The following is a 70,541-nucleotide window of genomic DNA, read 5'->3' as shown; positions in this document are numbered from 1 at the left end:
CACGTGCTCACCAAGGGCGCTGTCAAAGGGAGCCTGGGACAGCTGGTTGAGCAGGGTTGTGGCGACACCCTGTGGTGGGAATGAGGAACCACAGTTTGGTTCCCTGGGCTCGCTGATAGGGTAAAGCGGGGATGCAGGGATGCGGCTTATTTGAGTTCACACCTGTGCTGGACAGGTACTTTTCCCAGCTAACCCTTGAAACTCTGAACTGCCCGCTCCTCTGTGTTCACTCTGATGTTCAATTACACCTCCTCTCTCCTCGGCTTTAAGACAGCCTTCCCTGGGCCAAGTGCAGGGAGGAGAGTGAGGATCCAGTCTTCACCACCCCACAGGCCAGAGCTAATGACCAGCAGGAGGGACTGTAGTTAGATACCAAAGGGACTTACTGGGTGGAAGATGGCTCCGTGGTGGCAGAGAAATCCTTCTGCCTAGGTCAAGTTTGGTGACAGAAGGTAAAGGAAGGGGACAGGCTGTTTCCTAGGGTGTGGAGATGACCACCTCAGGCTGGTCCCATTGCCAGTGGCCTGACACGGCTGCTCTGGTGCACACAGCAGGCCATGTAGGCATTGCCTACCTAGTCCTCAGCCCTTAAATGTCAAGGCCAAGCTCTTCTCAGCACCTTGGTGTAGCTTCCTCCTCCAGAGTCCTTGCACCACAGACTTGCTGAGGATGCTGACTCAGGCTGGGAGCTGACTAGGGGGAGTGAGCTGGGTGTCTTACATCGGGTGAGGGTAAGGCTGCTGAGCTGTATGTGTTATGGGTCACAATAACAAGACTAACGTTCACCATGCACTCTCCTGTGCGAGCAGCTGTGTGCCCACAGTCCCTCACAGTGACCCTATGCGGTCGATCTGTTATTTCCTCCACTTTACAGATGAGAGAGTGAGACACAGAGAAATTAAGGAGCTGACACCAAGCCACACAGCTGGAAGATGGTGGAGTCAGGATCTGAGTCCCCAGCCCACACGTGTCACCATTACACCTGCCTACCAGATAGGATGGGTGGGCTGGACCAGAAGTGGGGCTGTGAGGTCAGCAGAGGAAGAGCTGGAGCAGGAAAGGGGGCTCCAGCTCTCCGTGGGCAGTGGGGTCTTGGGAAGACGGGAGTGGGCTGTGAGAGAGGGAAAGGCAGCCAAGGCATTGGGTCCCCCGAGAGAGGCTGAGCACTCTCGCTCAGAAGGGCTTGAGGTGGTACAGTCTTACCAGCCCAAAAGCAGAGTTCCCACCTGTGGGGAGGGCACACCCATGTTCCAAGAATGAGTTACAGGTGTTTTAAGACAGACCTCTCCCCCATCATCCCATCCTCCAGATGGTCGCAGGTTCCTGGGGGACCTGCTGCCTCTCCCCCAGCATAGCCTCTGGCTGGAAGCAGCCTCTCACTTAACTTCAGTGGGCTACACCATGCCCCCGTCATCACTTTCACATGTGCTGGGCTGTGATGAAGTTCGGGAAGCTCTGGCTTAGCCAGCAGCCCACATGGTCTCTGAATCCTTCCAGGAGCTCAGAGCAGTAGATGCTGCGTCAACAGCCACCACTACGGCTTCTCCGGTGCCAGACACAACCATCCCTACACCGGAGCGCCTGGGGACCCTGTGGGGTGGGTGGGGTTGGGGAGGACTGGCCGCCAGGGTGGCTCTCTGCCCTGGAGTGGAACTAGTTGCAGTCCACGAAGCTCAGGGAATCTCCCGTGGGAAGCTTGTTTCCTCCATCCAGCACCTTCTAGCTGCATGATCCTGGGCAGGTGACTTCCCTGGGCCCAGATTCCTCATCAGGAAAATGAAGATAAGAACCTTCACCCAAGTACTCTGGAGAGTACTTGTGAGCATTAAATGAACTTTCCAGTCTTGCTCTGGGCCAGCCGATGGCTGGTGCCAGGGATGGAAAGTGAGGGAGTACACCGCGGGGCCTGTGGGCAGAGACAGGAGGGGACCCAGGAGGCCGGGAAACGGACCCAGACACAGAAACCGAGGTATTTAATGAATGAATGGGGCTGGACACAGAGCCCGTGCAAAGCGCACCACCGGTAAAAAAAAAAAAAAAAAAAAAAAAAAAACACCCGCTGGACCTCCCTTTAGAAGAGGAACGATCCACGTGCTCCCGGCGACCTGCTGGACGCCGGAGTTTAGAAGCGCCCTCTGCCTCCCTGTTCGGTTTGGCAGTCTCCTCACCCATCCCAAACTCTTTTGGGGGACCAGACAAAACGTCCTGGAGTCTGGGCCCCTGCCACCCTGAAACGCTCACGCGGCAGCAAACTCAGGTCCCCGATTCGCCCGTCGCGGGAGAACCCGAGGGCAGACATAAGCCCCATTCCGTCGTTGGGGGATGAAACAGGCCTCTGAGAGGGGCGGGAGCAGCCATCAAAGCCGAGCGAGCCGGGGCAGGTCTGGGAGCCATGAGAGCCTGGGCGCCGCCGGCTTCCCACCGCGGCCACGGCTCCCACGTGCGCCGTCCCGGCCTCGCCACACGGGGGCGCCCGGCCTGCCGTGCGAGCCCTCCGCTCTACCTTCTCTCCCCCTTTTAACTCCAGAGATGAGGCCACCCCTACTTGGGTGGCGGGCTTCCCTGGTGGCTCAGCTGGTAAAGAATCCTCCTGCAATGCGGGAAGACCCCCTGGAGAAGGGAACGGCTGCCCACTCCAGTATTCTGGCCTGGAGAATTCTATGGACTGTATACCCCATGGGGTCTCAAAGAGTTGGACAGGACTGAGCGACTTTCACTGCTTGGGTAGCACTTTTACATCTTTGGGGAGCACCTTTTGCTCCATTTGACTCATTTGCTCTGCATCATAAACTGAGGACATAAGAGGATGCCACGCAGCAATGTCAGGTGGCCCCTTTGTTCAATAAGCATCCGTGGTGTGCTAAGCTCTGAGGACACAAAGACCCAGGCTGCACTTTGCAGGGCGTGGGGCTGTCTTAAGAACTGGGGTCTTATTCCTGAGAGCAGTAAGGAGTGCTGGAAGAATTTAGGTAGGCCAAGCATGTGAAGAAGGGAAGCAATGGCAAGTTCAAATGTATGTTTCAGAAAGATCCCCTGGCTGCTGCATGGATAATGCTTTGAAGTGAGCCAGAGGCATTGTGGGGAGGGCAGCAGGAGGCTCCTGAGAAGTCCAGGGTCACACAAAGGCAAAATCCAGCGGAGCATCTCAGAGTCCTGTGGGACAACATTAAGCAATCTAGCATGAATGTATCTGGAGCCCAGGAAGGAAAGGAGAGAGAGAGAGAATGGATACGAGAAACATTTAAAGAATAATGGCTCAAAACTGTACAAATTTAGTGAAAGACCTCAATTTAGAGACCTAAGAAGCTCAGTGAACCCTAAGCAAAGTAAGCATATGGAAAACCACATGTAGGAACAGATGATCAAGCTGCTAAACCCCAGAGTATAGAAAATATACTAAAAACTTCATGAGAGGAACAATGATACAGGGATGGCCAACTTCTCATAAACGATGGAGGCCAGGACACAGCTGAGCAGCATCTTCAAAATGCTGGAAGAGAAAGAAAAAAAAAAACCAAAAAACCCTGCCAACTCAGCATTCAGCAAAATTGTCCTCAGTAATGAAGGCCAACTGAATGAATTTTAAGAAACACAAAGTGAATTCATTAACCATCACATGTAACACTACAAAAAATGTTAAAGGAAGTTTTTCAGATGGAAAGGAAATGATACCAGATGGTAACACAGATTTATATGAAAAATTAAGATTATTAGACATGATAAATATGTGGGTATAATATAGAAGACTATATATATTATTTTCTTTTCTTAAATTCTTTAAAAGGCATATGACTATTTAAAGTAAAAATTATAATACCGTGCTGAGGGTTCTGTTACATGTGTAGATTTATGTATGTGGCAAATGTAATACAAACTATGAGGGTGAGTGTAAATGGAAGTGTCTTGATGCAAGATTCTTATATATTCTTTACGTGAAGCAGTACAATATTAACTCTTTCCAGGTGGTGCAATGGTAAAGAATCCACCTGCCAGGGCAGGAGATGCAAGAGATGTGGGTTTGATCCCTGGGTAAAAAAGACTCCCTGGAGTAGGAAATGGCAACCCACTCCAGTATTCTTGCCTGGAGAATCCCATAGACAGAGGAGCCTGGTGGGCTACCGTCTATAATCACAAACAGTTGGACATATCTGAACATGTACACACACACACAGATTGTAGTAAATTAGAGATACATATTATAATACCTGGAACAACTCCTAAAAATGCAAAGACATATAGTTAAAAAGCTTATAGAGGAACCACAATAAAACACTATAAAGTATCTTATTAATTCTAAAGAAATCAGGAAAGAACAAATGAACAAGAAAACAGATGAAATAAATACAAAACATAAGGAAGTGGTAGACCTAAACCCAAATTTATCAATAATTAAATGTAGTTTGATGAATTATTAATAAAATTGGTGAATTAAACATTTTAATTAAAAAGTATAGATTGTCTGACTGCAGAAAGAAGCAGAGCTCAGGTATATATTGACTGTAAGAGGTGCACTTTGAATACAAAGAGACAAGGTGGGAGTAAAAGGCTGGAAAAAGATATACCACTTGTGATAATTAGTTTTATGTGTTAATTTGATTAGTGACTAATTATTTAATTAAATCTAATCCAGGTGTTGCTGTGAAGGTATTTTGTAGATGTGACTAACATCTACTGTCAGTTGACTTTGAGTAAGGGAGATTACCCTCTATAATCTGGGTGGGCTTCATCCAATTAGCTAAGAGGCCTTAAGAGCGAAATTAAGGTTTCCTGAAGAAAGAAAAAATTTTGCCTGTGACCCACAGCTTCAACATCTGCCTGAAAGTTTCCAGCCTTCCAGCCTGCCCTATGCTACAGGTTTCAGACTTCCCAACCGCTACAATCACATCAGCTAATTGCTTGAAATAAATCTTTTATCAATTTCTCTTTTTATATAAGAAAATACGGATAAAGAAATATTGTTATAGATCTCCAGAAGGTTCTATTTCTATTAGATCTCTAATGTAGCATTTAAACACAACTCATAGGAAAGCTGGAGTGACTGTATCAATCTCGGACAAAATAAACTTCAAGCCAAAGATTATTACTGGAATTAAAATGAATATTTCATAATGATAAAAGGGTTAATACATAAAGAAAGTATAATTATAAATCTGTACTGAAGTGTAATAACAAAATAATTATCTATAATCTGTACTAAATTTAGTAACAGAGCTTCAAAATACATGAAGCAAACAGTGACAGAAGAAAAGAGAGACATACACAAACTCATATAGTTGCAAATCTCGTCACTCTTCTCTCAGAACAACTGGACAGAAATTCAGTTAGAATATAGAAGATCTGAAGGGCATAATACACTCCCTCATTTGAACTGACTTTTATAGAATATTACCCATAACATTTTTCACCCAAGTGCCCATGGAGCATTCACTGAGATAGACCATATGCTAGGCAAAATAGGATCCCAGTAAATTCCATAAGATTGAAAAAACATTGAGGATGTTTTCTGACCAAAATGGAATTAATTTGAAAATCAACAAGATACTTAGAAAAATTCCAAATATTTTAAAGTGGAATAATACAGCTTTAAATAACTTGTGAATCAAAGGAAAAGGGCTTCCCAGGTGGCACAGTCAAAAGAATCTGCCTGCCAAAGAGGGACTCAGGAAATGTTGGTTCAATCCCTAGGTTGGAAAGATCCTCTGAAGTAGGAAATGGCAACCCATTCTAGTATTCTTGTCTGGAAAATTCCATGAACAGAGAAGCCTGGCAGGCTACAGTTAATGGGGTTGCAAAGAGTCAGACATGACTGAGTGACTGAGCACACACACAGGAAAATCTAAAAGGGAAAAAAAAATGTTTTGAACTAAAAAATAATGAAAATATATCAAAATTCATAGGATGCAATATTTAGAAAAAACTTTACACTTTTAAATGATTCTATTAGCTAATAATAATGGCTTAAAATAAATCATCTACATTTTTATCTTCAAAAAACTGGAAAGAAAGGAGAAAATTGAACTGAAAATAAGTCGAAGAAAGGAAATAATAAAGGGCAGAATCAATAAAATAGAAAACAAAAGATAGAGAAAAATAATGAAACCAAAAGTTTTGGGGAAAATTAATATGATTAATAAACCTCTATCAACTGACCAAGAAACAGGGAGACAATATCAAGTACCAGCATCTAGAATAATAGAGGAATATTCCCACAGATCCTATAGGACATCAAAAGGATAATGAGGGACGATTATGAATAACTTTATGCCAGTAAATTTGACCGCCTAGATGAATCATATTCTTTGAAAAAACCCAACATACCAAAACAGACATAAAAGAAATAGAAAATCAAAATAGTTCTATACCTATCCAGTACCTTGAATTTGTTCAAGGTGTAAAACTTCTCTGCAAAGGAAATTCCAAGCCTAAGTAGTTTCACTGGTGAGTTCATCAAATATTTAAGGAAGAAATTGTACCAATCATCTTTCAGAAACTGTGGTATAAAGGAAAATTTCTCAGTTCTTTTCATGGCTCCAACATAACCCTGAGCCCTAATTTGACAAAGAAAAGAAAATTATAGACCAATATCTCTCATAAACGTACATACAAGAACCCTTAACAAAGTATTTAAAAATTGAATGGAACAATATATAAAGAGGATCATACATCTGACTATATGATTTATCCATTTCACACTTGTAAATCAATTATTATAATCCACTTATTCATAGGATAAAGGAGAACATCCATATGATTATCTCTATAAATGCACAAAAACCATTTGACAAAATTCCACCTATTCATGATAAAAACTGTGAGAAAACTAGGGTAACAAGAGAGTTTCTCTGTCTGATCAAGGGCACTATAATGAAACCTACAGCTAAAGCCAACTTTATTGGTGAAAGATTGAACACTTTTCTCATAAGATCAGGATGTCTACTTTTATTACTTCTGTTTAACATTGTACTGAAGATTATAGACATCATTTTACAGATGATGTGATACTTTATGTGAATAAAAACCTTACTAGAACTAGTGAATGAATCTAGCAAGTTTATTTCAACAGTATTATACACAACAACAGTATCATACGCGACAACAACAGTATCATACGCGACAACAACAGTATCATACGCGACAACAACAGTATCGTACGCGACAACAACAGTATCATACGCGACAACAACAGCGTCATACGCGACAGCACCACCGTACACAACAACAGCATTATACATAAGAAAATACTTAGGAACATTTTTAACAAAAGATATTCAAGAGCTATGTACTGAAAATTACAAAATATTGCTGAGTAAAATTTTAAAGTGAAAGTGAAAGTGAAGTCGCTCAGTCGTGTCCGACTCTTTGCGACCCCATGGACTGTAGCCTACCAGGGTCCTCTCTCCATGGGATTCTCCAGGCAAGAGTACTGGAGTGGGTTGCCATTTCCTTCGAAAGACTCAACCTTGATGTCATTTTTGCCAAATTAATCTGTAGATTTAATATATTAAATAGTTCTATTCATAATCCTAGAAGTGTTTGTTAATAGCATTTTATAGGGTATAGAGTTTAGTCCAAAGAAGTTCAAAGGACCAGACTAATCCTAAAAAAGCAAAATAAAACAGAAGAGTTTATACTAGATTATTTTAAGTCTTACTATAAAGCTGCAGCAATTAAGACAGTGCTGTATTGATATAAGGATAGACAAATTGATCAATGAAACACAATAGAGATTCTAGAAAGACTTGTACTCACACAGTTAATTGATTTTGAACAGAGGTGTAAAAGTAATTAGGGGAAGAAAAACTCTTTCAATAAGTGGTCCTGAAACAGCTGGATGTCTTTATCCAGAAAAAAAATAAGCTTTGACACCTGAACTTTATATCTTAAATCAAAAAATTTGAATTGAGTCATAGACCTAAATGTGGCAGCTTACACTATAATTTTTTTTGTTTAAATTCAGCACAGGAGAGAATATTTTTGAGACTCAAAAGTAAGCAAAGAGTTCTTGTGTGTGTGTGCTTAGTCGCTCAGTCATGTCCAACTCTTTGTGACCCCATAGACTGTGGCCCAGCAGGCTCCTCTGTCCATGGGATTTCCCAGGCGAGAATGTTGGAGTGGGTTGCCATTTTCTCCTCCAGGGGGTCTTCCCTGAACAGAGGATTGAATCTGCTTCTCCTGTGTCTCCTACATGGGCCAGTGGATTCTTTACTGCTTGAGTTATCTGGGAAGCCCAAGAGTTCTTGAACAAGACCCACAGGTCGATAATCAAAAAAAGAAAAAAAAAATGATAAAATATGTTTCAATAAAATGAAAAGAAAAAAACTTTACTCATCAATAAACACTTCTGCTTTCATCATGATGGAGTGACTGGGACCAGATCTGCCTTGTCACCTTAAACAACTAGAAAACTGGAAAAAATACATGAAACAGTGTTTTTCAGGTATTAGAAGAAAATAATCAGCAAAGGGCTGTGATCGTTGAGATAAGGGAAACAGCTGAAATGAGTCCCACCAATAAATTCCTTGCTTTATTGCCTGGAGGCAGTTTCCAGGTCACAGAAGAGGAAGATCCAGGAGACAGTGACTGGAGTTGAGGAAAGGCAAGGAGCAGAATTTGGAGGACAGAGTACCAACGGGGGGCATCTACGCAGACAGAGTTCTGGAGATGTACAGAGGTGTCCCTTGCTTCAGTCCTCGACCTGCAGCCTGTGAGAGGAAATGACCCAAAGCTAGGGAAAGGATCACCAGAAAGCAGTGGGCAAAACAATTTCTAGAGCCCGCATAAAAATTAGCACTTGTGTTCCCACCAGCCCGAGTTAAGAAACCTTACAATACCTGGGACATTGGGTAGAATGATCAAAAAGGGTGTTGTCTTAAGAGTGCAGCTAAATCAATTCTAGTCTAAAGGCTGCTGTGGACACACTTTAAAGAAGCTTAAGTGCAAGTCTTGAAATTTTTAAATTTTTAATAATGGCTGAATTTAACAACAGGTTCATAAAATTCCTAAAAATTTAACAGTAGACTCTCATGAGTCAGTACAAGCCAGTTCTGGTATACCAATGATTCTACTAAACATTTAAGTTAAAATAGTACCAATTCTATAAAAACTTATATAAAAAATAAAAGAGGAAGGAACATTTCCAAACTTATTTTAGAAAGCCAGCATTATCTGGGTGCCAATACGAGACAAAGACATTATAAGGGAAAAGCAACGTTAAGACTACAAAGCATTGTCACTCAATAACATAGGTACAGAGGGCCTTTCCTGGTGGCCCAATGGTTAAGAATCTACCTTTTAATGTATGGGATGCGGGTTCAATGCCTGGTCCAGGAACTAATATCCTGCATCCCTTGGGGCAACTAAGCTGCAACTAGAGAAAGCCTGCACATCGAAACAAAGACCCAGTGCATTAAAAAAAAAAAAAAAAAAAAGATACAGGAATACTTAATAAAATTTTAGCAAAGAAATTTCAACAATATGTAAAAAGGATAACAAACCATGCCCAAATGGCCTTTAATCCAGAATTCAAGGTTGTTTTATTTATTTATATTTTTTAAAGATTTTTTGATGTGGACCACTTTTTTTCCCCTGGTGGCTCAGTTGGTAGAAAATCCACCTGTAGTGCGGGAGACCTGAGTTCCCTCCCTGGGTTAGGAAGATCCCCTGGAGAAGGGAAAGGCTACCCACTCCAGTATTCTGGCCTGGAGAATTCCATAGACTATACAGCCCATGGGGTTGCAAAGAATAGAACACAACTGAGCAAACTTCACTTTCACTTTCTTTCACTTTTCAAAGTTCTTATTGAATTTGTTCTGTTTTACGTTTTGGCTTTTTGGCCCTGAAGCATGTGAGGTCTTAGCTCCCTGTGCTGTGTTTAGTTGCTCACTGGTGTCCGACTCTTTGTGATCCCATGGACTGTAGCCGGCCAGGCTCCTCTGTCCATGGGATTTTCCAGGCAAGAATACTGCAGTGAGTAGCCATTCCCTTCTCCAGGAGATCTTCCCGACCCAGGGATGACACCCAGGTTTCCTGTATTGTAGGCAGATTCTTTACTGCCCCCCTCCAGGGGATCTTCCCAACCCAGGGATCAAACCTAGGCCTCCCATGTGGCAGGCAGATTCCCTTACCATCTGAGCCACCAGCAAATCCCCAGAATACTGGAGTGGACGACCTATCCCTTCTCCAGAGGGTTTTCCCAACTCAGGAGTTGAACCAGGATCTCCTGCATTGCAGGCAGATTCCCTACAAGTTGAGCTACCAGGGAAGACCTCAACTCCCCAGTCAGGGATCAAACCCACACCACCTGCTTTGAAAGGTGATGTCTTAACACTGGACCGGCAGGGAAGTACCATCAAGGTTGCTTTAATATTCAAAAGTCAGTCTATGCTCTATCATATGTGGTAGACAGAATATCCACATCTGAATCTCAGAACCAGTGAATATGCTGCTTTCAGTAACATAAGAGATTCTGCAGACGTGATTAAGGATTTTGAGAGGGAACAGAACTCTCTCCTAGAGCCTGCAAAAGGAAGGTAGCCCTGCCAACGTCTTGACTTTAGCCTAGTAAGACCCATTTTGAACTTCAAACCTCCAGACTGGTAAAATAATAAATCTGTATTGTTTTTAAGCCACTAAGGTTGTTACAGCAACAGGAAGAAACTAAATAGAACAACACGAACACACCATTTAAACAGTCTTAAAAGAAGTAACATATGGATCATGCCAGTTGATGCAAAGGAAGTTTTTGACAAAATTTAGCATAGATCTATGATAAAATCTTAGCAAACTGGGAATAGATGGAAACTTTCACAACCTGAAAAAAGGATGTCTACAAAATATCTTAAGAGTTAACCTCATAGTTAAGTGGTGAAAGACTGCATGTTTTCCTCTCAGATCAGAAACAAGGGAACCTGTTAAAACTATTCTCTTCTTCCAGTTTTACTGAGATATAATTGGCACATAAGATTGTATTAGTTTAAGGTGTATGAGATAATGATTATATGTATATATATATTGCAAAATGATCACCACAATAAATTTAGTTAATACCCATCACTTCACATAGTTATATATTTTTTTCTTGTGATGGGGACTTTAAGATCTGTTCTCTAAGAAACTTTCAAATATACATTATTGTTACCTGTGGTCACTATAGTTGTGCATTACATCACCAGAACTTATATTAATACTATAAATTGGACATCTTGACCACCTTCACCCATTTCCACCCTGCCTGAACCACTTTTATAACTATTTCTCTTCAACAGTGTACTTAAGGTCCTCAGCAACATGATAATTCAAGTAAAAGGATTAAAAGGCATGTTGTTTTGAAGGAAAGATTTGAAATTTTCTTTATTTACAGTCAACATGATTGTCTATCTAGAAAAAGCTTAAGGAATCTATAGAAAAGCTAGGGGACTAGAAATAATAAATAAGTTTAGCAAGGTTTCAAGATACAAGCTCAGTATACAAAAATGGATTGTATTTCTATATACTAGAAACTGGAAATTTAAATTAAAAATAACATTTATAATAGCATGAAACATGAAACATTTAGGGACAAATTAGCAAAATTTATAAAGTATGTTGAAAACAATAAAATATTGCTGGGAGAAATTAAGATTTAAGTAAATAGAGAGACCACGTTCATGAATCAGAATACTCGATATTGTTAGGATCTCAATTTTCCTCAAATCAATCTACGGATCTAACATATTCCCAGTCAAAATCTCACCAGGTGTTTTGCAAATTTGACAAGCTGATTCTAAAATGTATGTGGAAATGGAAAGAAATATAATAGCTAAAACAAATTTTATGAAAAACAAGGAACAAGGTTGGAGGAATTACTACCAGATTTTAAGACTTACAATAAAGTTACAGTAATGAAGACAGTACATATTGGTGAGGAATAGAAATTTGGATCAGTGGGACAGACTAGAGTGTCCAGAAATACTTACACATCTAAAGTTAATTGACTTTTCACAAGGGTGCCAAGGTAAATCAGTGAGGGAAATAGCAGTCTTTTTCAACAAATGGTGTTGGAATATTTGGATGTCTATGTCTAAGAAAAAAACAATGACTCTTGTCTCATACAATAAACAACAACTTGAAATGGTGGGTGAAAGACCTGAAATTTTTGTGATCTTGAGTTAGCCAAGACTTCTTAGGATACAGAAAGGACAACTTCTAATAAGAAAAAAAAAATCAATATATTGCACTTCATCAAAATGAAAACATTTTGCTTTTTTAAAAAAGACATTGTCAAAAAAGTAAAAAGGCAAGCCACAATGGGGTAGAAAATATTGCAACTCATATGTCTATTAAAGGACTTGAATCCAGAGTATGCATGAGAAACTTCCCACTCAGTAGCAAGACAAATTAAAAAGTGATCAAAAGATTAAAAATTGAACAAAAGACCTGGCAAGACATCTCACCAATAAAGGTAAGCAAATAGCAAATAAGATGTGAAAAGAAGCTAGACATCTTTAGTCACTGTGCTTTGTGGCTCAGTAATGTCCGACTCTGTGACCCCATGGACTGTACTCTCTCTTTGTAGACCCCATAGACCAGGCTCCTCTGTCCATGGGGATTCTCCAGGCAAGAATACTGGAGTGGGTTGGCATTTCCTACACCAGCTCAGGAATTGAGCTGGGGTCTCCTGCATCGCCTGTGCGCATGTGCTAAGTCACTTCAGTTTTGTCAGACTCTGTAAAACCCCATGGACTGTAGCCCACCAGGGTCCTCTGTCCATGGGATTCTCCAGGCAAGAATACCGGAGTGGCTTTCCATGCTCTCCTTCAGGGGATCTTCCCAACCTGGGATCAAACCCTGGTCCCTTACATCTCCTACTTTGGCAGGTGGGTTCTTTACTGCTAGCACCATTTGGGAATCCCTCTTTAGTCACTGGATATGCACAAATTAAAATTACACCAAGTTACTACTACATAACCAGTGGGATGGCTAAGACTTCAGGAGACTAACTTTGCCACATGTTCCAGGGATGAAGATGCCTGGAAAAGGCATGGATGTTTGAAAAATAGTGTGATAGTTACTTATAAATTTTAACATCTTATTACATGACCAAACAAACTCACGCCAAAGAATTTCCCAGGGGAAATAAAAAAATAAACACACACAAACATTTATGTAAATACATCAACTTTATCTGTAAGAGCTGCAAATTGAAACACCCAAATGTCCATTAAGTGGTAAGTGGATAAATTGTAGAACAGTTGTACAATGGAACACTATTCATCAATGTAAAGGCAGTATCTATATAGGCAAGAACATTAATAAATCTCAAAAACACTATGCTAAGCAAAAGAAGGCAGACATAGAAGATTACATACTGCAAGACTCAATTTACAGAAATTCTGGAACAGGTAGAAACCACATATCAATGATTCCCAGAACCTAGGGAATTCACTACAAAGGAGCGCAGGAGAACATTTCAGAATGATGGAAATATTCTAGATCATGCTTCTAATGCTGGTTATATGACTGCACACATTTGTCCAAACTCTGAATTGTGCACTTAAAATGGGCTAATCTTATCTAAATTGCTGCTGCTTCTAAGCCGCTTCAGTCGTGTCCGACTCTGTGCGACCCCATAGACGGCAGCCCACCAGGCTCCCCCATCCCTGAGATTCTCCAGGCAAGAACACTGGAGTGGGTTGCCATTTCTTTCTCCAATGCATGAAAATGAAAAGTGAAAGTGAAGTCGCTCAGTCGTGTCTGACTCTTCTCCACCCCATGGACTGCAGCCCACCAGGCTCCTCCATCCATGGGATTTTCCAGGCAAGAGTACTGGAGTAGGGTGCCATTGCCTTCTTCACTTATCTAAATTATGCCTTGATAAATCTGATAAAGGGATACCATTAAGAAAATTAATAGGCCATAGATTTGGGGAAAATATTCAGAAAACATGTATCCAACAAAGGACTACCAGAATAAACAAAGAACTCCTACGATTCAATAATAAAAAGACAAGCAAGACCATTAAAAATGGGCAAGAGATTTGAACAGGTACTTCACAAAAGATGTACGAATGCCAATGGCACATTAAACATTGCTTGACATCATTAATGTAATGCAAATTGCAAGCAGTACATACCAACCTTAATGGCTAAATTTAAAAGCCTGACAACCACCGAATGTTGACGAGACCGTGGAGCAGCTGGAACACACACAAGTTGCTGGTGGGAACGCAAACCAGTGCAACCACTCTGGAAAAAGTTTTGATAGTTTCTCATAAAGTTAAACATACACCTATACACCTACTCTTGGACTTGGTAATTCTGCTCCTAGGTATTTATCCAAGAGAAATGAAAACATATGCCCACAAAAACAACTGTTCATGAAAGTTTTATTAATACTAGTCACATACTGGAAACAGGCCAAATGTTCATCAACAGGAGACTCGCTAGATAAATTTTGGTACATTCCTACCCTGGAGTACGTCAGCAATGGAAAAGAAATTAACTACTGATGTATGTGGATTTCCTAGGTGGCTCAATGATAAAGAACCCACCTGCTAACGCAGGAGATGTAAGAGACATGGGTTTGATCTCTGGATCTGAAAGATCCCCTAGAGAAGGAAATGGCAACCCACTCCAGTGTTCTTGCCTGGAAAATCCCATGGACAGAGGAGCCCAGCATGCTATAGACCATGGGGTCGTAAGAGTCGGACATGACTTAGTGATTAAACAACAACTGATGTATGCATCAAGATGTATGAGTCTCAAAAATAATATGCCAAGAGAAAGGAGAAAGACACTCAGGAGTACATATTGTATGATTGCACTTATGTGAAGTTCCAGACTAGGCAAAACTATTGTTAGCTACAGATTAGGTCAGTTTAGGGTAGAGGTAGGTGGTGGGCTTGACTTGAAATGAACATGGAGAATTTTCCTGTGAGATGATTATCTACCATATTGCGACAGGGTTGGGGTTTACTTGGATATAAACATTTATCAACATGATACACGTATATTTGTACATTTTAATGCATGTAAATTCTCTTAAAAAACAGACATGTCAAAAAACAATAAGAATTGAGTGGGTGAGAATATAATGAAAGAAGAATGGCACAGTGAGATAATTGTTGCAGCGGGGCGATGGGTGTACAGGGATTTAAATTATACCATTATGTTTACTTTGTGTATTTTTGAAGTTTTCCGTAATAAAAAGTGAAATAAAATAAAAGGAAAGAAAAGCATAATGATGCCTCCTGGAGCTGTTGTGCGTTCATATGAGACATCGTTGGGAAAAGGATTTTGGAGGCTGGGGAATATATTTTGACATGAGCTTTCTCAGTTGGATCTGCCTCCCTTTCCGTCTCATTTACTCACTCTAGTTCTTGCTGTCTGCTGCACTCTTGTTCTTTGTCCTTCCTGCAGCTCTGCTTTCTTTTCTCTTTCCCGCCTGCCTACTTCCTTCTTTCTCCTGTTAGCCCATCGCCTTTTGTCCATTGATGGTTCCAGATCTGCTGCAAGGGGCTCTGGTGGCACTGGTCTGGGTGAGGGTGATGTCTTTTTTTTTTTTAATGTGTTTTATTTAGGGGCTTCCCCAATGGCTCAGTTGGTAAAGAATCTGCCTGCAATGCAGGAGACACAGGAGACCTGGATTCGACCCCTGAATCAGGAAAATCCCCTGGAGGAGGAAATGGTAACCCACTCCAGTATTCTTGCCTGAAAATCCCATGGACAAAGGAGCCTGGCATGCTATAGACCACGGGGCCGCAAGAGTGGGATATGACTTAGTGACTAAGCAACAACTGACCTCATGGCTGCAGTCTGTGAGGTCACAGACTCAGACACAGCAGAGCAGCTAAACACACACATATGTCTATTTATGTGGTCTTAGTCACAGCATGAGGGATCTTCGCTGCGGTATGAGGGATCTTTTTTTTTTCTGAATTTGTGGCACGTGAATCTTTAATTGTAGCTCGTGGGATCTAGTTCTCTAGTTCCCCGACCAGGGATCGAACCTGGGCCGCCTGCATTGGGAGTGTGAGGTCTTAGCCTCTGGGCCACAGGGAAGTCCTGAGGACGGTGTCTTGAAGGTGTGGCCGCACAGCTAGCAGCCTGCCGTGGGGAGGTCAGGGAGGGTTCTGCTTCTCGCTTTCTCCTCTCGCTCCCATGGCTCGCCACCGTGTGCCTCCCGGGGCAGAGGCTGGCTGCTCCTGCTGCTTTGCTGCACTGCAACCGGACGGACGGGCTGCCTGCCTTTGCCCGGACACGTCTCCTCTACCTGGCTTCTCTGAAAACTCTCAGATTTGAGGGAAATTTGAGCCAGGTTCCCAAGCCCTAAACCCCAGCTCATCTCCTTTCTGGAGCCGCCCTGCCCTACCCCGGCTTCCACTGGGTCACTGCCTCATCAGCATCTCAGCCCTGGTACCCTGAGTTGTTCTTGCCAAGACCAGCTAAGTGCCCGGCACTGTTGCGGAAACTGTGGGCTTTGGGGGGCACGGCCCACAAGATGCCTAAAGGCTGCTCTTTCGCTTTTTCTGTTCTGTTTTAATCATCCAGGAACTCAACAGATATTTATCAGGCCACCCACTGTGAGCTGGGCACCCAGTGAGACCCTGATGGCCACAGAGATAGCCTGGTGGCCGGAGGAACAGAAGGTTTCAGGGCTGTGTGATGGGATGGCCGCTGGGGAACTAGGAGAGTCGGGGGAGAGGACAGGAGGGGAGGAGCAGGAGGGGAGGAAGGGAGGGGCCACACAGCCTGGCTTGGGGTGAGGGGGTGTCAGGAAGCGATTCTTGGAGGAAATGCCAACTAAGCTAAGCCCCAAAGTGGCTGGAGTGGGTGGAGTGGCAAAGAAGAGGCTTGTGAAACAGCCGCAGGCTGAGTGTGCCTTGGCACGGCCTTCTGGGAGCTGCAGAAGGTTCAGTCTGGCTAGACTTCAGGTGTGAGGGGTGGGTCGGGCCGGGAGATGTGGCCTGGAGAGCCTGTGGCTCCCCCGCCAGAGCTGCCAGACCTGTGTGCCCCTCCCAAGGCAGTGTTGCTTCTGTCTGAACCAGGGGAGCTCCAGGGTGGCTGGAGCCAGCCTCCCCTGAGCAGCACAGGACATGAGTGGGATGGAGCTGAGTGGGGGCACCTGGGTGCTCCCTGCTCCCCCTCAGTGGTCCTCCCCGCCTGGAGCCCTCAGGCTGGGCAATGATTCAGGCAGAGCTGGGCTTGCCTCCTTTCATGGGACTCACACCTTCTGCCTCTCTGGGGTCAGGCAAACTTCTCTGCCCCTTTTGCCTTTCAGGGAATGCTCTGGTTTCCGTTCCGGTTCCAGTCCTAGTTCCAATTCTGATTTAGGTTCCGACTCTGGTTCTGGGCTCAGCTGGACCCACAGGTGAGGCCAAACACAGGAGCCAGGTCTTGTCAAGGCCAGGAAAGCAGATTCTGACTTCAGCGCCTCCTGCTGGGGAAGGGCCTCTCCCATCCCTGAGCCAGGATGGTGACACAGGCTGTGGGTGAACTTCTCAGGAGTGGAGGCTGGAAAGAAGAAACAGAAGACGTGGAAGGAGCTTTGTGAGACATCACAAAGCTGTTAAGACTCTAAAATCAGCCTGCTTGGCTCAGAAGAAGCAAATTTAACAGTCCAATTTAAGGGATTAGAAAGAGGGCTCTGGAGTCAGATAATGTACAGTTCAAAACCCAGTTCTGCTACTTATTAACCTTGTAACCTTGGGCAAGTTACTTAATCTCTTTGTGTCTCAATCACCTCCTCAGTAACATGGGGAGAATGAAAGCACCCACCTCATAAGATTATGGGAGGGCTGAGTCAGATAATCCGTGTTAAGCACTTAGCATGGTTCCAGCTACATGGCCAAGTGTTAGTTGCTCAGTCGTGTCCGACCTTTGCAACTCCTCTGTCCATAGAGTTCCCCAGGCAAGAATACTGGAGTGGGTAAGCCATTCTCTTCTCCAGGGGATCTTCCCAGCCCAGGGATCGAACCCTGGGTCTCCTGCATTGCAGGCAGATTCCTTACCATCTGAGCCACCAGGGAAGGCTTAATAGATAATTAAGATGCTATTTATTGATATTATTTCCTGCAATTTCTCTGATGGACAGGTGAGTGACCCTTGCCTGCCACCTAATGGGGGCCTCACAGAGGTTTATACCTCCCCGCATCAACCTCCTCCCTGGAATGACAGAGCTGCAGAATGGGGGTGCTCTCTAGCATCTTCATTCACTACAGGAAATGTTCAGGTTTGGCAGCTGGAATGTATGACTATTGATTAATGGGCTCAACTTTTTGGTCTTAACTGCCTCATCAGTGAGATGGGGATAATGAGATCTCAATGGTGAGTTTATACTGCATGGATCTGGCACAGGGCTGCAATCCAGCTCTGTTGTGTGACCTTAGGCAAGTTGCTTCACCTCTCTGGGCCTCTGTTTCCTGGTACTATGTACCAGAGAGAGTTGTGGAATTGGGGGAAACCTATGTAATGTGCCAGGCAGAGGGTACACCTTCAGCAAAATAGTCGCTAGTATCGTTATCCCGATGGTAAAGATGGGGAAGAAGTTCAGGGGTCTGGGAGGGAACTGGTTGGTTCTGCGTGGCCCTTGGGAGAGAAAGCTACTTATCACAGAAGTGCTTCTTGTTTTCCTTCATGCCTCCCTGAGAGGTCAGCATTGCCTAAACCTGGGGAGGTTCATGTTCAAGCTGCGTAGAAGGAATGGGGAAGGAAGGGGCCCTCGGAGGTCTCAGGAGCAAACCCAGGCAGAGCCTTCTCTCTGTGACCGACCCCTCCTGCTCCACAGGGCTCCTGCTGAGTGACCCCCTCAGGGCAGCGAGGCGCTGCTGAATCAGCCTCACCACACCTGTTTTGTCTGCTCTCGGGTTATTGTTTTTTCCCTTTCCTCCTAGCCTTCACAATTCTGGGGAAAGTAGTTTCTAGAAATTAAATAGCACGGAGGTCATCCAACCCATTTCCTACTGCAAGGCAGGTCTGTGACAATCCCACCTTGCATTCCCTGTTCCCTGGCCCTGCACCCCCTAAGTCTCTAAAGCAGAGGATATCTCAGGCAAGGCAGACACCCTGCGGTCTGACTTCAGTCCCTCTAGATGGGCTGTTAGCCTGGGCCCTCTTGTTTGGGCCTCTAGAGAGGTGGAGAGAAGCTGGCCAGCCTTCATCCAAATAACCCTCCTGAGGTTAGGAAGGGTGTCATTAAGCCATTCCTTCTCCAGGCTAAATAATCTCAGGGGCCTTTAACCCTTTCCTCTCAGGTTCTATTTTCCAAGTCTTTAATTATTTTCACTGCCCTCTCTGTATTTTAGGACGCCACCCTATAATCATGGAATTTCAGAGCTGGAAGGTACATAGGAGAGGCATGGAGGAGCCAGATGCAGAGGGTCAGACCCTGCGCGGTCCAGTCGCAGGCATGGGAGTGAAGTCGTCAACCCCTCTTCACGACCCCCTTCCCCATCCTTCCTCCAGCCAGGGAGAGCTCTGCTCATTCCCCTTTAGAGCAAAAATTGATTGAGCTGTTCTGGGGAGCTATGTGCTGTCAAGGCATTTTCAGAATTGTGACCTCCTTAATCCCTCCACTGTCCTGCCAGGCAGCCTTATTTTGTAGGCAAGGAAACTGGCTCTGAGAGATTAATTTGCCCAAGTTTACATTTGAAGAAAGTTCCAGAGCTCATCTGCCCAGAGTCCCTGCTCCTGCCATTCCCACCCCAGTTCCCGGGGCACCCACAGAGAGCCAGTTACCATGGGCCTTTCTGGAAGCATCTCCCTCGTGGAGAGTCTGTCAAACTCCAGCCAGCACCAGGCTGCAACAGGAATCGGTCAGGATTCCACGGAGAAACGGAACCAACAGGAGATATGTTTGTCTCTATCTCTCTCTCTATATTTATACAAAGAGGTTCATTTATACATCTTTATGTCAGCCCTTCATGGATCACAGCCTTGTCATGGTGTGAAGGGGCTCGCGTAACTCAATGAAGCTATGAACCGTGCCGTTTAGGGCCACCCAAGACGGATGGGCTATAGTGAAGAATTCTGACAAATCGGGGGCCAGTGGAGAAGGAAACGGCAACCCACTCCAATATCCTTGCCTGAAGAACCCCATGGACAGTATGAGAAGGCAAAAAGATATGTTCCTGGAAGCTGAGACCTCCAGGCCGGAAGGTGTCCGATAGGCTGCCGGGGAAGAGCAGAGGTCAGCTACTAATAGCTCCAGAACGAATGAAGCAGCTGGGCCAACGCAGGAATGCTGCTCAGGTGTGGATGTGTCTGGTGGTGAAAGTCATACTGTAAAGAACAATATTGCATAGGAACGCAGACGGTTAGGTAGCATCACTGGCTCAATGGGCATGAGTTTGAGCAAAGTCCAGGAGACAGTGGAGGACAAAGAAGCCTGTTGTGCTGCAGCCCGTGGGGTCGCCAAGAGTCAAACACAACTTAGGGACTGAGCAACAACAGCGATTTTTATATCAAGGGATTTATTTCAAGGAATTGGCTCATGCGGTTGTGGGGGATGGTAAGTGGCAGGTTGGCAACTCAGGCAGGAGTTGACGGCAGGCTTTGAGGCAGAATTTCTTCTTCTCCAAGAAACCTCAGTTTTCACGGTGAAGGCCTTTCCAATGATTCGATGAGACCTGACCACATTAAAGCAGATAATCTTCTTCACTTAAAGTCCACTGACTGTAATGTAACCACATCTACAAAATATCTTCACAGCAACACCTAGATTAGTGTCTGACTCAATAACTGGGTATTATAGCTTAGGCAAGTTGACACGGAAAGCTGCACATCCCGCCCTCCTTTATGAGTGTCAATGGAGAGAAGTTGGCTTGATCCAGTGGGTATTTTCCCCAGAGTTCAAGGCAAGTGCTGAGAAGGTGCCAAGGATGGCAGAACCCTCCTGAGCCTCCCCATTATGAAGGTGCTAGGTCCCAGGTCAGGGTTATCCCAACCAGATCCATACCAGACTTCTTCCCCCTGGGGAGGCCCTGATCTCTATTTGATAACTTCATTTAAGACTCGGTAACTTTTAAGGGGGCAAAAGACCAGGAAGGAGTAAAGGGCAGTCCTTGGAATAGGATCAAGAGGATTGTCGCCTGAATCTGAGGGACTGGGTAGGCCAAGAGTCCTTGAGGGTGGGAACCATGTCTCAGCGCTCGGTATTCCATGGCCCATGGGAGAGGTGCTACACATGTCTGTTTCTTTCCCTTCATCACCCTCCGCAGCAGGTGCCTTAAGTACTCTAGGCAGATAGAAATCAGACCTGTTTTTAAAGTTCTTCCTAGAAGAAAATTTGATAGCAGAAACAGTAGTTCCTGATTTAGAGAGTTATTTTTCTTTTTCCCCTGTCTCCTTCTCCCTCTTCTTCTCTTTCTTCTTATTCACGAAAAGGTTCAACCTTTAATTTTAGAATAAATAAGTCCCAGGAACATGAGGTGCAGCATGGTGACAATAGGTAATAATACTGTCATGTATATTTGAAAGTTTTTAAGAGAGTAGATCTTAAGAGTTCTCATCACAAGAAAAAGAAATTAAAGAGTTCTTAGTATATAATTGAAACCCCTCCAATTTCACGACAAACTCTGTAGGACTAGAATAGCAGAAATGAGTAAATAAGACCTCAGAAATTCTATTGTTGCTATAAAGTTTTGAGCTCAGACAGTAAAGAATCTTTCTGCAATGCAGGAGACTTGGGTTTGATCCCTGGGTCAGGAAGTTCCCCTGGAGAAGGAAATGGCAACCCCCTTCAGTATTCTTGCCTGGAAAATTCCATGGACAGAGGAGTCTGGAGGGCTACAGTTCATGGGGTCGCAAAGAGCTGAACACAACTGAACGACTAACACACAAAGTTTTGAACCACCACAGCCTTCTGGCTATAACCAGAGGCACAGAAAGACAGAGATAGAGGCAAGTCGAAAGAGCTGTGCCAGCACTAAGACTGGGCCAGCGCCCTCCTCTCTTGGACACAACTGCCCCTTAGCTTATCTTTCTCAGGGCACGAGGCTCAGATAGATTCAAAGATGTTCCTGCAGCAAATAGTCCCAAAGCTTGAAACTGAATGGCTGAGGGAGGTCGTGACATCTTTTTCTTTGCAGATCTTTTAGAGGACATTTTTAGATACAGTTTTGCTCAGAGGCAAGGGATGGACCCTCTGACTGCTCCCTCCCAACCTTGGGATCCCAAGGGGGCGGGAGGAGCTTTCTCCTTTTGAAGGGGTTTCCTCTTTCATCTGAAGGTGACTGGGGAGGGAGTCAGGTGCTGCCAGGCCACAGAGGTGGGTGGGTGAGGCTGCTCCACCCGCTGAATCAAGGGAGGCTTCCAGGAGGGGAATGGCTTGGAGATGCCTCATGAAAGAAGGCTGGGAGGAGGCTTGGGGTTGGCTGACCAGTGTGCGTGGGAAGAAGGGACTTGGTAGGGGCGGCTAGCTGGACATACTTAGTTTGAAGAAGAAGGATTCTCCCTGGCTTCACAGGACTCCTTTGGAAGCCACACCTGCTAGCTCTTCTCACCTCCTAACCCTTGCAAGGGATGGGGTTGGGGCTGGCAGCCACTCACATTCCACCATCACTTGGTATAGGGAGAAACATTGCAGCAAGAAGGCTTTAAGCCAGACCAGAGGGAGAACTGGATAAGGAGGGAGATGAGTGACAGAGGGGCTTCCATAGACCTCTTTCTTTCAAAGACTTTAAAAACAAAGTTTCTTCTGCTCACAGGAGACCCCTCACCTTCAAGCCACAGTGATGGATGTGACAGCCTTTGGGGGCTTTTGGCCAGCTTGCATGTGACACATAGGTTCTGCTAGCGTCAAGAAATGCCCTTTTGTGGAGCCTGTGCAACAGATTTGGGATCAAGTGCAGCTAGAGCCTAGCAGATGGTACCACATGTCGATGGGGGGACGCAATGGCAGAACTGGAGTGAGGGTTTGGGGGAGCCCTGGGAGCAATCACGTTGCTGTGGATGGTCCCCAGTGCCCACCCCAGACCTCAGTACTCCAGAGGTTAAGGTAGGAGTTAGGGTAGAAGTCCTTCCTCTTTAGCTCAGCCCTAGGGCTGGTGTGCATGGAGTCACGGTGTCCCTGGAGACACAATTGTTTCTTTGGCTTCTCCTTTTCAACTTTTGGATTCTGGGGATTCCTAGGACACTCCACCTAGAATCCACCATGCATCTGGAGTGAGGAAGGGCTGGGGCCCCATCTGGGTGGACCAAAACTCAGAGCAACCAACACGGACTGAGAATTCAACTGAATAAATATCTGCTAAGTCAAATCAAATGCTGCCTCTGTCTGGTCAGAGAGGACACCTCTGTGCATGGGAAGTGAGCTGTGCTCAGCCTGGTTGGAGGGACTGCTTGTGCAACAGATTTGGGATCAAGCTCCCCTGGACAGCTCAGGCCTCTCACATGGATTTCTCTCATTCATGGTCATGCCAGATTCAAATGATTGACTCATTGGTTTGTTTTCCTACTGGACTGGAAGCTCCCCCACCATGAGATCTGGGATTCATTCATGCAGTGTGGTCAGTCCCTTGTTTAGAGTCTGGCACGTGGTAGGATGCTGAAATATCAATGTGAATGAGTGAGTAATTAACACCATCGGGTGGTCTGAGACAAATACCCCTGAGTAGGACAGACAGTGGTGTTTCAGGGGTTCAGAGGAGGGAGCAATCTGTGCACCTGGGTCAGGGGGTAAAGCCTTGTGGAAGAGATAAGGTAGCCTTATATTCCACTGCCTTAAAATCACTTGAACCCATTTTCCTCTCTCAGGACAGTTGAGAGTTGAATTCTCCATCATCCTTTTTTTTTTTTTTCCTGTCCTCCACTCCTACGTTAATTCATCTCCCCAGTTACCCACCAATTCCCCTGTGATGTTCTGGACTGGCTCACAATGGCCTGACCCTGTCAGGAGCTGACCGTATTCATGTCTTCCCAGCACATCTTATGTTGGTGGCTTGAAATTGGCCAGGGTAGAAGAAACTGGCAAACACTATAAACCAGTGCTTTTTTTGCTCTGGAAGAGATAGTTGCTAAGCGTTTATCAGCACATTTGCCTATCTGCTACCTGTCCATTACCTTCCGTCCATTTCCTTCCTTCCTTTCTCTTCCCTCTCTCTTTCCCACAAATCTTCCTTCCTCCCCTTCCCTTCCTTTTTTAAAGTTACTTTATCCAGTTCCCCACTTACCTACTCATCCATCCATCCACCATCCTTCCGCCGTCCATCTATCAATCCTTCATCCTACGGCCCACTCACTCATCATCCATACATCTGTTAATATTATCCATCCATCCACTGATTCATTTCCAACTCAGATCCATCTAACTTTTTTTTTTTCTATATATTCACCCACATATCCATCCATCCACCCATCCATCCTTCCACAAATGCTTTCTGGGCATCTTCTCTGTGTCAGCCTATTTTTGAGGTTCAGAATCTTTCCCAGACTTCTGAAAGATGGAGCATGAACCCTAAGACTAGCAGAGGCCTCCTCACTAGGGAGGGGCAGCCAGCACTGATGCTGGGTTCATAAGCAGAACACTTTGCTTTTCCCCTCCTGCTGCTGCTCGCCTTCTCTGCTCTTTGCTCCTCACAGCCTGTTCTCACAGGGCCCAGGAGACACCAGCAGGGGAAGGAGCAGTATGGCTCCACCTCTGTCTCTCTTCCTTTCCCTCCACACCTCAGGCAAGAGCCCAGTGGAAGTGGGCCTGACTTAAAAAAAAATTTTTTTTTTAATTTATTTTGGCTGTGGCAGGTCTTAGCTGCAGCATATGAGATTTTTGTCGTGGCATGCCAACTTTAAGTTGTGGCATTTGGCATTTTTAGTTTTGCGGCATGTGGGATCCAGTTCCCTGACCAGGGGTGTGAAACCTGGGTCCCCTGCCTTGGGAGTGTGGAGTCTCAGCCACTGGTCCACCAAAGAAGTCCTGACCAAGACTTTTTGAGAACGTGTTTCCTGCCCCCAGAAGCCCCCACAAACTTTTAGACCACTCACCAGTGAGTTCAAACGAGTCGGGGCTCCTGTGGAGCCTGAGAACAGAGACACAAGGTGAGAGGGAATCTCCTTGATGAAGCAGCACTCTCCACCCCCACACCTCCTCTTAAAACTCTGACTGCTTGGGGAGCTAAGCTTGTCTCTGCTCTGTTCCCAGGAGCTGTTGTTGCAGAGGATTAGCTGTTCGGCCTGGTGAGCCAAAGGGGCGGGGGCTCCCAGAGTTTGACCTGGATTCTAGGGGAAGGAAGCCCACTCCCCTACACACAGCCTGGAACCTGCCACCCCAGCCACTCCCACCTCTGCTCTGTCTAGTCCAGCCCAGCCGGGGAGAGGCACAGCCCTTCCCTTGGTGGGGGCCCTGAGGACGCTGCCACCTGGCCTGGCACTGCTTGCGTTTCTGTCCCTCACTACTGCTTCCCTGTCCCTTGGATCCAAGCAGGTTCTAACTTGCTCTGATAGAAATAACATAAAGCCATAAGCTTGTTAGGGCTGCTGGGTGGGACGTGACTTCCTGAAGCCGTCTTCCATTGAGATAGTCAGGTGGCTGTTGGTTCTCAAAGGCCCTGGGTTCAAATTTTAGCTTCACCACTTGATGCAGGCCAGCAAGTTGCTTTCTTAGAGCTTCAATTTTCTCATCTATTAAATGGAGATATTTGAATATGTTGGAAGCTTGCATGTGTGTGTGTGTGTGTGTATACTAAGTCGCTTCAGTCTTGTCCGGCTCTTTGGGACACTATGGGCTGTAGCCGCCAGGCTCCTCCGTCCATGGGATTCTCCAGGCAAGAATGCTGGAGTGGGTTCCCATGCCCTCCTCCAATGGATCTTCCTGACCCAGGGGTTGAACCCACGTCTCCTGCGACTCCTGCATTGCAGGCAGATTCTTTAACACTGAGCCACCAGAGAAGCCCCTTGAAAGGTTTATATAATCTTTCAAGGTTACATAAGTGAGCTCATATAGGTAACATACCTAACACAGTGCCTGGAAGTTGGCACATAGGTTTCCAGAATCAATAACTACCTCACTCCAAAGCCTGAAATCCAAATCAAGTGGAACCCATCATTCCTTTTAAGACAGGAAGTCAAACACAATATTGTAAAACAATTATCCTCTAATTTAAAAAAGTACTAAACTTTTTGATGGAAATTAAAAAAAAAAAAGATAAGAAGCAACTCCAGTGTCTCAGGGCGGCAGGGGGATATTCCTCTGAAACCCAGGCCATCACGTTTCAAGATTATTTGGCTTGTGTGACCCAGTTAAATAGCCCTGGGTCCTGTGGGCCTCTGTGGACACCTCACCTTCTGTCCCACGGCTGGCTTGGCTCAGCGAAGCCTGCCCACCTGCGAGGACAGAGACTCCCGCTTTCCTGATGAGAAGAAAGTGTATCAGAAGGAAGCAGCCCAGCTGGTTGCTGAGCCGTGGAAAATAATTAAACTGGGGAAGAATAAAAACACTTCTTTAAAAAACCAGGTTAGGTATGAATGTGCAGGGCGTGGCCCCTCTGTATAATTAGCTGCTCTGCTGGCTCTGGGAGCCGCCTGCCTCTCCTGCCCGCCCGTTGTGTCAGGCCCTCCTCTCCGCTCAGGTAGGTGTGTCTCGGGCTCCGTGGCTGCCTGTCTCACTCCTGCAGAGACGCCGCCGCCCGAGAGGTCACCCACCTGAACCCCCAGCGCGCCCAACACAGACCAGCCAGGTGAGCCGCGATGGAAGCTGCAGACGCCTCCAGGAGCAACGGGGCCAGCCCGGAAGTCAGGGATGCCCGCAGCCCCCTGGGCCCCAGCGGCAGCCTGGAGAATGGGGTCAAAGCTGAAGGCAAAGAGGCCAAGACTGCCAACGGGCACAGCGGAGAGGTGGCCGAGGGCAAGGGCGCGGGCGGCGCCCTGAAGCCGGGCGAAGGCAGGAGCTCCCTGTTCTCCGGCAGCGAGTGGCGGCGGCCCATCATCCAGTTTGTCGAGTCGGTGGATGACAAGAGTTCCAGCTACTTTAGCATGGACTCTGGGGAAGGCAGGAGGTCGCCCTACGCCGGGCTCCAGCTGGGGGCTGCCAAGAAGCCGCCTGTCACCTTTGCTGAGAAGGGGGAGCCGCGCAGGTCCATGTTCTCGGAGCCCCGGAAGCCCTCGGTGTCCATCGTGGAGCCCGGGGATGTCCGGCGGAACAGCTACCCCCGGGGCGACTCCAGCACCCTCCTGCGCTCCAAGTCGGGCTCCGAGGAGGTCCTGTGCGACTCGTGCATCGGCAACAAGCAGAAGGCCGTCAAGTCCTGCCTGGTGTGCCAGGCCTCCTTCTGCGAGCTGCACCTCAAGCCCCACCTGGAGGGCGCCGCCTTCCGCGACCACCAGCTGCTCGAGCCCATCCGGGACTTCGAGGCCCGCAAGTGCCCCCTGCACGGCAAGACCATGGAGCTCTTCTGCCAGACGGACCAGACCTGTATCTGCTACCTCTGCATGTTCCAGGAGCACAAGAACCACAGCACCGTGACTGTGGAAGAGGCCAAGGCCGAGAAGGAGGTAAGAGCTGGCGGCCCTCGCAGTGCCCTCCCACCTCACCTGCTCCACTGGGTGCTCCCAGGGTCTGGGGCTTACCTCTCTGCTGTTCCTGGTTCTTTCAGAAAACAGTCCTTTCCCCTCCTACCCCCAGACTGGGAGTCAGGGATGGTTCCCCAATCCTCTAAGGCCTCAGGAGTCAAGTCATCTCCTAAATGAGCAAAGAGGGGCTCAGCAAAGATGGGCTTGGCCAAGGTCATAGGATAAATTCAAGTCAGGCCAGGAAATCAGCATTCCGTCCTGGGCTCTCTGCCTGGCTGGGTGCTTCTTCCTTCCTTTCTACTTCGGGGCTAAGTCACTCAGTCGTGTCCAACTCTTTGTGACTCCATGGACTGTAGCCCACCAGGCTCCTCCATCCATGGAATTATCCAGGCAAGAATACTGGAGTGGGTTGCCATTTCCTTCTCCTGGGGATCTTCCCCACGCAGGGGTCAAACCCAGTCTTCTGCCTTGCAGGCAGAATCTTTACTATCTGAGCCACTGGGAAAGCCACCTCTTTCTACTTAATGGAGAGAGAATTCTTCCTAGCTGAGGAGGACTGGCTCGTGGGGATAAGTCATGGGTGAGGAGGGAATTTGGGGACCACATCAAGGCCCTTTCTCCCCTGACCTCGGAGTTGGTCTCTGTAGGACAGCGGCTCCTTGTTTTGTCTGATCCCGCAGCCAGTCTTGACACTCCCAGCCGCCTCCTTTATCCTTCCCTCAGCTGGACGCTCAATGCTTTGTGTATGTGGCCGTTGCCTATGGTGGACACTCGTAGTGGCGGTTGGAGTCGGGGGGGAGGGGTGTACATGTGTGTGCGTGTGTGTGTGTTTTCTATGCACGTGGGTACTTATGTCTGTGTATGGATGCTTGCATATGACTGTATATGTGGCATGTGAGTGTGTTCGCATGTGTTCTGTGTACGTGATTCTGCCTGTGCTTCTGCGGGGAGGAGCAGAGGCGTGTGGAGGCTTGTGAGTGTGGTACACCTTACTCCTGGAGAGGGTGTGCTGGGATAAGGGCTCGTCTGTGGCTCCACAGATGCTGGGTCTTCTCCCCCCACAACAACACAGCCCCCTGACGTGGGGCGGCCTCCAGCCGGAGTCAGCCATGCTCATTGTCAAGGCAGGGGACTCTGCTTTCTGCACCCCACAGAATGGGGCAGCACAGGCCCCCCCTCTGTGCCCAGCCTTCCTGACCTGAAGTCTGTGGGTCACTCTTTCCTATCCATACTCCTGGGCAGGAGAGACGAGTCAGAGAGGACAAAAGACTCAAAGAGCCTTTTCAGGAGCCTCATTTGGCCCAGGAAAAACAGGTGGTCCTAGTCTCCCTAACTCCCTGACCCCAGCCTGGCTTCAGGCTTCAGACAGGGAGATGGAGCTGGGGCAGGGGCCATGGATCTCCTCCAGGATCTCACTTAGGGAATCAAAACAGATTGCGGGTTAATTATCCTCAACCACCACAACCAAGAAATTGCAGAGCCCCAGGCTGGGTTTTAGGAGACTCAGCTCCAGTCCTAGTGTTTCCTCGAACCAGCTGTAAGACAGTGGACAAGTCCCTTATGTTCTCTCAGGCTTGGTTTCCCTTCACATGAAACTAAGGGATTGGACTAGATTGGAAGTTTTCAAATGACCCTGTGGAGCCTGAAGATTCTTAGGAATGTCTCTGAGACGTCAGGGATGAGGAGGGGGGGCAAACTGATGCCAAGAAAGCAGGGGCGCAGGCTCCTATCGCTACTGCAAGCAGCTGTGCCATGCTCGTGCTCAGTCATGTCTGAATCTTTGCAACCCTCTGGAAGTAGACCGCCAGGCTCTTCTGTCCATGGGATTTTCCAGCACCTACCCACTCCAGTACTGTTGCCTGGAGAATCCCATGGAAGCAGAGCCTGGTGGGCTACAGTCCATGGGGTCACAGAAGAGTCAGACACGACTTAGTGACTGAACAACAACAACCCTTATTTAATTTATCTGTTATATGTGTAGGGCTTGGTCCCAAATTTTACTTGGAACCAGGGTATCTCCACTAGCCTGAGTGCCCCAGAGGACAGGACAGTCTTGGGCAGTTTTCTCTGGCAGCGCCTGGGACTTGGAGTTCATGCTCTAGGGCTCATGATGTAGGTCAAGAGGCAGAGCTCAGACACACAAACCAGTCTGGGGTGCATCCGCCTAGCTACACAGCAGCGGCTGTAAGTAAACATCAACTTGCAGAGGACAGAATGCTAGGCTGGATGGAGAATGAGCAACCTTGCCATCTCCTCTCCACCTTGCATGGGAACACAGTCCCAGAGGAAGGAAGGGACCTGTCCAGGCTCAGTGCTTAAGGAAGAAGCTCCCTGAGTCCTCTTTCAGTGTTTGAGAGCAACTGGGGGAAGGGGGATGGGATTCAGGAGGTGTGTGCCTTACAGGGCCTCAGGGGGAAATGTCTGATCCTCTGGAGTGACTTAAATGGGTGGGAGCTTCAGACTGTGTGGTGTGTGTGTGTGTGTGTGTGTGCTGTAGCATAGGTAGGCAGGGAAGGGTGGTGCTGAGCAGCTGAGTGGAGACAGAGATGGAGTGGAGCTCTTTGTCCAAGCTTAGCCCCGCTGGAATGTCAGACACTGGGGGCGTTGGCACAGGGCAGCCTTAGGTAGGTTGACAGATCAAAGTGAAGGAGCCTGTCGGCCCTGACATCCTTCAGAGGCAGCCCCTGCAGACCCAAACATCAGCCTACACACAACTTTTTTGCAAGAAGTCCTATCCCGAACCTGTTCTGCAGGCTGGTCGGTGAGGCCCCGATGAGGCTATCACTGATCTGTCATGGTTTCTTGCATGAGACTGTAGACAACACCCTGGGCTGCAGTGCGTTTGGGCCTCCTCTGCAGAATCCGAGCAGAGGTGGTGTTGGAGAAAGGCTACTCGGTGTGCCGCCAACACGACAGGCCTTCCTCTGCCGACCCAAGATCAGAAGATTTCCAGTTCCACTCTGAATGTCTCAAGGAGGGTCCACAGATGTCCTGAGCTGCACCCCTCTGCCTCTGGCTTAGACTGATGAGATTTCTGTTGTTTAGTTGCTAAGTCGTGTCTGACTCTTTTGTGACCCCATGGACTGTAGCCCCCCAGGCTCCACTGTCCACGGGATTTCCCAGGCAAGAATACTGGAGTGGGTTGCCATGCCCTGCTCCAGGGGTCTTCCCGATCCAGGGATCAAGCCCACGTCTCTTATGCCTGTTGCATTGGCAGGCGGGTTCTTTACCACTAGCACCAACTGGGAGTGTGGGAGAAGGGAACAAAGAAGGTATTTAGGGGCAGGCCTGGGCAGGGCGGAGGGGGTGAGCAGGGAGCACATCCATCCTTTTCTGTGTCTCAGGGCCTGTCTTCTGTCTCTCCCGAGGACCTTCTGCTGCATCGGGTCAGAATGGAGGATTCCTGGCCACGACTCTCGCTGCAGGGTCGTCTGCCATTCTGTGGGTTCTCTGGGCTCTAGGTCAGCAGTCTGGCCAGGCATGGGGAGGAGTGCTCAGGACAAGCATTGCTCTGGAGGGCGAGGTCCTAACTCAGTAGTGTAGCTCAGATTCAACATCTCGGCCACTCTCCTGACGCCATCATTTGGCTCAGTTCCTTTCTGCCACAGTGGTCTGTGGCTTTGCCTCTGGTCTCATTGCTCAGTTGTTTCATGAAGTCTGAGCTGCCAGGCTGCTGGCCATGGGCAATTGCTGGTCTTTGAGCTTTGTGAGATGTGCTGGTCTGGGATTTGGGGGCTCTCTGGGTGGACCACCATGACCACGTTCAGGAAGAGGAGCCGGGTGGCTAAAGGCCTGGAATGGAGTTGGGGGGTGTCTGGGACCACTCTTTTCGGAGATACTGGGGGGAAGACTGCCCTGGGACAGGGTGAGTGGGAAAGGCGGTGGGATGGCCTCTGTGGGTGCGCTTGGATGGTGCTCTTCCCCGCCCGCCTTGCCTCTTCTGCATCCTGACGTCCAAGGACACAGGAGGAATGGTGAGTCCCAACGATGCCGATGAATACTGGGCTGGTTGACATCTGGGTGGGAATGGGGAAATCTATCCAGCATTTCAGATTCTTATCCAGATAATTACCATTTGTCTGAAAGTACAAATTTGGCAATTAACTGGCTCATTTGGCAAATGTCATAGCCAGTGGCCTGTGTGGTTAATTCAGACCAGAGGAGGATCCTGGGCCCCATTTCCCCTTCCCTGGGGCGGCACAGGCACACCTGTTCAGGTGAGTGCTCAGGTGTGTCTGCATCTGAAGGCCCTGTCTGTCCCAGCCGAGGCACCACCAGCTGCCGGCCATCTCTTTGCTCCCCCAAGGCCGGAAGGATTTCAAGACTGGGTGGCCTACGCAGGGCCTGTCCCAGCTACAGAGCGAGCAGCAACAGGAGGAGTGTGGGAGAAGGGAACAAAGAAGGTATTTAGGGGCAGGTCTGGGCAGGGCGGAGGGGGTGAGCAGGGAGCAGAGGGAAGTTGGAGGGAGGAGTAGACGGGGTGGAGCCGACAGGAGCTGAGGCCCCATCAGACATCAGGGGATTTAATCAGATTCCTAGGGAGGAGGGAGGGCTTCCCAGGTGACGCTAGTGGTGAAGAACCCACCTGCCAGTGCAGAAGGCTTGAAAGACACAGGTTTGATCCCTGGGTCAGGAAGATCCCCTGGAGGAGGGCATGGCAACCCACTCCAATATTCTTGCCTGGAGAATCCCATGGACAGAGGAGCTTGGTGGGCTAGAGTCCAATAGGGTTGCAAAGAGTCGCACACGACTCAAAACAACTTAGCAAGCCCAGGGAGGTGAAGGAGAAAGGGGGGCCTTAGGGGGTGATGGGGAGGTGTGGGGAGGACAGGGAGAGAGGCAGAATCCATGAATTGCCTCATCTATGAGGTAGGGGGTGGGGAGGCCTGGCACTACGATGTCCTGGATGATACAGAGAACAGCCCAGGGGTTGAGGCCATGTAACCGAGCTGAGTCCTGTCTCTGTGTCATGGTCCTCTCATTTCCTCACTGGGAAAACTCAGGCAAGCTCCTCAATCTGCCTCAGCCTTGGTTTCTGTACCTGTAAAATGGGGACAACACGGCTTACCTCCCCAGGGGGCTTTTGAGATGAAAGGAGAAATGCAAACACACAGTGGATGCTCAACAAAGCAGTTATGGTCCTTCCTTCTATGGTGACAGGAGAACCCAGTATTTCAGAACCTTCCTATGTTATATTGTTTTCTGTCTCCTGCCTCGTCTGGCTTTTGTGCAGCCTGGCCAGCAGGGAAAAATTGCCAAGGACTAAATGGATGCTGTTCACATCCCCAGAGGTCTCAGCCCAAACCCTCCTCTCCTAACAGGGTAGCACTCACCCCAGACGTGAGAGCAGACCCTTCTAGTAGCACAGAATTCACAGCCCCAGGTCCCTTCCAAGATCCCACTGTGCTCAGCAAGTTGGGGCTTGCGAGGGCCCCACTCCGCCCGTGTTGACTTCCCTGGTGCCCCAAAGAAACCAGGAGACCAGTCTCTGCCGCCCTGACTGATGCTTCCACCCACGGCTGCAGACAGCAAGGCTCCGCTTTTGACCCTGCCCTTGCATGTTCCAGATCGGCTGACAGCCTCTCCCTCCACCCCTCCCAGGTCGCTGGCCAGCATCTCTGGCTCTCCTCGGCACATCCCCTCCCACCAGCCTCCCTCTCCCCCGCCTCTCTTACACAGGCTGGACCCCAGGGGCTGACTCCTGCTGCCCTTGGCTGAGGCTCTTCACTGTTCTAAAGCCCCCCAGGGGATTCAGTGCCATCTTCCTCCCTCTTGGCCAGTGAGTCTGTGCTCTTGTGGGTAAGACATTCCCAACGCACAGACCTCTGTGCATTCCACTGGCTCCTCACCTCCCCCTTCTCTAGGAAAACCTCCTACCACTCACAGAGGGTAGCCTGCCTGCACCCCGTTTATCCTCCCTCTGTTCTGTTTTCCCCCAGCATCCTCCAGTCTTCAGTTATCCACCATCTAGTCTCTACATCCCCAGGGCTTCCCTGGTGGCTCATATGGTAAAGAATCTACCTGCAATGCAGGAGACCTGGGTTCAGTCCCTGGGTCGAGATGATCCCCTGGAGGAGGGCATGGCTGCCCACTCCAGTATTCTTGCCTGGAGAATCCCATGGACAGAGGAGCCTGGTGGGCTACAGTCTATGGGGTCGCAGATTCGGACACGACTGAGCGACTTTTCACTTCACTTCACATTCTCAGCCTGATGTCTTGACCTCCCTCCTTTCGGTACACTTCCCTCTGTATCCTGACGGTGTACACACCACACCTGGACCCTGGCACACAGCATCCCAACCGCTGAACACCACCAAGACCCACCTGCTCACCCCTGCCTGCTCTCCCGGCTTACCTGCCCTGCGGGCCTGCCTCCCTGTCCTCTCCCCTCCGAGTTCCGGCCCATGGAAGGTGCCTGACACAGCAGTGGTGACAGGGCCAGTGGCCAGTGCTTTTCTCTAGAGTCTCACCTGCCTAGGAGGTGGTCCTCTTCCTACCTCCATGAAAGATGGAGCGACTGGGGCATGGAGGAGTTTAGTAACTTGCAAAGGCCACCTGCCTGGAGGTGGTGGTAACTGGATTCAAACCTTTGGACTCCCAGTCCTGGGCTCTGGGTAGGGTGCCTCCTGGATTCCCCCAGGCTTGTTTCATGGAAGAGTTGCCCTGTCACTGCTTCCCCAGGCCTGGGGAGTGAATGCACGTTTGCTCTCTGCTTTCCTTGTTCTGGGTGCGAGGTAGGGGTAAGGAACCCCAGTGCCAGCCACTCATCTCTGGGCTGGTGACATCTCAGCTGCAGGGGGAGGTGGATTCCAGCGTCGCCCCCCCCCCACCTCCTCACACCTTGCTTGCTGCAGGTGAGGGGGTTATCCAGGAATGGGAAAGTTGCCCAGCACTGTTCAGCCTTTAGGCTTCTTTCTCACAGCTTGGACCCATTACCAGGCTTCTCACCAACATTCCAGGCCACCAGCTCTGCCCACTTCTGTGTTTTGGGCTCTTGGCTCTGCCCGCTTCCTGCAGAGTCTCCACTGCACACGTGGGGTCTTTTTGTCTCTGCTCTCCACCCTCCCTCCACCCTGTCTGTGGACAGCTGGCTTCTCCCAGCCTTTGTCCAGAGATTGGGCCAAACCCCCGTCCTCATCTGCTTTTATTCCTCTTCACAAACATTTCCCATCTTGGCTGGTGGCATTTTCCATGTTGTGGGATTTCTTGTGTGTAGCTGGTGGGGCGCTGGCTTCCTGAGAAGAACTGAGAGTCTGCGGCCCGGAGAGCCCTGGGGTGTGGGCAGAGGGGTGGGGTGGGAATCCAGGGCTTCGGGTCTGGGAGCTTTTCGGCTCCCGCCCCAGTCCTTCCCACCTTCCCCACCAGCTTCTCAGCGCTCTTTTCCACAAAAGCCAGGATACTCTCTCTTCCATCAGTCCACTTCCCTGGGTCTCTGCACCAGGGACCCACCGGCACCCCCTGGCCTGGGGGAGCATCCAGGAATTGTGACGTGTGTGCACAGCTGCTCAGGACTCCTTGCCAGCAGAGCTCACATTCCTGGTAGTTTGTGGCGTCCACATCTTGATTCTTCTTGAGTTTCCTCAAGGAGATGGCTGGAAAGGGTTGGGACTCTGTTCAAAATCCAGGGTAATGGGGAGACCTTGAGCATTCTGGGGTGCTCTCGGATGCCCAGTCTTCCTGCTTTCAGGTGGAGATCACCCACCTGCCTTTCAAACTGGAAGGTGTTTTAGGAGCACTAGTGGGAAACCCACAGAACAAAAGAGGTGCCTCTTGGCTGGACTGGATTGGCCTTAGCTTCATGCGGGCTTCCCCAGTGGTTCAACGGGCAAAGAATCTGCCTGCAAAGCAGAAGATGTGGGTTTGATTCCTGGCTTAGGAAGATTCCCCTGGAGAAGGAAATGGCAACCCACTTGAGTGTTCTTGCCTGGGAGATCCCATGGACAGAGGAGCCTGAAGGGCTACAGTCCATGGGGTCACAGAGCTAGACACAGCCGAGTGACTGCGCATCCACACAGCTCATGCTCCCCCTTTTGTTTGTGTTGTAGCTGCTTTTCAGAGAAGGGTGTTTCTCCAACGGAAGGAAGCTATTATCCACACTTTCCATATCAGAGCTCATGTCCCAGTTCACTTCTGTTAGATAGATCCTCTTCCCAACCCACCCCAGACCCTGACAGCCCATGTTCTCTTCCTGAGGAGGGACCCTAGACCTTCTCTTTCCCTTTTCCCATCCACCCTCACTGCCTCACTCACTGGCCTCTCTCCTCCCCCAGGGACTTGAATAAAGTCCCAATCTTGCCCAGACTGCAAAGTGCGCTCCATTTCCCATAAACAGGTTTATAGCTGTGCCTGCCCAGACGGACTCCCTGCTGGCGGCAACCCAGACTCCTGCTTGCAACACAAGCCTCACGTCATGCCACAGAAACGCTGTTCCCTCTTACTGCCATGGGACGCTCCCTGGGCTGGGCTGGGCTGAGCTGGGCTGGGTCCCCTTTCTCCTGTAAGCTGCTCCCCGATGGCTCCAGGTCCACTGAAAGGAGCGGGAACCCCCTAAAGAGCTTCCTTCCTGCTCACGTCGGGTGGAGGGCCTGGTAGAGGGTCCGCCTTACAAACACGTGGCTGGGTTGCCCAGCCTCAGAGCCCAGAGTTTACAATGAGGTGGCGCTTGACTTGTTGCTGGATCCTTGGTGACTGGCACAGTGCCTGGCATATTCAAGGGCCCAGTGAGTGCTGGGTGAATGAAGGGCAGAGTGGTGATTTGTGGGCCCTCCTCCCTGACTCTCTGGATCTTTTCCACTTCCTCCCCCTGACTTCTCCTCCAACCCCGGCTCCTTCCCTACAGACGGAACTGTCACTGCAAAAGGAGCAGTTGCAGCTCAAGGTCATTGAAATAGAAGATGAAGCTGAGAAGTGGCAGAAGGAGAAGGACCGCATCAAGGTGGGCAGTGCCCAGGGTCTCCCCCCAGCTGGTGCAGCCTGGAGGAGGCAGGCCTGGGCCTGGGCTCTTGCTCTTGAACCTGGCTACATAAACAGCTCATCAGTTCACTTTCTGAATGATGCTTGGTTCTGGCTGAGGTTTCAGTGGACACACCCTGACTCCTCTGGAACTTTTGGACCCATAGAGTTGCCCAAGCGTAGAATGATGGTTCATGTCAACCCATTGAGTGGGAGGAGCTGCTAATGGATAAGGAAGGGTGGGCTGTAAAAACACCCTGACCATCTCTATCAAGAGATAGGATCCCTCAGTGATGCCTTTGAATGAGATTCTTGGCTGAACAGGCTTGCCGAGTCGAGGCAGTAGAAATGCCCTGACTCTATGCTGGGGACATAAAGACGCACCCCTCCCCTCTCCCCTCACTCTGGACCCAGAGCTTCACCACCAACGAGAAGGCCATCCTGGAGCAGAGCTTCCGGGACCTGGTGAGGGACCTGGAGAAGCAGAAGGAGGAAGTGAGGGCTGCGCTGGAGCAGCGGGAGCAGGACGCAGTGGACCAGGTGAAGGTGATCGTGGATGCTCTGGAAGAGAGGGCCAAGATGCTGCAGGACGACAAGCAGGTCAGGGAGCAGCTGCACAGCATCAGCGACTCGGTGCTGTTCCTGCAGGTAATGAGCAGCTCCACGGCCATCCAGCCCCTGCTGCTTCCATCCCGTCCAGCCCCTGCTCCTTCCATCCCACCCAGCCCCTGCTCCTTCCATCCCACCCAGCCCCTCCTCCTTCCATCCACTTACCCAAACTCTCATCCACTGTCCATCTGTCCATCCATCCATGTATCCACCATTCATCATCCATCCATCCCTCTAAGCTCCATTCCATCTGTCTATTTAATTTCCATCCAAGCCATCCTACCTACTTTAAAGATGGCACACAAAGATCACCTTGTACCAGCTTCAATTGATATGTATTAATAGTACTTCAGGCTCAGTACTTCAGGAAATAGCTCCATGATAGATTAGTGATGCCTGCTTTGGGTATGGGAGGGTGGCAAGTAAGCATGTGGATTTGCTTTCTTTGATCTGGTCTGTCCATCTGTTCCTCCATCCTTCCATCTGCTAGAGTATTTTGGGCACTATACACCCAGTACTGTTTTAGGTGCTGTGGAGACTAGAAAGGTAGAAGGTGCAGTTTTTGCCCTCAAGGAACTGCAGTCCAGCTGGGAAGATAAGACATGCACAATTAGAGAATATAGAAGAGCCTGTAATTAAGTGAAAAAGCCTATGGTTCAGGAGATAAGTGCCAGTGGAAGCTCTGGGAAGGGCAGACAGGATGGAGACAGTTTTGTGGAGGCAGTGGAACTTGAACTGGGTCTTGAAAGCCTGTTAGGATTTGAAAAGAAGGAGAGAATCTCCAGTAAGGGAGAAAGGAGGTAAGACGTGCCAGAGAATAGAGGCAGGACTGAGTGGGCACATGCAGGGGGAGAGACCACTGTGACTGACCCCACAAGGCTAGTAATTTCTTGCCTTTCTTTGGTGGTTTCACTCCCAAAGACTTGGCAGGTTGTGTTGCTCCCATAAACCCAAATAAACCACTGTGGGGAGGCACCATGCATCCAGTTCAAGAGATGGGAGCCACGAAGTCACATATCTGACTGCTAGTGCCATCAGGGATATTAGCATCTAGTGGATTTTATTTACTTATTTTTTAAAAGTTAATTTTATTTTTTGGCTTGTGCCCAACCAGGGATTAAGCCCGTGCCCTCAGCAGTGAAAGCACGGAGTCTTAACCACTGGACCGCCAGGGAAGTCCCCATCTAGTGGATTTTAGTCAAACTCTCTCATTTTACAGAAGAATAAGAAATGAGTGCCCACTGAGGAAAAGTGAGGCCAATTAATAGCCGAGCTGGATGTAGACCCCACCTCCTCTGGCTCCCGGTTGAATCTTCCAGCTAGACTGTGGGTCCCCATGGCTCCTAAAGACCCAGGACACTAATGGCTTCTTTCCTTTCCTGGTAGGAATTTGGTGCTTTGATGAGCAATTACTCCCTCCCCCCACCCCTGCCCACCTATCACGTTCTGCTGGAGGGGGAGGGCCTGGGGCAGTCGCTGGGCAACTGCAAGGATGACCTGCTTAATGTCTGCATGCGCCACGTTGAGAAGATGTGCAAGGCGGACCTGAGCCGCAACTTCATTGAGAGGAACCACATGGAGAATGGTAAGTCCCCTCCCGTGGGCGGGCCCCAAGGCCGTGGAGGTTTTCTCCTAGGTCAGTTCCTGCTGCCTGCCTCAGGCTGGCATCCCACCAGCTGGGACCTCACTGTTTCCAGCCTCCCATCTCACCTGAGGGTGTTTGGACAAGGACTCAGAGATGGTACCCTCCTCTCTCGAAGTTGCTGCCCAAGTTATGCAGCTATTACAAGGAGCCTCCAGGGGAGCATCCCAGGCACTGGCTAGGGAGATGCACCACTAGGGACAAATGTCTTCTCCCTGGATTGTCCATCAAACTCGGGGGTTGGTTTTACAGCCCTGCGTCTGACTAGGGGACCTAAGCCAGGCGCAGTGTGGATGCTGCAAATTGTAAGGGCCAGACTCCAATCTGGTGGCTCGTAGGCTCCAGGGGACATGACCTAGAACTGCATGCATGCTTGGAGGGAGAACTTGCCTGTCATCATGGCCGTGCTGAGCAGTGTTGAGCCCAGAGGTGGACTTGGCCCGGTGGACTGGCTGGGCGTAGTTGAGCACAGCATGTCTCAGTGACTCACCAGCTCCCTTGAAGTCAGCTTCTCTATTGAATCACACTGTCCTCTGCAGAGGCAACTGAATCATCTTCATAGAAAGCCTCCAAACACGAGAACTTGCCCCGTTAAGTGCTTTTCCACCAGTCCCAGCCCATCCCTTTAGGGCCTGAAGCTGGACACTTTCCCCAAGCTCCACCCGGTGGCCCAGGCCTTGAGGATGCAGCCTAGTTAACGACTTCTAGCTGCAACACCCAGAGGAAGTGACTCTGTCCTTGGTCTCCAAAGGGAGTATGTGACTCTTTGGGGCATGAGAAGGGGGTATGGTGCGCTGAGGGGCTGGGACTCCGGGGCTGGTGTCTGTATATCTTGGGAATGTTGACATCACATAGTGTCCCCCGGAGATGTGAGCGATATTGCCCCCCTAAGGACAGGTAAGCCACTGTCACAAGACAGACATTTGGCTTCAGGGGGCACTTGGGTCCTGAAATCCTCCTAATGACAATGGCCGCGGTCCTGGCAGGGATGGCCCTCTGTGATCTGGCGTTCCCTGGATGCTGGCTCTGTGTAAGCGCCTCCCTTGCACTATCTCAGTCTCCCTGCGGGATGTATTGCATCTCACAGAAGAAGGAGATTTTCAAAGGGCACATGGCTAAGCAGGGGTGAGCTGAGTTTCATGCTCTGTTATTCAAACCCTCCACCCACATCTTCTCATTGGAGAAGCTGCTGCTCATGGTGGCCTGCAGAGGAGTAGGGGGTATGAGGGTCAGTCTCCCTGGGGCACAAAACTGTGTGGGGGAGCTCCTCAGCTGAGGTCGGGCCAGACCCATGAGGATGGCCTTGGCTGCGTTGGGGTGGCCTGTGAGCCTCGCGGGCGCAGGGACCCCCCACCTCCCACCACCACTCGCCCACGGAGCCATTTCTAGGTCATGACTGTGTTGGCCGTGGCCTCTGTGCAGGTGTGGCCCTGCACCTGTACAAGCTGTGTGGGGAGACCGCTGCCAGGCGCAGGAGGGGTCGTGCTGACGTCAGCGGCTCTACACCTGTGCCTGGGGCCCTGGGCCTCCGAGTCGGCGTTTGGTCACTGCTGTGCTGCTGGGAGTGTGTCTGGCTGTAGGAGGTGGGAGGCGGGTGGCCGGTGAGTCAGGCCTTGGAGTGACCGTCCTCTCTTCCTTGATGGTGGTCTGTCCACCCGCCAGGGGCTCAGTTCTCACCATCAAAGGTGCGGGGGCTGAGAGACACCAGGGCATCTCCCCGCTGGGCTTGGTGGGGAGGGAGCTGGACCTACATCAAAGAGGATGTTTGTTTGTCATGACGTGCCTACTGTGCGCCAGGCCCCTGCTTGGCCCACATGATGGAGATGAAGGGTGAGTGTCTAAGTCCGCCACTCCTCCTCTTGGAAGAAGAGGGAAGGGAAGTAGCAAGAGAGAGGAATGGGGTGGAGGGCAAGCGTGGAGCCACAGGTCTGTTTGGGTTCAGGGCTCTGCTGGTGGGTGCCAGGCGGGGGCAGTCGGTGCCCTTTCTGAGTAGCTCACTCCCCTCTGCACAGTTCCACTCAGCCACTTGGATCCTTGGCCCTGGAGGCCAGTGCTGGGACCTCATTCCATCCCCTGGGGTGTCATCAGTGGCTGGGACAAAGGCAGGGAGTGGGCATGGGGGCTCGAATCCCAAATCTGCCCTTATGGGCCATGTGACACTGGGCAGTGGCTTCACTCACCTCCTGAGCCTCAGTCTTCCTATCTGCCACCCGGGTATCTTCATACCAGCCCAAGGGTTGATGGACACATCAGACGAGAAATGGAACTCAATAGCACCTTGTTAATTGCAAAGTGCTGAGCTCACCGTCTCCTCATAGGAAGCAGTCCCAGCGAGGCCGGATGGCCCACTGAGCCCTTCCCTCACCCACCAGGAGCTCAGGGCCAGAGCGGGTGCAGGGCAGGGGGCCACCGTCTCTGAGGTTGGGGGCCTCGCCTCTCCCTGGGACAGAGGGGCCACAGGCTGACCCAGTGATGCCCCCAGTGGGCCAGCTCGTCCTCCCCACCTGTCCCTCTGCTGACCCGAGCTCTCTCCTTCCCAGGTGGTGACCACCGCTACACGAACAACTACAGTAACAGCTACACCAGCGAGTGGGGTGCTCCAGACGCCATGAAGAGGTACTCCATGTACCTGACGCCCAAGGGTAAGAGGAGGGGGCGGGGCCTGCCACTGAGAGCAGGTCCAGGAGGGATGTAGCCAGGTTCCCCAGGGGGCAACCCTCGTGGACTTGCCTGGGAAGGTCCTGGCCTGTACCTGCCTGTTTTTTAACGCCAAGTCATGTCTGACTCTTTTGTGACCCCATGCACTGTGGCCCGCCAGGCTCCTCTGTCCATGGGACTTCCCAGGCAGAATACTGGAGTGGGTGGCCGTTTCCTTCCCCAGGGGATCTTCCCACGTCAGGGATCGAGCCCAGGTCTCCTGCGTCTCCACCACTGAGCCACCCAGAGGCCCTGTGCTTACTGGCCTAGTCACCAGCACCTCCTCTTGCTTCCATTTGGCACCTGCCCGACTAGTTTCGCTGCCCCATGCCAGCCCCTGCCCCCACCCCCCGCCCACACCTCCTTCTCTTTCTTTCCAGAGGGACTCCTGAGGGTCTCATCCACTTCCATCTGCCAGGCTGAGCTGTGTTTTGCTTCTGCTTAGATTTCTGCAGTCCTGGGGGAGGGCTGGCTCCTCCAGAACCATCCTGCTCCTCAAGGCAGTGGGGGCAGGGATTGAGGGCCGCTCTTGTAAATTCCTCAGTACCCCCTCCCCCAGGCAGCCAGCCCTCCCTCCCAGGCCCGGGTGAGGGCCAGTCTGATGGGCGGCTGCCCAGCTGGGTGAGGGAAGAGACCAGTGCCGGCCTGTCCTTGCCCTGCGGTAGCCCGTCACATTCTTTGGCATCAGCAACAAACAAACCACAGTGATGCTTGTTACATAAGGGTGGGTGTGCCTGGTAGACAGAGGGGTGCATGCACGTGCGTGTGCTGCGGGGGTCGGGGGTCAGGAGAAGAGAGGGTGTGTAGGGAATGGGGGAGACAGGAGACTTGGGGAAGACACCAGAGGCTGGGAGGGGGAGCCTTGAGGTCCTGGGCACTGACTCACACCCTCAGACACGCATGCCCAGCGAGAGGGGCCCCAGGGGGTATTTGGAGAGGTGAGCTAAGCAGAGAGGAACCTCAGCTGCCCCACCCGACGTCAAAACAACACCTGGGCTTCCGGTGAGGCAGCTGGGCGCAGGTACCCTGCCCTACATTCCTAGTGGGGGCCAGCCAGGTCCGGGCTGGCCAGTTCTGCTTCCTTCCCTCCCCCGGGGCGCTGTCCTTCGAGCCTAGTTCTGTGAGAAGATGAGCTGCGTTAATCAGCTGTCTCAGCATCCCCAGCCGTGGTCCAGACCTTTGGCTCTCCAGCTTCTGAGGACCAGACCCAGGGTGGTATCAGACCCCGACTGGCCCTGCAGGGCTGGCCTGCTCTGTTGCAGATGGAGGGGAGCCGAGTAATAATGGGGGTGTTGAGGAAGGAGCATGGACCCGCCCAGATGTCACTGGAGAGCCAGGGCCCAGTGGCCTTGGGCTGGTCACTGCCCCTTCAGTATTCCTACCTAAGAAGGAGGGGGTTGGACTCAGCTGCTAGGAGAGCCTCCAGCTCTGCAACTGTGAGTCAGGTTGTGACATTTGTAGGCAGAAGAAACAGGTTTATCCTGTCTCTGCCCCTGCACCCAGGACAGGAGGGAGGAGGAAATCTGCCCTCTGGGGGCTCCCAGGCTCAAGACAGAGACAAGGGAGGGGCCAAGGAGAGTCAGCACAGAGATCCAGCGGCCCTAGTCTGGGAGCTTTGGGGCAGTGGGGCTGGGCAGTGAGACTTCTGGAGGAGAGGTTAGTTTCCAGGCTCCCTGAAAGAGGGGTTGAGGGCTTGGTAGAGAGGGCATGGCTGTGATGGACAGAGGGTGAGGGGCAAGAGGGCTGGACCGAAGGTGTGAAAGTTTGGCATGCTTGCTCTCCTCCAGAACGGGAGTGGGGCTGGTTAGGCAGGAGGGCAGGAGCCGATGCGCACTCTGACGCACGCATGCGATATCTTCATCTGTGAAGTGAGGGTGTGGAGCCCCTTCTTTCTGCCTTTCTCCCCAGATGGTTGTGGAGCCCAAATAGGGGAGAGAGGGAAACCCGTGCCATTTAGGGCCAATCGCTGGGGAAAGCTTACCCAGGTGGGGAAGTACTCATGGTACCAGCTCAGCAGCACCCAGCTGGCAGCCCTCACTGCACCTCCGCCCCCACGGTGATCCTGGCCCAGCTTCCTCACGGGCACCCCACCTCTCACCCAGCCTCTGGGGTCTCAGCACGCAGGGCCTGGCACAGGGGCGCTCTGGTGACCCTAAAAGCCTCTAATTAGGATGCCTATACATCTTAGTCCATCCGAGACTCTCCAAGTTTACACTGGTACCCTCAGCCTGATGACTAGCATCATCCCTCTCACTCTCAATTCTGCTCCGATATGAATGGTAAATTACGTGGTCACCTTATCCTAGACCCAAGGGCACTATCTTGGTGGTGGAACCCAGGTCCTGACCCAGGCAGGTGGAGCTGTTTTGGGGGGGCAAGGATTCCTGCTTGACACCCCTCAAGTCAGAGCCACAGGCCCCCCAGCTGAGCCAGGCTCCCCTTTCTGGAATGACAGCCCCCTCCTCATCCCTTTCATAGGTGGGGCCAGGACCTCATACCAGCCGGCCTCCCCCAGCCGCCTCTCCAAGGAGAAGAACTTCAACAACCTGTACGGCACCAAAGGTAGGAGGCGGCTCAGCGGGAGGGTGGCAGGGCCTCTGTGTGGGGCCATGCAGGCAGCAGGCGGGGGCTGGGCAATGGGCAGAGAGACTCCCCATACGAGGTGACTTGGGGAGCGGGAGTGGGGTTGGCCTGGAGATGGGTGAGGAGGGATCCTACCAAGCTTAGGGGGTGTTCAGGTGTATGTGTGTCTGTGTGGTTTGCACATGTGCTTGTGTGCACGCATGCGTGTGACATCGTTCAGCTGAGGAAAGCCAGCCAGGCACCTCCGCATCAGTCTGGGTCTGTAAGGTCTTCTCCCTGAAGGATGAGCTGGGGAAAGCGGACCCCAGGGTGAGGTGTGTGAGGCCTTCCCTCAGCAGGTGGCAGGCCAGGAGTCCACAGGGGACCTTTCCTGATTGGTGCACTCTTGTGTCAGAAAGTCGGACACTGGTTAAAACAGACTAGGGTGGCAGGCAAGGGAAAGCAGGTATGCTACGGGACGGGTCATCCTTGGAGAGCCAGGAGGTATGGTTGCCAGGGAGGTAAGTGGGCAACTTGTCCTTAAGACCCAGAAGGGGTGAAATGGGCGTGGAGACTGCTTCCCCAGGGAGAGTTGCCAAGTGCAGGGTCCCCTCCTCTGCCCAAAGTGCAGAGGGCACTGCTCTGCCGAGGGCAGGGCCCAGCCTTTGATGGACCCAGCTTTGGGGGGCTCCTGGTTGCATGCCACATGCAGATGGGGAGGGGACTCGGGCCAGCTCCACCAGGGTCCCTGGGGACACAGCGCCAGGGGTCTGGAGCAGCAAGGAAGGGAGTGGGGGTGTTGGTAGGTCCAGAGGTAGATCTGGGGGTTGGGGCACCGTGGACAGGCAGCGCCCAGGCCTCTCTGTCCAGGATTGGGTTCGTTGCGCTGTGAGCTCCGTGAAGGCAGATGCTGGGTCTGTCCTATTCCCCGCTAACACTTCAGGGTCCAGAAGGTTGGGCTCAGCAAACATTTGTTTAATGGGAGGAAGAGGGGATGATGAATGGATGGATGAGAGGGCAAAGAAAATGGCCTTTGGAGCCTTGGGCGGACATGCTTAGTGAGAGCCTTAATGCAGACTCTGTCAGAGATCCCTATGGGCGAAGGTTCATGATGGGGCAGGCGGCCAGCCCCCGACCCCCATCTGCCCTCTGACCCCTTCCCCCCCAGGCAGCAGCAGATCTCCAGGGCTGGGGGGCTCCTCTGTGGCATGAGCTCAACGGAGCGGAGCCACCGTGCTCGGAGCTGCTGAAAGGGAGGGTTTGGAGTGGGCAGGTCTCCATGTGGCGGGTGGGGGGCTCCCGAATGCCCCCATGGTGTCCCTGCCGCTCTGTCCCCAGGTCTCTCTATATCTGTCTGCAAATGGAGCACCACAGCCTGCTTCATCCTCCACACAGAATTTCAGGGCTTGTAGCAGCTGCCTCCGTCTCCAACTTTTAGCTTGTGTTTGTGTTTATTTGTTCCTTCACTCATTCATTCATCCATCAGCCAGACAGTGAGCGCCTTCCAGGAGCCAGGCTAGGTGCCAGGCCCTGGGTGGAAGGCTGGGTCAGACGGGCACACCACCTGCCCCCACGGAGCCAGCTGGGGAGATGGGCCATTCAACGCAGTATGATATGGGGCGTGGGGCTGAGACACACGCAGACTTGGGGGAGATGATGTGGAAGCTGATGCCTGAAGACCCAGTGCATGAATTTACTAAGCGTTGGGGAGCAGGTGGACTCTCCTAGGCAGAGGACCTGGGCTGTGCCAAAAGCCTGGAGCTAGAGCGAGCCTGGTGTGCGTCAGGAGCTCAGGGCACAGCCTGGCTGGGGTGTTGAGTGAGGACTAGAGAGGGAAGGGGGAAGCCAGGAAGTGGAGGTGGTGGAGAAGGGTGGGAGCATCAGCTCAGGGAAGAGCTGAGGGTCGTGTTAAGGACTTTGTACTTTAATCTGAGAGCAAGGACAGGATGATGCCTTAGGACAGCTTGATGGCAGGAAGGATTGGTCAGAGCTGTGATGAGGACTCAGCTGCCTTCTGCCTGGAGAGATTTGCAGAAATGGCCTCTGCTCGCTGCCCAACCCCCCACCCCATGTGCCAGGCCGCCCAGGGCTGACTCCGCTTCCTTTCCCCACCAGGTAACTACACCTCCCGGGTCTGGGAATACTCCTCCACCATTCAGAGCTCTGACGACATGCCTGCGGTGCAAGCAGGCAGCTCCTCATTCTCCCTGAAAGGTGAGCTCACCCCCATCTGGCCCTTGTCTTCTGGGCGCTCTGTAAGCCCTGCCTTGGTCTCTGCTCACCATGCCCCGCCTCCATCAGGTCTCTGCTGTCAGGAGGGCTGGGCCACCGCACGTGGGTCCCTCGGGGTGCACTGTGATACAGGCCTCAGTGTCGGGGGTGAGGGAGACACACCACACCCTCTGTATCCTGTGCCCTGATGTCCCCGGGGGCTTCCATCAGGCTTAATTTCGAGTCTTCCTACTGCAGAAAGTTTATTTAACTTTGTCACCCAGTGACTCCCAGCCTTAGGTGACTCTAGAACCCTGTGGCCCAAGCACCTGTCAGCCTCCCACAGAGCCAGAGTCCTGCCAAGTCCCCTCTGGGCCGGGCGGACTACGTGATCTCGAAGCCCTCCCTCCCGAGTCTGGTTCTGCCCCCAGAGCTCTTTGACAAGACTGAGTGGTCGATGCCTCCTGTACCCTGGGGTTGAGGTCATTCCAAGGGGCCGGCCTGAGCCAGACCCCAGCTACCGGTGGACCCATGACCCTCACGTCTCTTCCGAAAGGTCCACGGGGCAGCTCTGGGGGTGGAGGGAGCAGGTGTATCTGCCTTCTAGCTGGCAGACATCTGGCCTAGGAGCCTGGATAAGCAGGCTGGGTGGGCTCGGGTGGGAAAGGTGTAGGTGGACCCCCAGGCAGCAGCCTCAGACAGTTGCTTATCCAGCTGCCCCTTCTGGGCTGGGTCCTGGACTCTACCCAGGGCTGGGATTCTGGGATCTACCCACAAGGGGATATGACTAGAGGGTCCCAGACTGCAGGATCCCCAGATCAGGGTTGTGCTGGGACTTGCTTCTGGCCTGTCTGGCTTCCAGCAGGTCTTTCCCTGCTCTCTGGTCAAGCTTGGATCAAAGGCCACCAGGCAGGAAAATGGCCCCCCTTAGGTGTGATTCAGAGCTTTCCTGCTCCTCAGCATCTCCCTGGCAGTCCACAGTCTCTCCAGGTGGGGGGGCCTTGCTCTAGGAGAGCCCCTCCTCAAATACACCAAGACCCCCGGGACGCTTGTTGTCACCTTCATGCAGATCTGCTCAGAACTGGCCTAGATGGGGGTCCTGGGCATGGGCTGCCCTGTGGCTCCCACCTGCATCTACTCGGGGGGCGCTGGGGAGGGCTGAGCGAGCGCTTTGAGAGCAACAGCGCCTGTAGGACAGGTGACCCCTTCTGGCCCCTCCTAGGACCAGTGCTAATGGCTCTCTCTCTCCTGGCAGGCACTGGGAAAGTCCCCTATCAGTTCACCACCTTGGGACAGGCCACCACAGAGTTTTCCAAACCACTGGACGGCAGTGGGCTGTTTAAAAATAATCCTGGTACCCGCCTGTTTTGCATCACCTGTCTTTTCTCTCCCACAGCAGGGCAACTGGGACATCCTACGGGGCTCTCTGCCACTTCTAGGGTGTCCTGGTCCCTCCCATCTCCCCAGAGCCCCCTGGCAGAGGATGCATGCCCCCCCCCCCGCCATCCTAGCCTACCCGCCCCCGGATAACCCCTGCTGTACAGGCTGGTCTCCTGGACCACACCTCACCCCACCCCCATCCCCACCTCTCTCATGGCTGGCCTGGGGTTTTCTTTCTGGGAATTGAGAAGTGATCTGAATTCCCCCCTTGTCTTAACCTCCTGCTCAGGACCTGAGGGACCCTCCGCTTCCTCTCTCCTTCCAAGGCTGCCCCCACCCCCAGATGCAGGGAGACAGCCAGGTTCTCTACTCTGGCTCTGCCCCCTTGCCAAGCATCAGCCCTGGAAGGGCCAGCCTCGCTGGCAGCCCGGCAGTGCTGCAGGTGGCTCTGGGCCTGACCAGCTCATTGCCCTTCAAGCAGCCCAGTGCAGGGCTCCAGCCTGCCCCTGCTAAGACAGACCTTGTTAATTTCTTGAGCTCCTCTACGTCCAGCTCACAGTCTATTCCTTCCCAGGCAGCCTTGTCGGTCTCTGCAGGCTGAGGGCTGACACTGCTTTTCACAGTTCTGTGGACGGAGCCCCTTACAAACCTGGTGGGCTGAGGCAGAGGGATGGGGAGGTGGGCTCAGATAGCGCTGCCCTGGACTAGCATCTCCAGGACCCCAGAACTAGACAGCGCCCTATGGACTTGCTGTTTGAAACCTGGACCACAGCCACATTACTGCCACTCTCTGGGCCCCAGCCTCCTGCTTGGGAAGCAGGAAAGAGGAAAATGAACTAGGGAGGTGGGACAAGACGGTAGGTTTTGAGTCCAGCACACCTGGGTTCTGACCGCTGATTATTATCTGTTCAGTCCAGGACAATAAGAACAGGGAAGACCTAGATGGAGTCCAGCTCAGTGCCTGGCTGGAGGCAGGCTGGGAAATGGGGAGCCTCGTCCATGTAGGGGAGGGGTCAGGGAGTTGGAATGAGCACCTCCTGGTGGAGGTGGGGCAGACTGTGCTTATGAAGGGGCTTTCCTGGGCTTTGGGGAGGGAAGGAGAGGAGCCTCTGGGGTAAGCCTGCAGGAGGGTAGGTGGCGATCCCCGCAAGTGGTGTGATCCTGGCCTGGATTTGGGGTGATGCTCCCCTGCTGCCTGGCCCAGCCCACCTGGCCTGCTCCTCCTCCTTCTGTCTGCCTTGGTGCCTCCTCCTTCCGGCCCACCTCCTCAGGATTTTCCATGGCAACCCCCCTGACTGCACTTGGTAATGGGCTGGATGGAGCTTGGCGATCACGTTAGAGAGGGCATCTGTGCTGCTCCAGCGCTGAGCCCCTGACCACTAGCTTGTGCTCCCTTTGACTGGAGTCCCTTGTCTCCCCAGGCTACCCTTCCCTCATCAGGAGCCAGAGTCCCAAGGCCCAGCCCCAGACCTGGAAATCCGGCAAGCAGACTCTACTGGTGAGTGAGGAGCACCCGCCTGGGCACTAGCATGTCCAGAGTGGGCTCCCAGGGGCATCTGGCCATCACTTGTCCAGGGCCTGTGAGGGCATGGTGATATCTCCTGGGATGGAGAGAGGAGGCAGTGGCCTGAACACCAGCTTCCAGCAAAGGGTAGTAAAGAAAGACCAAGGGCTGATAGGCAGGGGCCTGGGTAAGCACAGATTTTCTGGGCCTCGATTTCCTAATCTGTAAAGCGGGCAGTTTTTAAAATTTGCAGATGGTTGTTGGCTGCCTCTGCTTGTTGAATGGTGGCCAAAATGCTGAATATGGGGGACTGGCATCCTAGACTTCCCTGGGGGTGCATCTCTAGCTCTGACAGCATAGAGGCCATTGGGATGATAGTGTGGGTGAAACAGAGGCTGTGAAGTTGGGAACAGAGTTATGTAAGATTTGATAGCTAATGTCGCTGAGTAGGGGCATCAAAGAGCAGGACAAGAAAAAGCATGGTCTTGGAGTCGAACCACCTGGTAGCTGTGGGACCCTGGATGAGTCAGAGCCCCCTTTGGGACGCCACAATGCAGTGCTGAGATGGGACTGATCTCTAATATCTGTAGATCTTACATACTGAGCCCCGCCCAAGACCTTAGTGATCAGGGGCTGTCCTTCACTGTGGAGGCTGGGCCTCCTCTTGGGAATGCTCTCTCCCAAGGCCTTCGCCAGGCCCTGCTGAAGGGGTCAGTCAGCTGCCTTGGATGGAGGTGGCCTCTGTGTGCACAGGGCCTGGAGCCCCTGGCTCCCTGCTGTCTTTGTATTTGGAAGTCAGAACATAGAGGTGATTTGCTCCCGGCTACAAAGAGTGACTGGGGCTGGTTTAATTGGAAGAGAACCTTTAATTTGCTGGCGATGGAACTAAGTGATGGTATGTATAATTTGAACCAGGCCCAGGGCCACTGCAACAGCAGGGCTGCAAAAAGCAGATATGGGAAGAAAAAGGAAGGCTTCTGTTCCTGGCTCGGTCCTTCCCCACCCGCCCCCTACTTTCCCACCATCCCAGGAGCCCCAGTCCCAGCACAGAAGGCTCATCACCACCCTGAGATGCCTGGCAGGGCAGGGTTCTGTGGACCCCAGCTGGCACCCAGCACAGAGGGGAGAATGGGGGCAGGTGCTAGTGTGGGCAGAGGCTGGCCTGGGAGTCAGGATGCCTGGGCTCTTGCCCCAGTCCTGTCACCAACTTGAGTCATTCTTCCCCTGTGCCTCAGTTTTCCCATCTGTAACATGGGCAGATGGCCTGGATGATTTCCTAAGTCTTCCAACTTTCATGTGCTGTGACCCTGAGCCTGGGAGGAAACGGGTAGGGGATGGGTGTGTATGTGCTGGGAGCATCCTGCCCAGATGCTGTGGGGCTCTGTGCCTACCTGCCGCTCGGCTCTCAAGACGGCACTATTCACTGACCTGCCATCCATTTGCTTGACCCAACCTTCCTTTAAGAAAGGCTTCGGCCATTTCTGGGTCTACCCACTTTACCTTACTGACTCTTCAGGGGTCCACGCTGGCACCTGGGGATCAGGAGACTGGATCCAGGCCCTGCTCTCCTGCTAAGCAGCTGAGGAAGTTTGGCCATCTCTCCCTGTCCTGAATCTCTGTCTCTTCCATTGTTTAATGAAGACTTGGCTTAACCAAGGCCAGAGCTAAGTTGTCTTAGCTCTCACGTTCCACAGGCCCCCAGTTGCACGGTGGACCAGATGTAGGCAAGGAGCTACTGTAGACACAGGTGTTCAGGCAGGCAGGCCCAGGGCAGGGGCTGGGGTCACCCTTGGGATCTCCTGGGATCAGTGGAGTGTGAGATGGGCCCAGGCTCTGACACAGTTCAAGGGCAAAGCCACTTCCGGAGACCCTCCAGGGGCCAGGGCACTCCCAGGGGCAAGCTGCTGCTGAAATGTGCTCTTCTGTTGCAGCCTGGAGGGTGGTTGCTCAGGGCCCTGATGAAGTGATTGGGAGGAGAGGGGCGTGCTGATTTCATGAAATTGCTGCAGGATGTAATACACAGGGCTGGCAGGAAAGTTGTCACCCTCTCTGTCCTGAGAGATGCTTCCTGAATCCTGATGAGGGGACCAGGATGAGGGAGGTGGAGGGGCTTGCAAGGAGGGGAGGCCCCCAGTCTGTGTTGGGCTGGGGGGTGGTTTGCCCTCTCTGCAACCCCTTCTGTCAGGGAGAATGATGCAGAGAGAGCAGAGGCCAACCCCTGAGACTCAGAAGTGGTACACTGCCATAGGTGGAGGCGAGGATTGAGTTCTGGAGCCAGGTTGCTGGGGTTCAAATCCCAGTGCCTCTGCTTACTAGCTAAGGGACCTTGGGTGAGTTGCTTAGCATCTCTGTGCCTCAGTTTGTTCATGTATAAAATGGGTTTCCTAATAGTAACCCACTTAATTGGGTGGTTGTGGAAATTCAGTGAGTGCGTCTGTGGAAAGCTCCACACCAGGTCTGTAGAGTAGAGAACGCTGGATGAATGGGAGCTACGATGGCGCTGAGGGGCTTCCTGGGTGTGGAGAGAGCGTATGACCAGGCTGAGGTTCAAGCTTACCCGTCGACTGGTGGAAAGAATTCTAATCAGGATGTGAACCCAGAGACTCTGATACCACTGGCACCCACCCTAGTCCCAGGGTAGATGGAGCTCACAGGTTAGGCCACAGGGCCCTAGGGTTATTGGGGTTCAGACCACTGCTGCTTCCTGGTGGAGGTGAGGGTGTGGGGTCTGGCTGGCGGGCATGCTTTCCATCAGACCTCCTAACCACTCTCCTTTTCCCACACAGTCGCACTACCGGCCCTTCTATGTCAACAAAGGCAACGGGATCGGGTCCAACGAGGCCCCATGAGTTCCAGATGGGCTGGAGCGAGGCCCCGCCACCCCCACCCTTCCCACCGGCTGCTCTCACTACGCTTCTCATCTGCCCTCAGCCCGCTAGCTCAGGGCCGCCTGGCCGCCCCCTTCCTTCTCGTCAGCGCTTTCCATGCAGGCCTCTCCTGCTCTGTAACTAAGGGTCACCATCTTTCCTGTGCTCGGATGGAAGTGGGAGACAGCTGGGCTTTTCTCCCCTAACCCACCACCCTCCTGCTCTTGGGCAGGATTCTTGGGACCAGTGGTGGGTGCCCATGCAGTACTCGCCCGCCTTCCCTGCCCAGCCCTGCTCTCTTCAGGCCTGTTGGCCGCTTCTCTCCAAGGACCCCTATGCCACCATGCCGTCAGTAGGCACCTGGCCACAACAGCTGCCCGCCTCCCATCCATGTGGGCCACTTCTTCCTGGCAGCTTGCCCCCCGACCCAGGAGAAGACTGGCCCCATGTGCCCTGCTTGGGTCCTGCCAATCAGTGCCCAGCCTGGCAGGGCCGCAGCCCTTGGCCACCGCAGAGGGAAAGCTCCCAGTGCCCTGGGGTCACCCTGCCCAGCCTTGGGTCCCCCACATCCACCGTGAGCGTGTGGCCCCTGAGGACGGGCTCCCCTCACTGCCAGGAGGGCCTTTGTCAGTATAGCCCTTTCTTCGGAGATAAGCCATTCCGTTGGCGTGACATACCCCACCCAGGAAGACAGCTACTGGCCCAGCCGCTCTGAGGGAAATATAGTTTACCTGAAGAATTTCAATAGTTTCATAATTGTGTTTCTCCCTGGCAATGGGAAGTGAGCAGGCAGGTGAAAGTGTGGCGGGGCTGGTAGCCAGAGGTGCTTATAGTCAAGGGTGCCTACACCCTGCCCGCACCCTCATCCACTGCCCCCACCAGAGTCTTCCTCCTCCCGCCCTCCACATTGCATGTTGTCAAGGGGCCTCCTGGAGAGGAGCCCAATCCAGGAGCACCAACGCAGGGTCATCCCTCCTCTCACTGACCCCTCCCAAGGGCCATGGGGGCCTCGGGGAGTGGGGCCAGCTGTTAGGGGTGGGAGGGGGCACGGGAGGAAGGGAGGATGGGGGAGGCACGGGGGAGGGAGACATTCAGCTTGGGCTTTCCCCTACTGAATAAACCATTGATCATTCACTTCTTGGTGCTGAACCACCATTTCCTCAGGGTCACCGGAGGGACTGGCTGCAGTTCTTCTGAGCCCACTTTTTCCACCTCTGATGAGTATGTGGTCGTCTCCTTTCTTTCCCCCAGAAGACATGGTTCCTCTTAGCCTCCCTCCCACCCTTCCCCAACCCACAGAGTCCCTAGTGGACAGTGCTCCTAGCCATCCCCACCCCACCTGAGTTCCTGGTGAGAAGTGCTCCCAGCCGTCCCCACCCCACCTGAGTTCCTAATGGGCAGTGCTCCCACCCCTCTCACCCCCACCTGAGTCCCTAGTAGGCAGTGCTCCCACTCCTCCGACCCCCACCTGAGTCTCTAGTGGGAAGTGCTCCCACCCCTCTCATCCCCACCTGAGTCCCTGGTGGGAAGTGCTTCCAGCCCTCCCCACCCCGACCTGAGTCAGTGCAGGAGACTGGACCTTCCTGAAGTGGCCTGGTTTAACGCTGAGCAGAAGGGAGGACAATGGGGTGGGGTCCAGGGGATCACAAGCACACCCCGAGGACTGTGAGAGCTCAGAGCCCCCAGCAAGCTTACCTCTGAGGCCCCAGGGGTAGCAGGGCCCACAGGCTGGAATGGAGGCCAGGCAGAGGCTTCAGACCTGAGAGTCTTCTTAGTAGAAGGAGGGCTTCCTGGGCTGAGGAGCCCAGAGCTGAGACTTGGCAGGGAAGCCCAGCTCCTAAAGGGTAGTGTCATCCTGAGCTTGGGCCATGGGGAAAGGAGAGAGGCTTTCTAGTCCCTGGGCACATGGAGAGGCCTGGAGAAGCAGTCAGGGAAGGCTCCCTGGAAGAGGCAAGCAAGACAGAAGGAAGCATAACTTGGCAGGGAAGGAAAAAAGTGCAAGAAAATTACACTCACCTCTTCTCCGGTATGGCTGGGAGCCCCCAGGCCCTTCCATTTTCATGTCCCTCTTTGCTCCCCACCAAGGCCCAAACAACACTGAGGGAGAAGCCCCACCCACCTCAGGAAAAGAGCCTCAGTGAGCTCCCTGCTGGCCCATCATGGAGGTGCAAACCCTCCTCCCCTCCCTGCCCTGCTGGGCCAGGCAGCTTTGGGAGGCCAGCCAGCAGCCAGACTTCCCAGAATGGGGCTCCTTGAAATCAGGGGAGATGGATAAGAGGGGGACAGAGAGGAAAGAGAGGAAGGAAGGAAGGGAGAACCCTCTGGCATTATCAGGAAGGAGAGCTGACCACCAGAGAGATACTCTGCTATCTGGCACCCCTCCTTGAGGTCTGGGGGCCCAGTGTCCCAGGCTCAGCTACTGCTCCCTGCAGCCCCGGGGCTGATTCCATGAGCAGTGCCCCCGACGAGTGTCCCCTGCCCAGCAGGTCCATCTCAGTGGGCACCCAGTGCCCCCAGCCTCCCCCCACCTTCTTTAGGACCTTCCCTCCCTATGGATGTGATGGTAAGGAGAGCCACTGCCCTGGACCCCAGGGACACCCAGATTCTCTGAGACAGGGCTTGGTTGTCCAAAGTTTGGGCCCTTCCCCAAGCCCGCCAGCTGAGGAGGGGTCCTGTCCCCCATCCTGCTGAGAGCCATGGGGCAGCTGGGCCCCTGCGTGTCCGAGGCCTGGATCTCCCTGGGAGCAGCCACTTGCAGCCTGGAGGCCAGAAAGGCGGGAATAGAGAGGGCAGCAGGGTCCAGAGGCCCTGGCCCTCTGCTGGGCCCGGATGGAGCACCATGCTCCCCCACCATCCTCACAGGTTCCATTACCTCCAGAGCTGTGATTATAAAGCAATCAAGGGAATCCTTTCTTCCCACTTCTTAGAAAACCTCCCTCCTCAGCATGAGTGAAAACATGGGGACTAACTCAGGCCCCAAGTGGCTCAGGGAACAGAGGAGGCATCTCTCTGCAGAAAGGGAGAGAAAGGAGAGAAGCAAGACGCTGTTTCTATTCTAGTTCCTCTGAGGCCCATGCTCCCTTATGTCCTGGCCTCACCAGTTCTGGGCCTCAGGTGGTTCCGGGGGTGCTGTGGGTAGCCTGTGGGCACAGAGGTGAGGACCCCCAGGGTCTGGGCTGGATGAGGAGGGAGTAGGAAGGCAGGCTGAGCAGCGGAGCTTTCCTGATTTGCCACTTTGGGCTGTGTGATCTGCTGCCCTCTCTGATCCCAACTTCCCATCATGAAAGTCACTTAGTCGTGTCCAACTCTTTGTGACCCCATGGACTATACAGTCCATGGAATTCTCTAGGCCAGAATACTGGAGTAGGTAGCCTTTCCCTTCTCCAAGGGACTGTCCCAACCCAGGGATCGAACCCAGGTCTCCCGCACTGCGGGCAGCTTTTTTACCAGCTGCAGAAGGAGAGCCCACAGGGGAGCCCATCTGTAGAAGGAGATGTTTTCAGTGGGTCATTCCTGAGGCCTGCTCCCATCTCTGATAGTCTGTACGGCAAAGATCACAGTGAGGAGTGGTTAGAAGGGACTGGAAAATGCAGCTTGGTCCCAGTTTGGGGCGCTGTGATCAGAACTGGACCCCCAACTCCCCGAGACTCCCCTAATCCAGCCGGCTGCCCCACTTCACCTTTAGATCCGATGATAGTTAGCTTGGGGCATCCTCAAAGAGACTCCTCCCCTGTTCAGAAGGTGAGGAGACTGGGACCTTAGAAGCGTTGAGCTCTTCTCTGGGCCCGGATCATCAGGACCCACCAGAATACGGACTCCATGGAGTTTTGTTCTCCTGGAGGAATGGGATCCTGTGGACAGGACTTGGGAGCTGAGAAGCAGCTGTCTGGGGGAGAAGGCAAGGCAGTCGGGGTGAAAGAAACAAAAGAGGAGCTGGGGAGAGGTCCAGGGAAGGGAGATCTGGGACGCACCATTGTGTGGGGAGCAGGGACTGGCGCCTGAGTTTGGAGTACAGAGTTTGGAGCTGGACTGTACTGCTCACCAGCTGTGTGACCTTGGCGAGCTCCCTGGCCAAGGGAGGGTAAATCCCATAAGGGTGTCTTACAGGATTCCCTGGTGGCTCAGATGGTAAAGAAACTGCCTGTAATGCAGGATACCCAGGGAGCAGGAAATGGTTACCCACTCCAGTATTCTTGCCTGGAGAATCCCATGGACAGAGGAGCCTGGCGGGCTACAGTCGGCGGGGTCACAGAGTCGGACATGACTGAGGGACTCACACACACACACACACACACACACAGGATTGTTGGGAATGTGTGCAAAGCACCGGGAACAGCAAGTGCTCAGTAAATGATAATATGATTATTGCTGTCCAGTCAACATCCAAGCTAGGTTTTCTGGTCCTTTTAACCTTCCGCCATTGGACTGGAGAGACCAGTGAGCCAATGGGCATTTTCCTGGACTCCTTTCCAGCCCCCGAAGCAGCCCCAGGGCTCCCTGCAGTTCCTAGCATGACCAGTAGGTGGCAGCATTTCACCACAGTTAATGGGCACCAAGCCTCCCTCCCCTAGCCCTGCAGTCAGGACTGGCACCGCAAGGGGAGCCCCTTTCTTGCGTCTTTTCTGCACTAGTCAAGTAGAACCTGTAGTCTTAGGCTGGAACGTGATGACAGGTGTGCAGGAAGGAGGGTCTTGCTTCGTCCCACCAAACCCTGTCCACCCTGGCTTGAGGTTGTAGTGTGGTTCACGGGTTGGGTCCCTTCTGTGTGGGCTCTGCTGCCCTTGGGTTGGTTGTGTGGGCCTCAGGAAGGGGGCCAAGTGGGTGCCTCAGGGTCACTTCTACAGCCCCCGAAGGCAGGACTCTGTACAAGGCAGACCCCAAAGTGCAGGATGGAAAGTCAGAGCCCTCGAAATCCAAGGTGAGAAAAAATGGAGAGTCTGCAAACTGCAGAACTCAACATCTGTCATCCTCAGATTTCCAGCACAGGAACAGGGCGATTTGAGCCTTCATCCTGGTCGGCTAGGCAGGGAGGGCAGAGGCCTGGGGAGGAGTGAGCACTTGGAGGTGACGACGTGGGCTGAGTTCCTGCCCTGTCCTCATCTTCCCACCAAACCCTCAAATCGCCTCCCAGGAGTGACCCAGGCAGGTTTATCTTTCTGAGTAGTGACTATTGAGTTTGAAAATGAACAGTTGTTCAGCCACATAAACAAGAGAGATAAACGCTAATTGCTGGGTGGATGTGCCAACTTCTGGTTCCTAATTCATCACCTCACAGTGCTGAGGCTAAGAAGAGGCAAAGGAAGGAGGAAGGAGCCAGGACTCTGGGGACAACTAGACACCCTTGCAAGAGGATGTGGCAGTGGGTGGCAGGAGCCAGGACCCCCTCCCCCGAGGATGAGAACAGTGCTCTGGGTCCCTGAGGCTCTCCAGGGATGACAAGGAGCTGGGTAAGGGAGGGTCGGGAGGTCTTTGGCTAGCTCGTGGTTATTAGGAAATTAATCCTGAGTGGACTGATAATTTATTTCCTCACTGGCTTTGCAGTTGGCCTTGCGGAGCAAACTGTATTTCTCTGAGGTTGGTTCCATCCTCATGTCAAGACTTTCAGTGGACTGCAAAGTCTGCTGCTGATTGGCAACTTGCAGAAGGCGGATCTGGCAGTAGGAGGCATGGGACTCCCTATTATTCCTGGAGAGGTGAGGCTATGGGTCTTTGGTGGCTTAGGTGGGGACCTGTCTCAGGGGGGGTGGATCTGGGCTAGATGACTTGAGTCCAGGATTGGGTCTGCATTCAGGCCCAGATGAGAGCAGAGGGGTGGGAGTAGGAATTGGTGTGGGAGCAGGACGGGTGGGGGCTTTCTCATTCATTCTCAATATTCGAGGCATCTCAACATCCTGGCCCTCTATGTTCTCATCTGTAAAATGGGGCTAGTAATTACAACCACTTGTGTGTTTTGTGAGGATTAAATGAAAGGAAGCAAGCAAAGCATTGCCCCAGTTCCTGACACCTTATCCCTTGATAAATAAATGCTCTGGGAGTGGGCGTCAGGCCTTTGCTGTCCTTTTCTGACACTGATTTCACTGCTTGTGGTGGCAGAATTCAACCTCACCATTCCGCAGGAGGGCCTGCCCATCTCTCAAGACCACCCACTGCGGTTCCTGGGCACAGGATGGGCCTGGACCCTTCCCACCCTGAGTGGGTGTGCAGCCACAGGTCCTTCGACAGTATCTAGCAGAGAAGGCAATCTGAGAGAAGGATGAAGGCTGATGCGTCTCCTCCCAGTGCGAGGGGCCGGCCACTACATGCACGGGTGGCTGGGGTAATTAATTTACACATTTCATCCTGCTTAAACTAATAAGCTTCTATATCCTCCTTCTCCACTGAGCCCGAGCCTTCGCAATGGGCCTGCCAGAGATAGCACTCTGGCCTCAGGGAAGCTGTGGTGGTCCCCACTGCCATCCTGTGGGCTGGGCCCAAGGCCTGGAGGCCTTGTGTCCACACTTCTGAGCACAATGGCCCAGGTCAGCCTCAGAGGCCGTCTCGGAGCACCCAGGCAACCTCATCCCCATCTGGGAGGAAAGCGGGAAAAGCAAGTCCATCCCCACAGCCTCACAGCCTCCTCGGTCTGAAGATGCAGGATCTGGTACAAAGATGACTAGGCTCAGGAAGACATCCTCTGAGCAGGGATAAGAAAGAGCTTCCAAGAAAGATGGTGTGGGACTTCCCTGGTGGTCCAGTGGCTAAAATTCCATGCTCCCAGTGCAAGAGGTCCATGGTTCAATCCTTGGTCAGGGAACTAGATCCCACATGCTGCAACTAAAAAGATTCCCCTTGCTGCAAGGAAGATCTCACGTGCCGCAACTAAGACCCGATGCAGCCAAATCAATAAATACATTAAAAAAAAAAAAAGAAAGATGGTGAAGATAGTGTAAGGAGATTGTTCTACTGTTTTGTTAAAAAAGGCAAAGACACCCAAGCATGTTTGCTGGCAGGATAAAGCCTGGATGGGTTCACAGGAAACTGGCCACCCCCAGGGAGGAGCTGGGCTGAAAGTCAGACAGAGGAAGACTTATGCCCTCATCTTTCTGTACCTTTTGAGTCTTGAGCACTGTGAATGCATCACATATTCAGAAAACGTCAGTCATTCCACAACAAACAGTATAAAAACCCCAGTTCATATCCAGCATATTTGTTGGTTACTCCTGTGTGCCTGGGAGTGTGGGAGGGTAAATCACAATGGTCCCTTCAAAGATGGGGTAGAAAGCAAGGAAAGTCCTGAGTGATAATGACTGTGGTGAACGGAATGCCCCTGGGCTCACAGAGGAACCTCAGTGGGTAGTTTGGGAGCATCCTGGACAGCTTCCTGGAGGAAGGGAGCTTGAATCATTTTGAAGGTAGTGTAGGAGTTTTTTTTTTTTTTTTCAAGATATTTTTAATGTAGATCATTTAAAAGTCTTTGTTGAATTTGCTACAATATTGCTTCCGTTTTATGTTTTTTAGGCTACAAGCCATGTGGGAATCTTAGCTCCCTGACCAGGGATCGAACCTGAACTGAACTGGAAGGTGAAGACTTAACCGCTGAACCACCAGGGAAGTCCCAAGGTTGTGTCAGAGTCGATCAGCTGGAGAGGGGAGGGAAGGGCTGGATGGGGTTGAAGTGTGAGTTCCTATTACGATGGCAAAACTTGGTGTGCAATTGGGCCCTTCCATTCCCACCTGTAGCACGGGAAGAATCTGTGAAGGGAAACAGTAAGGACAGCTGTGCCAGCCCCTGGAATGTCAGTGATCCCTGACCCCTCGCTGTCCCAGAGCGGAAGTTGTAGGATCCAGGTCTGTGCCGGCTGCTGTTTCACAGAGAGGCTGTCTCATTAGCTGAGGAAGGCGGGCCAGCTCCTTCCGGCGGCTTCCCCCTTCTTACGGATTCCACTTGTACACTCTGATTCCAAATCCTGCAGGATTTAATATCCACTCTGTAATCTACTGGCACCAATAGGCATTATCTAACTGAACCTTAAATTGAAAATGCTAGGCTTCCATTTTCCCCACGTCATAGGGAGAAGTCAGGGCTCTCTTCTTCTGGTGTAATTGACTCCGGCACTAATTAAAGTGCTGTCTGTGCAGGCACCCAGCCTGCCCCCTCCCCGACACACCCCAAAACACAGTCCGGGGTGACCTGGCCAGGCAGGGTCCTGAGCTGACAGTCTAGGAGCTACAAGTTCAGCCCTGTGTCTACCCCAAGTATCACTTGCTTTAAGCCTACTTCATTTCCAGCTCAGGGGCTGTGCTGGCCATTCACTCACTCTCTCGTTCACTCGTTCCTGAGTCTATCAGGCACTTATGGTGGGCACAGAAGTGAAAGATGCTGACACACAGTCAGCCTCTTCTCACGGCTGCCCCTCTTTTGAGGTGACAACCTCATATAATGCCAATTTCCAGGCCACACACCAGTTCGTAGCGGAACCCATGAGAAGGGGGAAGAGGAATAGCTAGTGTCACAGATGCTATTCTTCACCAGACATGAGATAACTCTCTTTTTTAAAAATTAAGCTTTTAACTTTGAGACACTTGTAGTTTCATATGCAGTTGTGAGAAATGATACAGAGAGCGCCCTGTGCCTTGTATCCAGTTCCCCTAGTGGTAGCATCCTGCAAAATCTTAGTACCATTTCACACCAAGGACACTGACAGGGACACGGCCGATAGAGAGCATCTCCATCAGCAAAAGGACCTTTTCTGTTTCCTCTCGTAGGCGCCCTCGTCTCCTCCTTCCTCCCTCTTCTCTGACCGCTGCCCACCCCTGATCCGTTCTCCTTTCTATCATTTTGGCATCAGGAGTGTCGAATGAACGGAATCGTAGATGTGTCATCTTGTGGGCTTGGCTCTGAGGATTTGTTTAACCCTCATAGCACGTTGGCGACATGAGCGTCCCCATCCCATGCCACAGAAATGCAAGTTGAGGTCAGGCCAGTGAGTAACCTGGGGGTCGTCCTGCCCCCAAGCCTGCCTCTCAACTAATACTGACCTGCAGGAATTGTTTGGAAGCGATGGCCCTCCAATCTGCCCATGCCAGAGGAGCTCCCTCCACATTCAGGACACAGCCGGAGGCCGGGCCTCGGATCCTTGGGTGTCGTGGTCCCAGCCTGTTCAGCACAGCCTGAATTCTCAAGGGCAGCCCACCCTGGGACCCCTGAAGGGACAGAGGTGGGGCTCCCTCCTTGTCTTGTCTGGAGGGGCTGGTGGAGGGGATCAGGTGCACTGTCTGCCTGACTGCATGACAGGCTGATTGCAGTGCCCGGAGGAGTGTGTGTGTGTGTGTAGGGCGGAGGCTTATGCACTCAAGTTGCCCACCCCCACCCTGGCCCTAAGGCTGTCTAGGGCTCACAGCCCGAGATTGGGTCTCACGGCTCTCTGGCTGGGTCAGCCTTGGGGCCACGAAGGGTCAGCTCCAAATCAATGTCACTCGCAGAGCTAACCAAGCGTGAGATTGCTCAGCTTGCTAGAGTGTGAGTGGCTCCCTGCCCCCGCCCCCCCCCCATGTGCACCCCCTCCCACCAGCCAGCCACAGGCCCCTCTGGCTCTCACCTGGATCTTGTGTCTGCTTTAACCTGACCTGGTCTCAAAGGCTCGGCTCCCACATCACTGTGGACAAGGGCCTCATCTCCTCGTGGAGGCCTCAGCTGTTGGTTCCTGGGGAGGGGAATCTGGCTTTCTGTGCATCCAGTGGGAGGGCTGGACAGGCCAGTGGGAGTGGTCACTCCCCAGACTCAAACCTGGGGCCAGGTGGGCAGGGCTTGGGCTCACCTGTGAGTATCTGAGTGCCAGAGGGAGAGGCTTGGAGTGAACGGTGGTCCACGCTTCAGGAATCTGCTGCAGAGCAAAACCAGGGCCAGTACGAGAGGTTGTGATGAGGGACAGGTGATTGTTATTCAAAGAAAGAAAGAATTTGCAGTAACTAGGAATCTGCAACAGTAGAGCAGATAGCTTTGTCAGTAGTGAGGTCCCCGTCAGTGGAGGCATGAATTCATTCATTCGTTTAAGCCATGTTGATGGTCTACCTTGGAAAAGCAGTACACCACTGTGGCTCTCAACTCTAGAGTCCTGCAGTTCTGGGCTCTCCCCAGCCTGACACTGATGACACCATAGTCTTGAGCAAGTTGTGCCTCTGTGGCCTCCTCCGCAAAACAGGAATAATAGCTGCTCCTTACCTACCTCAGCGGGAAAACTGCACAGAGCCTTAGCTCCAGCACCGTCCGAGCACCAGCTAAACACGAGTGTGCTGTTCTCCAGGTGCCATTACTTCAATTCTATAGATGAGGTACACTCTCTGCTAGTCGGTGCCTGAGTGGACACTTGAGCCCAAGTTGATCTCATTTCAGAGCCCACGGTCCTCCCCCTGGACCTTAAAGCTAGGCTTGGTTAGCTGCTCAAATCTGAGATGGCAGGACTGATATCTAGAAAATATGTAGAAACTTAACTCCAAAATTAAAAATAAAAAACCCAATTAGGGACTTCCCTGGTGGTCCAGTGGTTAAGAATCTGCCTTGTAATGCAGGGGACACCAGTTTGATCCCTGGTCAAGGAACTGAGATCCCATATGCCATGGGGCAACTAAGCCTGCATACCACAACTAGAGAGTCCGTGCACACAGTGAAAGGTCCTGCATGACACAACAAGGATCCAGAGTGCCACAGCTAAGACACAGTGCAGCCAAATAAATAAATAAACTTTAAAAGTCGACCCAATTAGAAAGTGGGCAAAGTATCTGAGTACATATTACTCGAAGGAAATACACATGGCCGGTAAGCATGTGAAGAGATACTCAACACTGTTAGTCATCAGGGAAACACAAATCAAACCCACAACGAGACACTGCTTCACACCCAGGATGGTGATAATTGAAAAGACAGACAATAGTAGCCAGTGTTGTCAGGGAGATGGAGTATTAGAACCGCATACACTGCTGGTGGGCTTCCCAGGTAGTACGGGTTGTAAAGAACCCACCAGCCAATGTAGGAGACATAAGAGATATGAGTTCAATCCTGGGTCAGGAAGAGCACAGAGGAGCTTGGCGGGCTACAGTCCATGGGGTCACCAAGAGTTGGACATGACAGCGATTTAAGAGCAACAACGCCCTGCTGCTGCTGCTGCTGCTGCGAAGTCGCTTCAGTCGTGTCCAACTCTGTGCGACCCCAGAGACGGCAGCCCACCAGGCTCCGCCGTCCCTGGGATTCTCCAGGCAAGAACACTGGAGTTGAGTTGCCATTTCCTTCTCCAGTGCATGAAAGTGAAAAGTGAAAGTGAAGTCGCTCAGTTGTGTCCGACTCTTCGTGACCGCATGGACTGCAGCCCACCAGGCTCCTCTGTCCATGGGATTTTCCAGGCAAGATTATGGAGTGGGTTGCCACTGCCTTCTCTGAAAAACACCATCTAACCCAGCAATTCCACTCTTAGGTATATACTCAGGAGAATAGAAAACATACATCCAGACAAAAACTTGTATGCTAACGTTTATAGCAGCTTTATTCATTACAGTTAAAGGGTAGAAACAAGCCAGCTATTCCTGTGTGTGTCCCAGCAACATCACCCAGCCGTGAAAGGAATGGGGTCCTGACACGTGCTACCACGTGGAGGAACCTCAAAAACATTAGGTTAAGTGGAAGAAGTCAGTCACCAAAGTCCACCTCGTATGCAATTCTGTTCCTACAAAAGTCCAGAATAAGCAAGTCTGTGGGGACAGAAAGTAGGTTAATGGTTGCTTGGGGACGTAAGTGGGGCTGAAGGGATGGGGGGTGATGGCTAAAAGGTACGTGTTTTCTTTTTGAGATGATGAAAGTGTTCTAAAGTGAACTGTGGTGATGTTTGCACATGTTCGTGAATAAACTAAATAAAGCATTGAACTGTAGATTTTAAATGGGCGAATTATAGAGTATTTGGGTTATGTCTCAACAAAACTGTTCAAAAAAAGAGAAATAAACCCATAGGAAAAAAATCTGAGGCTGAGAGGTGAGGTATGGGTGGAGACAGAGGCTGGGGAGATGCTAATGGAGACAGTGATGGTGGGGCTGTGACCTTGCTCAGAAAGGATTTCCCAAGGCATAGATGATGGACCCTGGGGGAATGCCTTCACGGAGGAGGGCTGGTGCACCATTGGGAGGTGTCAGGGCAGGGGGAGGGCTCAGCCGGTGACCTCTGGCAGCCCTCAAACCCTCTAGCAGGAGAGGACGGGCCAGCGCTGGGTGAGGAGAGCTGGGGTTCTGATGCGGTGCCCACAGTCCTGAGGAGCAGTGACTCTGCCCAGCCATTTATTTCCACATGGAGATCACCATTAAAGATGTGACCTTGTGCAAAGGGACAGAACCTGACCCAGTCAGTGTCCCACCAGCGGAGCACAACGCTGGGAGCATGAGTTCAGAGGCAGTGGACCTCTCTGACTCCAGGCTCCTTATCCAGGAGCCTGGGGTGGCCATTTCTCCTTCCTAGGGTTGCCCTGCATGAAATCAGATGCTGTGTTGAAGGCATCTGGTAAGAGTTCCGGTATTGGGTGAAAACTGATCTCAGCTGGTCCTGGCATCAACCCTGTGGGTAGATGGGGCAGGTATCCCATGAGGTGTCCCAGAGGCCGTGGGCCGTGGTGACTCGTCTAAGGACAGATCACCAAGAGGGAGCGCAGAACGGGACTCTCATCCAGAATGCCTTGCATGGGGCAGTGCAGCAGGGCTGACCCTGTGCATGAATACTGGGATGAATGCCCTCACTGCACCTGCAGGACAGGTTTCTGCGTAAGTAAGACGGCTATCACTAGCCTCACCTTTAAAAAAAATTACTTATTTATTTATTTATCTATGGCTGTGCTGGGTCTTCCTTGCTGCGGAGGCTTTTCTCTCGTTCTGGTGAGCAGGGGCTACTCTCTAGTGTGGTGTGAAGGCTTCTCACTGCAGTGGCTTCTCTTGGTGCAGAGCACAGGCCTCAGGGCCCACGGGCTCAGTAGCTGTGGCTCTAGGGCACAGGCTCAATAGTTGTGCATGGGCTTAGCTGCACCGCAGCATGTGGGATCTTCCTGGATCAAGGACTGAACCTGTGTCTCCTGCACTGGCGGGCGGATTCCTTTACCTCTGAGCCACCAGGGAAGCCCGAGCTCCATCTGATAGGTAGGAAAACTGAGGGTCAGGGACAAGTCTCCAAACATCATTCAGAGCACCAGACCCCTGCTGACTTTAGGCCAGCCACACCCATGATCCTGGAGTGTTCCACGCTCCAAGATGCACAGATCAAAGGCCTTGGATGAAAGTGGACCCCGGGGGGAGGTGACGAGGGTGGAGGAGGCTGAGAGGTGGGTCTGTGCTCGGCTGAGCGTGGGTGGCTCCGCAGCCCCTTCTGCGGACCCCTCCTCCTCTCCCTGCTCAGGTGGGAAGCAAGGGGACAGAAGGCTTCACTAAGAGGGAAGGTGGCTGCATATTAAACGCAAATCGCACAAGCACTCTTGATAAACAGCAGGTAGCCCCGCTCCCGCCAGCTAACAGGATTAATCTAAATGCACACAGACGCAGCTGGGCAAAATCAAAACACAGAACCCAGACTAAATTACACCGCTCAATGGCGGGGCCCTCGGAACCTCCAAACGTGTCACCAGACTTACTCGCCTGCTACAGGGGTAAGGGTGGCAGGAGGAGACCGCATGTGATGCTGGCACATGACACAGGGCTCAAGGGGACCGTGGAGGAGGGACCAGGGGTCAGGGCGCTCAGGTAGCCATGGAGGGAGACAGGGCTGTCTCCATGGATCCACAGCCTCAGGAGTATGTCCTGGAAGGCTGCGGCAGCCGCCAGCCCTGAAGAAGACAGACAGGCTCTGATGCTCCTGTGACCAGCATCCTACTTGTCGGTCCTGCCTGATGAGAGACCTGCCTCCAGGGAACCTGACCCCAGCGAATCCACACAGAGAGGGCTGGGGACCTCCGCCCAGTGGTCTGGCATCTTGGGCCTTCATCTAGCCTCCACCGTGAGGGGCAGGAGGGAAAGGGGAACTCAACCCAGGTAACTATGGCTACTATAATCTCACTTTCCAGATAAGGAAACTGAGGCAGAGTTAGGTTTCAGATCTGTTGGCATCCAGAGTCTATGCTCTTGCATGGCTCCAAGCTTCCTCCTTAATCTCTGATGGTTTTGATGAGGTGCTGATCTGTCCTGGGTCTGCCTTGGGCACAGGTGGGCTCCAAGAAGCTGCTTAAGTCCCCAGGCGCTAGAGCCCGCTTTCTTTGCTTCAGCTCAGAACACCCATCACTTTAGTGATGTCCTCTGGCTGTCCAGTGAAACCAGTCGCTGTGGGCTTCCAAAGCCTCCATGGGGATGGGGACTCAATGAGAAAAGCTGTGAAAATGACTTTCTGGGTCCCTCACCCTGGAGAGAACTGGGAGCGTCATCATATCCATCTCTTGGCCAATGAGTGGCTGGCAACACCCCCCCCCAACTCTACCATTTCTTAGATCTTAGGAAGAGTAAATCTACTGCTCATGTTAACTGAGCACTAACTCTCTTCTGGGAGCTTTGCCAAGCCCTTTGAATCCATCCTGACTCCAAATGTGCCCAATGACCCTAGCGGGTGGGCATCATCTTCATTACAACAAGGAAGTGGCACAGAACCCCTATGCCAGTGACCCAGACCCCCATGTCCCATGGTCTCTCTCCTTCCCTGGATTCAGTCACATTCACCAGGTTCTCCTGTGTGACCCACAGAAAGGGCGAGAGTTGGGGTGCCATTTCTGCTCTGCCCAGCTTCCCGGTTCCATTGCCCTGGGCCTGCTTTGAACTGGAAGTTCCTGGTTTGTAAAACAAGAAGAAAGTCCTCCACCTTCCCTGCATTGCTCCTGTATTATGGGAATCACGGGAGAGAAATACACCCTGCTTTTCATGCTGTGAGGCGCTATATAAATGTTAGTTATTGTTCCACACCCCAGAGCAGGCTTGTTCCAGAGCTCTGCACGAAGTATTTTTATTAATACTGCTAGGGATGAGAATCGCTAGTAATATTCCCATGGCTTGTCCACATACCTGTGCATGGAGACCTCAGTGTCCCCAGGACATAGTCTCTGCCCTGGGCCTTGGAGGAAGGGATCCCGCTTCACATTTTGCAATGGGGTAAATGAAGCTCCCCCCCGCCCCGCCCCGTCCCTTCCCCCTAGTGAGAACAAAGGGTGGCCGGAGGTCCCCTAGGCCTCCTAGGGAAAGGACCTTCCTTGCGCTAATGATCTCCTTGGAGCTGTGAGGGCTCCCAGGCCTCCTCCAAGTGATTTGTGGCAGTGTTGCGCAGAGCCTGAGCTCTGCACCCCTCCCCTCCCGCCTCCCTCTCTGTCTCCACTCCCTTCTCTTTGCTCTCTCACCTGTTTCTCCCACTGCAGCCTGCCCTCTCACTGGTTCCCCCTCCCTGAGTTGCCCAAAGCTGAGCTGGGCCGAATTTCAGCTCCTTTCAGGGCCTGACATGTCACTAGCAGCTGGGAGAGATCCGAGGGTGGGGCAGGCAGATGGGGGAAGTGCTCCCCCACCCCAACTCCCATTGTTCCAGGAGAGCTGCCCTGAGGCCCTTTGTGGAAAAGGAGGAAGGGGCCCTGGAAGCTTCTGTTCCTGTCACCTGTCCCATGGCGGGACCTGCTCCAAGCCTCGCTCTGCGGCCCACATGGTCCTCCTCCCCAGGGCTGATAAAGCCTGGACATGGGGAAGGGGCAGAGCTGCAGCCCCGGGTGCGGAGCTCTCGGCAGAGGGGGGGGGGGGCTCTGCCACCAGCGGTAAGGCACTGGCTGCAGCAATGCAGATTCTAGGTCCTATTGGGAAGGGAAATCCAGGAGTGAGCTTCTAGACTGAGTTGAGGATGGAGGCTAGCAAAGACATTGAATCCTTCTTCCCAAGCTTCCATCAAGGCCAATGAAGCAGGAGACCAAGGGCTTCTGGGAAGGCAAACCGGGCTCAAGACGGGGTACTGCCCAGGCAAGCATCCAGTTCGTTAAATGGCTACAAACAAAACTAAACAGCCAAATAGTAAATCTATGAAAGCCAAGAATTTATTGCGTAGTTAACTCACTTTCTAACATGGAGAAAATGGAAACTCAGAAAGGTTCTTTAACTTGCCTGAGATCACACAGCTCTGGGTTGGTGGGCTCCCCTTCCTGGGCACAGAAGCTGGGGTGTGGGCCACGCTCTGACCAGTCCCTCACTCTCCCTGCTGCCCTCACCCCTTTCAGGGTGCCCAGCCTCAGGAGGCCTGCTCTGGCCCTCAGCTTCTGAGTTGGGCCAAATTCAGAGTGGCCACACCCAAGGGCACACTCAGCGTCCCTGGGGTTTAGGACGACACACTGCTGCTCCTTCCACGTCCAGGACCCGGGTGGGCCTGGGGAGGCTGGGGTGAGTCTGGCCTTGCTATCATCACTCTCATTTCTGGGGCCCAGAGGGTCAAGCAAGTATTTTGGAGGCACTGGTTGGTAGAGAAGGAACTTAGGGAACAAAACAGGATGCTGAGGACTTAAGGAGGGAGAGGGGACTGTCCTCCCAGCTGCAGCTGGGATCTTTGGGGGCTAGCTCTCAACCTCTCTTTTGGCCCCTCCCTCATTTCTGGGACAATGAAACACTAGTTCATTGGGCCAGAGGGCCAGACTCTCCACCTGATTCCCTTTGGCCTGATCCCTGCATGCTGGGCTCACCACGAGCCCAGCCAAGAAGGCTGGCCCTGGCACATCTTCCGTCCTGTGGACAAACATGCTATTTATGTTAATGGGCATGTGATTAACAGCCAGTTTGTTAATCAGCCACAGCCTATGCAACTTGGGTGCGGCTGCCTCTCCGTGAAAATCCACCACGCCTGGCCTGGCAGATAGAGGAGCAGGTGATGGCTATGGGGGTGTGGGCTTGAGGATCCCTCACATCCACAGCCCCCATCGACACTCCCTCCCTTGTATGAAGCTTCCTCTGGTTCCCCAGGCTTTCCACCACTCACCCCTCACGCCATACCAGACACCCAAGGCCACCAGTTACCAGGCACCGGGGCAAATCGCACCCCTCTGATCCTCACTTTCTCTAGTTTTGGTCTCCCTGTTGGAAAGATGAGTGATTTCTGTGACAGCACCATACAGTCAGTGGGGTGCCTGAGCTGCTGGTATTGACTCACAAGGGTTGATTGTTAAACTTTCAGTGATTTTGCGAGCTAGTTGATAAACACAGTCATTATTTAAAATTAAGTTATATAAACTTACAATTAAACAAGTTGCATTAAACACAAAGGTAATAAATACTCAAAACTCATTATTTTCTAATTATTTTACTATTATCTCTGCTCTTGAGGTTATTTCCATCGATCGTATCTGTATGTTGGAAATCCTGGTATAATGACTCACTGCTAAGCATCTCTTCTCAACTCCACACCAGTGACATCATCTTGGTAGCCTGAAATTGGCCAGGGTGAGAGTATTTGCAACATGGAAACTGGCAAATGCCATAAAGTCAAGACTTCATTTACTGTTTTGTTATTTGTTTAGACTTAAAAACAGTGATGGAGAAAATTTTAATGATGCAGATTAAACCTCAAAGTAATATGTGGTGTGTGTAGCTATTACATTGCAAATAGCACAAAAAATTGAGAAAATATTCTTGCAGTAATTGAAAACTATTATCTGATGCAGCAAAGAAGTCACATCATTGCCAAAGGAATTTCCTGAAAATGTCTTTGTCATTTCACTTTCTTTTTACCCATTAATGTAAATGCAAATATCAACCAACATTCATGTGGGAACTACACTTGTTTGTCAATTATAACCATAGGTTGGCTATGGGTATAAGAGTTCTGCAATAACCAGCAGAAACCTTCTATGAGGACCAATCAGCTATATGGAATTTACAATAAAATTTTATTATTATTGGTAATAATATATTATTATTTGTAAAATATATGCAATGCACCCTTTATATCAGTAAAATCACACACACACACACACACACAGTTGTTAAACCTTTTCCAGCATGCCACTGACTGAACTCATGAGAGACACCCTCATCCCCTTCCTCCCCACTCTAGATCAGGGACTTGTAAGGTGTCCATCAGCCTTTACTGGCTGTACCAGATGTGAAGGAAGGAGCTAGAGCTTGGCTTTCTCATCCTCCTCCACAACCCCCTCCAAAGGAGATCAACTCCTAGTTTTTGCCCCAGGAGAGAAGATGTCCTTGGGCAGAGAGCAGAAGGACCCAAGAACCTGAAACTTGCCTGCTCACCTTTGGTGGGGGGGCAGGGGCGTCTCCACCTGTTGGCTGACTCCATCTGAAATCAGACCTCTGACACTACCTTGGGCAGGGCCACCATCATCTCTGTCTGGATTTTGACAAGAGCTTCCTAACTGGTCTCTCCATTTCTGTCTTTGCTCCCTTTACAGTCTGTTCTCAACAGAGAGCCAGAGGGACCCTCATGATCAGATCATGTCCCCTGGTCCTGCCCCCCACCACGGCTCCCTCCCTCTAGATCCTCCCTCCCGCCGCCCACCCCCACCCCACCCCTCACAGCACCAAGCTGAGCTCCCTGTGCTATGCAGTAGCTTCCCACAGCTATCTGTTTTACGCTTGGCAGTGCACGTATGTCAATCCCAATTCCCAGGTTCACCCCCCACCTCACCCA

At 51.7% G+C, this 70,541-nt stretch overlaps 1 protein-coding gene across 2 annotated transcripts; it reads left to right on the top strand.

The window, feature by feature from the left end:
• Positions 1–26,482: 26,482 nt before the first annotated feature.
• TRIM29 (tripartite motif containing 29) lies at positions 26,483–53,034 on the top strand. Of its 2 annotated transcripts, XM_040258151.1 has the most exons (10): positions 26,483–27,458; positions 36,316–36,411; positions 36,843–37,076; positions 38,424–38,622; positions 41,220–41,321; positions 43,855–43,938; positions 46,054–46,152; positions 47,405–47,503; positions 48,951–49,027; positions 51,820–53,034. In XM_040258151.1, exons 1-10 carry the CDS (start codon positions 26,655–26,657, stop codon positions 51,880–51,882), a joined length of 1,857 nt encoding a protein of 618 aa, XP_040114085.1. In that variant the 5' UTR covers positions 26,483–26,654; the 3' UTR covers positions 51,883–53,034. The 2 variants fall into 2 exon arrangements, with proteins under 2 accessions (XP_040114085.1, XP_040114086.1); XM_040258152.1 differs by lacking the exon at positions 47,405–47,503 and having other exon boundaries at positions 26,484–27,458.
• The last annotated feature ends 17,507 nt before the right edge of the window (positions 53,035–70,541 follow it).

This window comes from Oryx dammah, unplaced genomic scaffold (assembly GCF_014754425.2).
Source record: "Oryx dammah isolate SB20612 unplaced genomic scaffold, SCBI_Odam_1.1 HiC_scaffold_17, whole genome shotgun sequence".
Classification (NCBI taxonomy): Eukaryota; Metazoa; Chordata; class Mammalia; order Artiodactyla; family Bovidae; genus Oryx; species Oryx dammah.
Note: the sequence above shows the minus strand (reverse complement) of the source record. Positions and strands in the feature narration are given on the sequence as shown.

Coding starts and splice junctions, on each gene's coding strand:
- TRIM29 (XM_040258151.1), top strand. CDS start 26,655: ATGGAAGCTGCAGACGCCTCCAGGAGCAACGGGGCCAGCCCGGAAGTC. Junction 37,077..38,423: donor ACTCGGTGCTGTTCCTGCAG/GTAATGAGCAGC, acceptor CTTTCCTGGTAG/GAATTTGGTGCTTTGATGAG. Junction 38,623..41,219: donor GAGGAACCACATGGAGAATG/GTAAGTCCCCTC, acceptor TCTCCTTCCCAG/GTGGTGACCACCGCTACACG.